The sequence below is a fragment of the Quercus robur genome, chromosome 3 (assembly GCF_932294415.1).
Source record: "Quercus robur chromosome 3, dhQueRobu3.1, whole genome shotgun sequence".
Classification (NCBI taxonomy): Eukaryota; Viridiplantae; Streptophyta; class Magnoliopsida; order Fagales; family Fagaceae; genus Quercus; species Quercus robur.
In genome coordinates, this window is record NC_065536.1 from 8,903,073 (window position 1) to 8,975,161 (window position 72,089).

Sequence of the window (72,089 nt, forward strand, 5' to 3'; positions counted from 1 at the left end):
ACTCTTCAAACTATAAATTTGCTATGCCTCTATGCATGATTTAAAATATCATTTTCACAATGGTTGATATGAGTGTGTTTAGTTAGCTTATATTTAGATACTTTATTATTTGCTTAAATTAATTTACAAGTTGCCAAATATAAGCTAGTTAAACACATATAATAAAAGTGATATCAATAATATGTTTATCTAAAAATGATGTTACTTCAATAATAATATATCACCTTACAAAATGGTATGAAAATGTCAAGCAACTATTTTATACCCTTTTACACTGCTCAATGTGAAAAATGTGAGCTTGAAAAAACAGTCATTTAGGTAAATTTGTAGCCAAATTTGAAAATGATTGAATTTAAAATATGCAGTAGTGGAAGAATTATATTGACATAGTATGATGAGTGATGACTACTTCTTGGTCTTTATCTTCTAGAATTTGACCTTTTCACTTTAGTAAGTATTATTGGGAATGATTAATTTAAGCACTAGTGGTTTTCTTTGGGTGGAAAAATTGTGCCATATAGTTGGTAAAGTGGATAGTGGTAGTAGAACAAGTAGTTGTCAAAAGGATACCAAATTTCAGCAATGATGTTGAAAGATGATCCAACATTGCATCTGGTTAATATTCGTCTTCGACAAAATTATTAAAAAGAGTGACAAATTAGCAATCTAATTAATAAAATAGTTACAAATACCAAATAACTAGTAAGTTAGAATAGGAGGGCCTCCAAGAGAAAAGGCTAATTAAGGCATATGCTAGTATAAAATAAGGTTTAGCATAGGCATACTAATATATATTTTCTCAAAATTCCTGTTGTTAAGTGGTACTTTTTGCTTTACCATGAAAAAATGATAGGTTTGAACACTCACACCTTCTAACTTGTAAGCACACAAAAAAGGGGTTTTCTTTTATTGTTTTCTTCAGAGACTCAAAAAATAAAGAGTTGAAAATTGAATGTTGGAAGAGAAGTTACTATGGACATAGATATAAAAATATTATTACTGTATTTGTGACTCTAAGATGTAAATAAAAGATACACACTAATAAAATTATATGAGCAATTTATTATTTCATGCATTGACATTTTCCACACAATATAAAAATACCCAATTTCTTTTGGACCTAAACTAAAGACAATTTGTGTGTGACATGTGAATGATTTTCTAATAAGATTAGGTAAATACCATAAAAAAATTCTATGAATTGAAATTTTCAAACCTTTCACATAATGTGAATGGCAACATTGTAGTTAAATTGAAAACCATATGCATTCTCATAATTGGACCTAGGCTTACATATATATATATATATATATATATATATAGTTGACTGGTTGTCTCTTTCTTAAACATTAGGTGTGAAAAGAGAAAAGGATAGTCAGAGAGAGAAAATAATTTTTAAAAAAAAAAGAAAGAAAAAGAAGAAGGAAGAGACGGCATCTAGGGTTTAGCCCTATTCTCAAGTCCCAAGTCCGTCCAAGAATCTCTTAACCGAAACACGTTCTCTTTTCTCCTTACGTGGCCTAATAATCTATATCCTTTAATTCTGTTAACGTTAATTAATGCGCCATAACCATTTGTTGATGACCTTTATTTATACTTTTGTACTTTCTCATTTTTAAAGGTATAAGGTTTTGAATAGTAGGGCGTTCCGCATTCAATATTAATATTAGGACAAAATTTAATTACAAAATTAGTTGTAACATAAGATTACAATTTTACTCGATAAAATAAACATTACTATATATTTTGAAAATCTAATCGTTGAATTACATGTTTTTTACACTTTTAATACATATGTCAAATTTTGTGTTAATCAGATATTATTTACTATATGATCTATAAGTTTATATTTTATGCATAATTTTAAACTACAAAAACTAACAATTAAAACAATTTATTGATGGCATAATTATTGATCTTTAATTTTCTTGAAATTTTGCAAGTATTGAGGATATAAGAAAAAGATGTAATTTAATGGTAGAATTCTCAAAACTCACATCTAATAAAAAGATATTAAGTAAGGTTGTAATTTTAGGTTACAACCAATTTTGTAACTAAACTTTGTACTTAATATTATTCCCTTTTTTTATAAATAAACTACAGTATGTTTTTTTATAATTCATTATTATTATTTGCTTACAACAAGTTTAACTTAGGGAGGTAGAATTTGAGATTCCAATTATTTCTTTATAGAAGGACCAAACAATAAATTGAGTTATAAGATTTTTTTACTAAAATTATTATTTTTAAAAGAAATAGAGTGAAGAAAGATATTAAAATTGGATATTTGAAATATAATACCATAATAAATTATTAAATAGTCCTAAAATTTAAATAATTGTTTTAATAATGACTATGCAAATAATGCCAACCACAGATATCATATGGATGATTTTTGTTTTTGTTTTCTTGAGTTTGACAACTCATAAGCTAAAGCCATAAAAGAATGTTGATTAAGATAAGTCATTGAAAAGTAAGAAGAGTGACATGTTTGATGATTTTTTTTCCTCTATAAGTCTTAATTGAATATGCATTATTCCATTACAAGAGTCTTTTAATTCAACTAATACTTTTTTATGTTTTTAGTGAAAGTTGTAGTCTTTAGCTGCCACAACAAAGTTTGTAGCCAAATTTTGTTTTTACTACAAACATGCATAATTCATGTAATATTTTATCTTCTAATTAACATTGAAAACTGTATAAAATCTAGTACTTTAATGGGTACTTGTTTTTCTAACAAAAATGTTTATAGTTAAAATTTTCCTATTTTTCACTATAAAAATTGAATATATAAAAAAGAAAAAAAATTGTCGTTTGGGTTCTTCAAACATATTCTCCATGCACGAGACTTTTATCTAAATAAAGTTAGTACTTGAGGAGCAAATCAAATGAACAACGGCTAGATAAAATTTTATTTAACGGCGTGAATGTAATGTGGACGACCGTCGCCGTTAAAACATGTGGGACCAATCACAGATCGCTAGGGCGGTGTTTGCGCGTCCCAAAACCTACCCTCCCTTCAATCCAGCTGTCTCTGACTATCTTTTAACAATTCTTTTTTCTTATAAAAATATTTACTTTACTTACTCTATTTGTAAAAATTAATATAAAGGAAAAAAGAGTTTCTCTTTTCTCGTGAATCTTCTCTCATCATTTTTTCCATTTTATAAAATTCTTAAAATCACAAAATTAAATTGAGAATGGTACGGTATTCTTTATTTTCAATTTATTTTGTTGAACTTATTTTTTTGGTCGAGGATATTTTGGCTTCTAGTTCTAGATATGGCCACCCATTCCTTTTATGAGATGTTTAAGGGAATTTAATTTATGCCTATTATTAACAAGCTATGAACAACACATAACATTCTTTGGGCTCGTGATCGATGATTGCAACTTGCAATTTTTTTTTTTTTTTTTCTAAATTGGTTGGAGCAACTTGCAAATGTTTGGTGTAAAAGGCTAAAGTCAAGAGAAATTTCACACTTGCCTAACTAGTACGATTGTGATTTGTGCATATTCAATTGGTATCAATTGGAGTTTTGTACAAAAATGGTGTTACTTCAATTGTAACTTACCATTTAATAAATTGTGAAAATAGTTTTTTCTTTAGCATTGCTTGAATGTGGTGCATGAAAATGGAAATTTTATATAGCATAACTATTTTCATAAAAAAAGAACATTGCTAACTTGTCTTCAGTGATTATCTTAAACTTCTCTAACTTTAAGCATGCGTTTGCGTAGAAATTAATCTGCGTTTTGCGTTTTGGAGCCCGGGTCCCACGACATTGTTCATGGACCAACCACCTAGGGAAAAATGTAGCAATAAGTGTTATACAGTGTTTTCAACTTTAAAAATTATTTTGCTACAGTGTTTTTAGCAATAAGTTTTCAGTTTTCATCAAAATAAACAGTATCCAAATAGGCCCTAAGTGATAATTGAAGTATTACAAATTTTACTAGGTTAATTTTACTATTTTTTCATAAAAAATACAAGACATAAAAATAATTAAGATTTTGTTGTTGTTGATATGAATCACAATAATTAATCATCATCACAAAAATTAGGTATAATTACTTAAGTATTGTATAAGTTTGCCAATTAAATTTAATCATGTGGCAACATTGATCAATGCACTACCTCGACAATTTTATTTAGACTTGTGATTATTAACCAATATATATATAGTTGTTTTGATTGGAGAACCTCTAACATAATGCCCAAAGAGTGATGACAAAGTTTTGTCATAATTGTTTGTTTGTGTTTTTTAGTGGAGTTGTGGTGTACTTTTGTGTTAGAATTTCTTTTCCTCTCTCTTATGTGTGTGTGTGTGTTAGAATCCCTTTTTAAATTTCTACGGCTTAAAAGTTGGGGTTGAACTTTATAGATAGAGCATTCTCATCCTTTCTTTTAAAATAAAATGAAATGCAAAATACATAAGGATTTACAACAAAATGAGCTTTACATCCAATCCTGCATTCCTATAATGATTTCAAACATTGCTATAGTATGCATTTTTTCTTTTCTTTTTTTTTTATTCTTTCTCTTTCGCCCAGTCTCTCTCTTAAACGTGCGTTATCATTTTTTATTCTCTCTGTCACTCTCAAACACACGACTTGTGTTAGGTATAAAATATTATATTATTTTAATGTGATGTATTATAAAATTAAGAATAAGATGTATGATGTGTTGTAAAAATGGTTATGTAAAATAAATAAAGTAGATATTTTGTGAGACATAATGAATTTTTTTGCATAAGCGAATCTAAATGCACTTATGAGGTTTATCTATTTCTTTTCTTCCTCAATCTTTATCTATTTCTTTTCTTTTCTTTTTTTCCTTTTCTTCCTCAATCTACTTAGACAACATTTGGAAAGAAAAAGAAAAACATATCAGATTGTTACAGAGTACGGATTCATTAGATGCATGAATCATGCACATAAATAGGAAAAAGAAAAAACAATTGCGTGCCATCCCAACCTGGTATACTTTTTTCTTCTCTTAAATGAAGTTTTCTCTGGTTATAAAAAGAAGAGAAGAAGAATATATATCATTGATAATATGGATCAAAGGGGAATATAAACCTAAAACTATATTTTATTTACATCAACTCTTTCAGAATAAGAAAGAAAAAGTGCTCAAATAATTATTGGCCTAGCTAGGTGAGGGTCGTTTTATTTTTCTTTTCCTCCTTTCCTAGGGGGTAGGGCGGCATCGTTGAACCAATACACACCTACTGTAAAGAATCAATCAAGTTTGGATAATATATAAATGAAACAAATGCCACTCTTCCAAGACATCCTGGCATGTAAGCAATGTTGAGGGATCATGCTAACCACGAATGTGAAAGAGTCAAGAATATATTAGATCCTATCAGAAAGAGAGAGAGATTGCACAGAAAATCCTGACTGTCTAGGGCATCAACGAGATGACAGGTCCTACTTGTAGATTTTCTCCACTTTAGAATCAACAAAATTCAATGATCAAACTTATTTAATGGCTAAATTAAAAAAAAAAAAAAAAAAAAAAAAAAAAAAAATCATTTTAACCCCATTTCCAGGGAAAAAAGAAGAAGTAATTATCAATATTTTCAGGATTAACTGTTCAAATGTAATTTGAGGTTGAAGCTTATGAGCGTGAGTTCTTCCCCTAGCCAATATGGCCCTTAAAATAATCCACCTTTTAAAGGGCTAAACTATAGTTTAATAAAAAGCAATTTGAGTGTTTCATGTACATATGGATTTGCAACCATCATGAGTTTAAAGGAAAATACTAAAAGGTAATTAAAATTGATAATTATTCCTAGTAATTTCTGTTATACCTTTAACCTTTATACGTGTTAAAACTGTCATGATTCATATGAATCACAATCATTAATCATCATCACAAAACTTAGGCATAGTTACTTAGATATTGTATAGATTTTTCAATTAAATTTAATCATGTGGCAACATTGATCAATGCACTACCTCGACAATTATATTTAGGCGTGTGATTATCAAGCAATATAGCTACATAGTTGGTTTTGATTGGAGAACCTATGGTATAATGCCCAAGGAGTGATGACAATGTTTTGTCATAATTGTTTGTTAGCATTTTTTTTTTTTTAACTTCTATATCATATAGTATGAAATTTCTAGGGCTTAAAAGTTGGGGTTGAACCTTATAGATAGAGCACTCTCATCTGGTCCTTTAAAACCAAATGAAATGCAAAATACATAAGGATTTTCATTAAAAAAAAAAACAACAAAATGAGCTTTACATCTAGTCCTGCATTCCTATAACAATTTTAAACATTGCTACAGTATGCATTTTTTCTTTTTCTTTTTTTTATTTTTTCTCTTTCACCCAGACACTCTCTCTCAAACGCGCATTATCATTTTTTTTTATTTTCTCCGTCACTCTCAAACACACGACCTGTGTTAGGTATAAAATATTATATTATTTTAATGTGGTGTATTATAAAATAAATAATGAGATGTATGATGTGTTGTAAGAGTGGTTATGTAAAATAAATGAAGTAGCTATTTGGTGAGACAAAATGCTTCTCCCCCCCCCCCCCCCCCAATAAGTGGATGATTTTGATTGGAGAACCTATGGTGTAATGCCCAAGGAGTGATGACAATGTTTTGTCATAATTGTTTATTAGCATTTTTTTAACTTCTATATCATTTAGTATGAAATTTCTAGGGCTTGAAAGTTGGGGTTGAACCTTATAGATAGAGCACTCTCATTTGGTCCTTTAAAACCAAATGAAATGCAAAATACATAAGGATTTTCATTAAAAAACACACACACAACAACAACAACAAAATGAGCTTTACATCAGACTTGCATTCCTATAACAATTTTAAACATTGCTACAATATGAATTTTTTCTTTTTCTTTTTTAATTCTTTCTCTTTCACCCAGTCTCTCTCTCAAACGCGCATTATCCTCTTTTTATTTTCACTGTCACCCTCAAACACACGATTTGTGTTAGGTATAAAATATTATATTATTTGAATGTGGTGTATTATAAAATAAAGAATGAGATGTATGATGTGTTGTAAGAGTCATTATCTATATATATATTAATAGGCAAAATTTAGAGAAAATTTAATTAGATTCTACAATTGAAGTCCAAGGAGTGATGACAATGTTTTCTCATAATTGTTTGTTAGCATTTTTTTTTTTAACTTCTATATCATTTAGTATGAAATTTCTAGGGCTTGAAAGTTGGGGTTGAACCTTATAGATAGAGCACTCTCATCCGGTCCTTTAAAACCAAATGAAATGCAAAATACATAAGGACTTTCATTAAAAAAACAAAAAAAAAAAACAAAAAAACAACAACAACAACAACAAAATGAACTTTACATCCAATCCTGTATTCCTATAACAATTTTAGACATTGCTACAGTATGCATTTTTTCTTTTTCTTTTTTTATTCTTTCTCTTTCGCCCAGTCTCTCTCTCAAACGCGCATTATCCTTTTTTTATTTTCTCCATCACCCTCAAACACACGACCTGTGTTAGGTATAAAATATTATATTATTTTAATGTGGTGTATTATAATATATATATATATATATATATATTAATAGGCAAAATTTAGAGAAAATTTAATTAGATTCAACAATTAAAGTCCAATTTTGCGTCATGTATTCTAAATTATTTATTTTTAGAGAGAATTTTATTTCTTAATTTTGGAGTCAAATGTGATACCACATCATAAATATCCATCCAAGTGACTTATTACATGCAAAAACGAAAGATTTTAGAATAAATGAATAGAAAAAAGTTTTAAAAATAGACAATTTACATTTTCTATTTAATAATATTCTTACAAGACTTTTTAAAGAGTTAAAAAAAAATATAAGAATGACTATCAATAATATTTAAATTATATATGTAAGAATTATATTATACATCTTAATGTATATCTTTTAAGTATATTCATACATATGCATGAGGTTACAAGTTACTGTAAAATAAATAAAGTAGCTATTTGGTGAGACAAAATGCTTTTTTTTTTTCATAAGTGGATGAGAATGCTCTTATGTGATCTTTATCTATTTATTTTCTTCCTCAATTTACCTAGACAAAACTTATAAAGAAAAGGAAAAACATATCAGATTGTTACAGAGTATTAGATGCATGAGTCGTGTACTTAAATCTGTCATCCCTTCCTGATGTATTTTTTTCCTTCTCTTCAATCAAAGTTTTATCTGTTTATAAAAAAGAAGAAGAATTTATGTGATTGACATAAATCAAAGGGGAATATAAACCTAAAACTATATTTAATTTGCATCAACTCCTTCAGAAGAAGAAAGAAAAAGTGCTCAATTAATTGTTGGCCTAGGTGAGGGTTTTAATTATTTTAGTTTTCCTCCTTTCCTTCTAGGTAGGGCGGGATCGTTAAACCAATACATGTACACCTACTCTTAAAGAATGAATCAAATTTGGATAATATATAAATGACTCGGTTCTCAGGCATCCTGGCATGTGATCATGCTAACCACGAATGCGAAAGAGTCAAGAATTAGATTCTATCACAGAGAGAGAGAGAGAGCACAGAAAATCCTGATTGTCTAGGGTATCAACGAGATGATGACAGGTCCTACTTGTAGATTTTCTCCACTTTAGAATCAACAAAATTCAATGATCCAACTTGTTTAATGGCTAAAAGAAAAAACTCATTGTAACCTGATCATGGCCTGGGAAAAAAGTACTCATCAATATGTTCAGGATTGACTGATTAAATGTAATTTGGAGTTGAAGCTTATGATCATGAGGTCTTCCCCTTATCCAATATGGCCCTTAAAATAATCCACCTTTTAAAGGACTAAACTATAGTTTAATAAAAAGCAATTTGAGTGTTTCATGTATGGATTAATTTGCAACCATCATGAGTTTAAAGTAAAATACTAAAAGGTAAAATTGATAATTATTCCTAGTAATTTTTGTAATACCTTTAACCTTTATACGTGTTAAAACTATCATCATGATCCAATATATATCTTTCGACAAATAGCAAGTGAATGTTAGCTATTACAGTGAACAAAGGTTGACAGTACTTTGATGTGAAAACCAAATTAAGACATGAATATTTCACTACAAGATAAGTAGATAACATGATTGACCTAGGTATCAAATTATTATCAATGCATCATCAATACTATGATTCGATTCACATGATTATAACAAGAAACAACAGCATGATCGTGATGGATCACCCCCCGTGAATTCTTTTCTTTCAGCCACCTACCAGTCCCATTACATCTGGAAGGTTGGCTTTTTGGTACAGTATTTATCCACTACTTATGCTTAGAAAAAAAATAAAAATCCACTACTTGAAAAATTTCCTGAATGCATTTCATTAAAGAGTAAGACACACAATTTAGCATTCTGCAATACTTTCAAAATTAAGTAATCTGACCCACATATGTTTACTTAGCTTGCTATCACTTCCTTAAAGGCTTAAATGTATACTGTTAATTTGCAACATTGTGAACCCCTTTAGCTAGTTTTACTCTCTAATTAAACTGATGTATAAGATTTATTCTATAATGAAAACACTAGAGATTATTCAGAAACAACACATATTCAACTGCCTTCTCAGATGTTTGATGTAGGATCTACTTTGTAATGGATTGCATTCAGTGTAAATCCTGATGTTGTGAAACTGGCCCATTTGAAAGCAACCAACTGTAGATGTAGAAATATATGTAAAACTACTAGCTCTCTTGCTATCCTCGGGGTTCTCAAGAATGATCCTTTTCTATAGGGTGTTGTTAGAGGACAAGGCCCACAAGCTTCATATTCCAGAAAATTCAAATCCAAGTACAGCCCAGAAATGCAGCCCAAAGAACTCAGCCTGCGAGCGTGCCCATACAAAGAGATCAGACCAAGAGGAGGAGATGGGCTAGCCCAAAACTTTCTGACATGGACAAAAAGGCTCAACAATAGATCAAGCCAAAAATCTAAAAATTCGGCCCAGGTTGCCCACAAAGTCAGCACTGAAGAACATCAAATATACTTTTAATATATACTCGTTTTTAGTAACTTTTATGTTAAATGCGTATAAAAAAAAAAAGCTAAATTTTAGTTTAGATTGATATATATATATTTTCAAATTTCTTTTCACAATATACTTTTATGATGTAATTGTGCTATCTTAACTTTGACTAGTACTGCAAAAGAAAAAAATGAGGTCATTATTTGGTTAAAGAAATGTCATTCTTTTCTTTTTTCCACTGTACAACATGATTTTTCATAAATAAAGTATACTATGCTATTAAAAAAAAAAAAATTTAACCAAAAGTAGATGCACTTAAAAATAGTGCCTAACTTGGGCCCGTAGAATTAATACCAACCAAGCAAGGGTCTAGTGTCTACAACTAAATCAAAAGATAAGATTAAATAAATTCCTTCTACATTTTGTAGACAAAGCCCACACAAAAGAGGAGCTAGAGAAGGAAAATAAAAAGGAGAGGTAGATTGGACAGCAAAAATGGCCATTCCACGTCTTCTTGGACACTAAAAAATCTCACAAATGAGCTTGGAACACTTAAGAGTATGGATGTTCACAAAACCACAAAACCACTTAGATTGTGACTGCAATTAAATCGACCAAAATGCCCTAAAAATAGAGTAACTGTACAGTAGGTGGAGGTAAAAAAAAAAAAAAAAAAACACGTTGCACTGTGTGGTGCAATACAATTTGCGGTTTAGTGTTAAGAAAAGAGTGCAAAACCGCACCGCACCACACACACACTTTTTTTTTTTAATAATTATATTAAATATTATTAAATATATATATTATATGAACTATGTGTTTCAAACTGATTAAATATATATTAAAACCACACCACACAGTTTTAAGGTTTTCGGAAAACCACAAAAATTGTCCCGCACTACACCTATTAATATATAAAATTTATTTTATATATATATAATATAATTTTTTTAAATATTTAACATATAGTAGATATATTAAATATATATTTAATAGATATTTAGCATAGATTAAATATATTCAACATATATTAAATAATAAATATATTTAGTATATATTTGTAATATATATGAAAATTGGTTAAACTGTACCGCACCACATATCGTAATGCGGTGCTAAATATAGTCCAAAATTACACGGAACTTCAATGTAAACACCCCTACCTATGAGTTTATTGGACCCATAATTGATGCCATGCGTAAAACAAAGCATATTTGCTGTGTAATAAGTCTTACCCGACACTACATTTCCTTTCCACCAGGCAAGAAACAATCACCATTAATGCAAGATTACTATGATCCCTTAAAGTTAGAAAATTGAGAAGGCAGTGTTCCTTTTGGGGAATGTATTTTTAATGGCGCACAGTCAACTAGGTTGCAATTCCTAGAGAAAAACCAACAGATATCAAAATGCAATGATTGCTAATACTCAATAGTTATAACTTACTTTCCTCCCATTTAGTAGGTTTTTGAGCTACTCCAACATCATTATAAAACAAGGACTCCAACATGAGGGTGAGGGATGAGATTAACTTCAAACCATAAAATACAGCCCACACACTCACACTTGGAAAAACTTATTCACTTATGTTTCCTGGTATATTAAATTAAAATTATGAGTTCTTAATTACACAAGCAGGAGTGTCCCTTTCTCCTTTTAACTCTTACCCCTATATTTATCTTTTTAGGCTAATATCTAATTCTCTGAAGTTGTGAGGATAGTTTGGCAAGCTTTTTCTCTCCTCTTTTGCAAGTTCGCCTTCCTTATCAGTTGTGTGAACGAGTAGTGGATTCAGCTTCTCCAACTAAACATGGGACATGAAGGAAGCCCAATCAATTTTTGACACTAGGCAAGTGAGCAAAAGACCCCAAACGGTTGGTAGCTGATATAACCTAGTCAAGAGAATCCAATTATAATTACTGGTCAATATGTGTCAAGGACATATGCTAGAAGTATTTTCTCTTTAGTACCTTGTAAAAATTAAGATCTTGGGTCAGTTCGGTTTGGTTGGTAAGAGCTATTATGCTACGTAGCTACTTTGCTGACCCTACTGCCACTTGGCCAGAAGAGCTAAAGAGACAGACTTAGTACTCTCGTAGTTATTGAATAGCACAGAACACTATACATGATTTCAGCATTCAGCAATGGCTTTGTTCCTGAAAGATGAATCCAAACTGTTGAAGAAGGCTGCAGTGTACAGCATACTATAAGTCTGGCCAATGAGATTTTGTTCAAATGGCCCTACCTATTTCCACAAGAGTGGATGGAAGTTGACCTCATGGGGGATCATGTATAGCTTAGTCCCCAATTTTTTTTAAAATATTAAATAATAGGTATATATTTAAGATTTTAAAAAATAAGTCCATGAAAAATTATATTTGCCCCTCTCAAGAAAATTATATTTGCCCCCTTCGATTTCGAATCCTAGTTCCGTCCCTAAGCTTACCAAAAATAGTAAAGAAAAAACAGACAACAGATTTAAGGCTGAAGATCTATACATAAAAACTTGAATTGATAGCATACTGAAGAAAACAGTAAGAATTAGGATACATATTGTAATCTGTAGGCTCATTTCCCCTATCAGATGCAGCTTTGAAATTTTCATTGTGCTAATCCTCTGATTTCCCTCTGTTCAATGGCATCCAGATTTCTTTCCCCTTGAACCTGCCTTTCTTCAGTAGCACTACCACTTTATATTGCGCTTCCTGCACATCAGTCACCAAGAGCTTGAATGCAGAACATATTCCCTTATCATCATTGAAATAAATGAATAGATACCAGAAAGTTCAGACCAAATTCTGGTGTGATCAGATGGATGCTCAGAAACATTTGGTCTACACTTTCATTTCACATCGAGCTTAGGAGTTTTGAAACCGTCTGTGTCCCATGCTCATCCTGGCCATGTGTTGTGGTAGCATGGTTGCAAGTACAAGTGTAGCATCAAAGTTTGAGCTGGAACCATCATCTAAACTAATTATAGATTCCATAAAATTAGCCTGTTTCCAGGATACATGTTTTTCAAGATGCAAGTCAGATTTTAGGTAGCACAATACTTTCATCCAAAATGGTAAGCAAGACAGAAAAAATCAATTACATTTGGTTACAGTACTACTTTTCTATGGATTGTCCAATAACATCAAGACAACTAGTTAATTGATCCTAAGATTCGAAGTATAAATAACTTCCTTGTGGCAATTCATTTGCAACTTGCTGATTATCCAATTGATTAATGGAATAATAGAATAAGAGATGGGCAGCCAGATGATCACACCTAATAAATTAAAGCATGGACAGTGTTGAGAGGCATTGATGACCATATATATGGATTTCTGATGTGATACAATTACATTGAGTCAACAAAACAACTCAAATGATACGACTTCCTTTCCAATTCTATTGAAAATCTAAGTATCACCAATGCATAAACTTGTACAAACTCCAAATTGACTTTTCTCACTTGTGTCTTGAGCAATATGTTCTATCAAACTCATTGTAAAAATGATGTTTGATTGAAATGAACTTTCAAGTCCAACCAATACCAAGTTGCAAAGGGGTCTATTTGTGACTTGTCATTAAAGTTAATCAATAAATATGTATAAAAGAAGAAACCTCATGTGAGAGGCCATGAGATATTTCCATGTAGCGCTTTGATAGAGTAATTTTTCATTTAGCATTCCACCTCACCTTCTTTGCACTCTTCTCCCCAAAATGGGCTAAAGTCCTGAGAGCCCACACAATACTGTACTTGCAAGCTGAAGCTAGCATTTGACCTTGAAGTTTATTAGATGAGGAACTCTTTGTTTAATCTCTTTTGTTTATCTTATTGTTAATAAGTTACTACTGAATTTTGTAGCACTCTAGCTATGCTTTAATCCCAAAACTTTAAGATTACATTAATCCTTAAGATATTGGGATCGGTTACATATTAAGGACACCTCAACTTGTAGTTATATTTAGATCCTTCAATAATAAAAATTATTAAATTTAATTTTGGCCTTCAATCTTACACACACACACATTTTTTTAGGCCATCTTTGAATAAAAAATAAAAAATATAAAACATACAGCACAATGCCGGAAGCCCTGACACAGACGGAAGTCTAACAGGAAGCTGAAGGCATCATATATGAGAAAACTAACACTTGAGATGATATCTCTTAGTCAATATTTCATCAGTTGATCTAAGGCTTGCAAGGTCAATTTCTGACTCAAATTCCATAGAAGTTCAGTAAGATTTTAGGTTCCAAAAGGCTTGGATTACCATACCTTGAATTCTTTCTCATCAAATACCACCTCTACAGGGTCTCCTGTGTGTGTATACTGCAAAACTCTTCTGTTGGATCTATCCACAGTTGAAAATTGAAGCATTTATATCTTATTTGTGATAATTTTGTAGCTAGTTTATGTAACTTCTAAGTTCAACAACTTTTCCTCCTGTTTCACTAGTAGCGCCAGAAGGTAAGAATGATTACCTAATAAAGCTGCAATTGCTCAAGGAAGGCACAACAATTTTTAGGCTTCAGAGCATTTTCCTTATGTTTTCTCTTTCATTTTCCAGAGAACCAAATGGATTTTTTATGTTTCTAGAACCTAGATCGTGTCCTGGTGCTTTGCATTGTAGGGTTACCTGTGGTTTAATTTGATTTCATTTATTTATTTTCTAGATTGATCAAGGCTTGTTGTACTTGTTTTAACTTGATTTTTGACAAATCAGGGATTTTTTTTTTATACAAGATAAAAATTCTACTCAAGCCTAATCTAAGTATATATATGTGTGAAACTTCCTCCTGGAGATTTGAACTCCGGCCCTTACTTCCCACACCTAACAAACATTTATACCTATAGAGTGACCATCACGCCAAGGGTGTCAGTAGTGCAAATTAGGGGTTTAAAATGATGTTCTATGGCTTTTTCTTTCAATGTTCTATGGCTTTGACTTTTTGAGAACTTATTCAAAAACAGTCATCTAAATATTTTATATAATGCCTTGATTACAATGAATGGCACCTTTATATACCAAGGCTTCTCAAGTAAAAGCCAAGAATTTCCCTAACCTCTTCTCTAAATAACTGCCATTTGGCATCTAAAAGCTTGCTAACACCCTAACTATCTCTAATTAAGCACATTCTACTCCAACTATGCACAGGGGAAAATTAACTAACTAGTTAAATGCATGCTCATCACAAAGCAGCACTTGCACACTTTGAAACTTGCATAAACCTGCACAGGTGCACTTATCTAAACCTAGTATACCACTGTCAGATCTGTGAACACTGTTGGGTAGCATAGGAAGTAGCATACAGCAGCACAACGACCAACAGTGAAGGAAGAGGCAGCAAACTGCAGGAATCAAGTACACAGACACAAATACACCGCAGGGCAGGCAACAAGCACAATCATAGCTGATATTGAGGTTCTTAACATACCTTTCCCCTTCAAAACACCCTTCCCACAAGGTGTGGGAACTGGTTCTGTTGCTTGTAAATAACCTCCCAAGTAGCATCATCTGTGGACCCTCCCTGCCACTGCACCAACACCTAAGTAGCCACTATTCCTTAACTCTATGGTCACTCTTGCAAAACAACCACCAGTTCAGGAGAGAGCTGACCTGCATTGTCTACAGGAGGCAGAGTAGGAATGGATAGTGTTATGTCCCAACTTTGGCTTGAGGCAAGATTCATGGAATACAAGATGAATCCATGAATCTTGTGGGAAGTCAAGCTTACAAGCCACTTCCGCAATTCTTAGAATGATCTAAGAAGGTCAAATACCTTGGGGATAGCTTCCAATGCCCTTTTACACCCAATGATTTCTATTTGTATGGCTGCAACCTCCAATACACCCAATCACCCACAGCAAAGGTCCTGTCATGTCTTCTTGCAGCTTCATCCTTTCTTGTGAAGTCACTAGATTATGTGGCTTAAGAACAGCTAGAACCTACTCTCTATTCTTCAAACATGAGTCCACAACTTCTAGGTTATTGCCAGGAATGTAGTCTACCAACCCTGGACAAGGGAACCCATACAATGCTTCAAATGGAGTTAGCTTGGTAGTTGTATGGAAGTTTTTGAACCAAAACCCACCATTCTGCCCACCTCTTAGATCTGTCACAAGCAAAAGCCCTAAGTACGCTCCAACTCTTATTATCAACTTCTGTTTGGTGATTTGTTTGGGGGTGATATGAGGAAGACATTGCTAAAGCAGTACCCTACAGCCTAAAAAACTCATCCCAAAATGCTGTTGTGAACACTGCATCCCTGTCACTCACAATTGTGGATGACACAACATGCAAGTGCGAAGGAAATGAAGTGCAAATACTTGGTGAGTCTGTCAACTACCACAAGAACAACATATGATCCTGTGACTTTGGTAGTCCATCAATGAAATCCATGCTGATATCTGTCCAAGGCCTAATTGGAATAGGCAAGGGCTGTGATAATCCAGCGGGAGTAGAGGTCTCAGTTTTGACCCTATGACAGACTTTGCACTCGTTGATTGCCTGTTTAAATCCTTCTTCATGTCCTCCCAATAGAAATTTTGTTTGGCTCTGTGCAAGGATTTCAAGTAACTAAAGTGACCAGCCAAGGGACTGCCGTGAACATAGTTTAGTATCATTGAAATCCATGGTTTGACCCTGTGACTTTGGTAGTCCATCAATGAAATCCATGCTGATATCTGTCCAAGGCCTAATTGGAATAGTCAAGGGCTGTGATAATCCAGCGGGAGTAGAGGTCTCAGTTTTGACCCTATGACAGACTTCGCACTCGTTGATTGCCTGTTTAAATCCTTCTTCATGTCCTCCCAATAGAAATTTTGTTTGGCTCTGTACAAGGATTTCAAGTAACTAGAGTGACCAGCCAAGGGACTACCGTGAACATGGTTAAGTATCATTGGTTTTAAGTGAGAGTCTTGACCAATATGCTCTTGTAGAGCAGCAACCCATTCTGCAGCACATTTGTTATAGCTAGAACAGTATGTGCAGCACATGATACACACATTTTCTTGGATGTTATACATGGACAATCCGTGAACTTTCCAAAACCACAATCAGATATATATTATATTATATCTTGAATATGAAAATAAATCGTTTATGCATATCTTATTAGTTTTTTCCCCCTCTCTACCTACAAAAATATTATTTGGTTGATAGTGGATACCCCTTAATGAAAGGATATTTGACACCTTACAAGGGGGAAGAATTTTATTTGTGGAGACTACGCATGATGAGAATATGAAATTTATTCGTGACAACCTGAAAATCAAACGGAACGCTCTATGGAACGCTCTCTCTCTCAAGAAGAACAAGATGAACTTGCCCGGAGCAATAAAAAAGTTAAAGATGTTAGACACGCTGGCTTCAGTGATGGGCAGACTTCGGGTTCCTCCTCTCCTAGTCATAATAGTGGTCATTGGAACCATAGTGTATCTTTTAAGGAAAAACTCGTTGGAGATATTCCTGGAGCTTACACACAAGCTTTTAGCCTTGGTGACTTAATGGAAGATGATGGGGATGCGGATGAGGAGGTCGAAGATCTCAGGCAAGGGTTTGTAGGTGTGAAACTCACGAAGGACTTCAAACAGAAAATACGTGGACCATGGGTAAAAGCTCTTATTGTTAAGGTTTTTGGCCGAGATGTGGGGTTTCATTTTCTACGAGATAAACTCCTTGCGATGTGGAAACTTGCGGGTAGATTAGATTGTGTGCATTTAGGGCGGGGTTTCTTCCTAGTTAGGTTGTCGTTGAAGGAAGATGTTGATAATGTGTTGAAGAAAGGTTCATGGTTCGTCGGAGGTCACTTCTTGTCCATTAGGCCGTGGGAGCCAAATTTCAGAGCATCGGCGGCAAATGTTTCTTCGGTTGCTTTGTGGATAAGGTTGAATGAACTACCTATTGAATACTATAATGTTGAAGCCCTTCACCTTATTGGAGGAGCGATAGGAAATGTTCTGCGTATTGATACTTTCACTGCGTCTGAAACGAGAGGACGTTTCGCTAGATTATGTGTCCAAGTAGATGTGGGAAAGCCGTTGGCAACCACGGTTATGATTGGTAAGCTTGAACAACCGATAAGCTACGAAGGGTTACAGAAGCTTTGTTTTGGTTGTGGCAGAATGGGGCATGAGAAGGCGAACTGTCCGTACGTTATCCGTCAAGAAGCGCCGGCTGGTGAAGCTGGGATGCCAGAAACAGCTACCTGCGATGAGACAGGAGATAGTTCACGCGTTGGGGATGTTGATAATAGTCCAAGGCTGGCTGGGGGACCCACGAAGGACATGCAGGACGTGCATGCAGCTCGCCAGGATTTGGTTGGGCAGGTACAAGAGGCTGCGCATGATGACCAGTACGGTCCGTGGGTGTTGGTGGAGCGCAAAAAGAGTGGGACTAGAATGCAAAGGAGTGGTGGGTCCTTAGGTGATCAGAGGAATTTTTCTGCTGTGAGGAATTATGGGATAGGCGGGTTTAGGAGCAACGAAAGTTTGGTTATGGACCGGGGTGGTGCTGTGGATGGGCCTGAAAGGGATAGTAAGAGGAAGATAGTTGGGCCAAAAATTTTGGATAAAGCCCAATTTGAGAATGTCACTAAAAGGATTGGGAAAGAAGCTGCTAGCCAAGCCCATTTGGTTTCTAATCAGAATGAAGGCTTCAGTTCTAAAAGGCAGCCAAAGTCCAACTCGGTGAAGGGGAAAAAAATGCTTGCCCGTTTGAAGATGTCAAAGTATGATAGCAGCAGCAAAGTGGTAGATGATGGTACTAGAAACGGCGGAAAAATTTTTCTGAAGAAGGGAGGTGCGCTTCCAGAGAAAGGGAGAAGGTCCGGTGATGATGGTTCAATAGGTGGTGTTCCGGGTATTCTTAAGATTGATCCAGCAACGTGGGCAGAGGCGGGGTTCAGTTTTGGGAGGTGTGGCAGTGACCAGATCGGAGATGGGACGGGCCAAGCTTCGAAGGAAACCGGTGTGGACCAGGTGGATGAGCATTGTGACGGTGAGGAAAGTATGGAAGTGCAGCTAACCCATGACGGAATGGAGTGCAGAGCTCCGTTAATTTCTGCTGTCCGATCGGGTAAGGAAAATGGGAGAGGAGAAAATCAAGTCAAGTTTGAAGGTGATGCTGAGTGTTCAGTTGATGGTGGTCTGCTGTGTGTGAGTAGCTTACCAGCTGGTTGTTCTTTACGGCATGGGTCTCTTGAAGGAAGCGACCAAGCGGATTGCATGGTTTTTGAGGGAGGAGCCCCCTGTTGATAAGTGCTCTCTGTCAATATTTTTTTTTTTTGTCTGATGAATATCATTATTTGGAATTGTAGGGGTGCTTTGAAGCCCTCTTTTCAAAGTCGTGTTAGAGATCTTGTCCATTTTCATAACCCAGCCATTTTGGTGGTGATGGAAACTCGATTAGGTGGAGAAAGAGCAAGGGAGATTACGGACAGGCTTCCTTTTGATGGTGCAGTTCATACGGACACAATTGGTTTTGCGGGTGGTCTTTGGGTGTTGTGGAATTCTGATAGAGTTGAGGTTTCTCATCTGTCCAGCACGGAGCAAGAAGTGCATATGGCGGTTAAGGTACGATTTTCTGATGCTAGTTGGTTATTATCTGCTGTGTATGCTAGTCCTAGGAGTGCTGAAAGGCAGGTTTTGTGGGGTAATCTTATGCGTGTGGCAGAGATCCATAATTTGCCTTGGATCATAGCAGGGGATTTTAATGAGCCACTCCTAGGGGAGGATAAATTTGGGGGTAAGGCAGTGAGTGTGAATAGGTCCTTATTGTTCAAGGAATGTTTGGATAAATGTAGCATGATGGACATTGGGTTTTAGGGTCCTCGTTTCACTTGGACGAACAGAAGGGAAGTCCAAGCTTTGATTCAAGAAAGAATTGACCGGTTTTTTGTCAATCCTAGTTGGTGCATGCTGTATCCTGATGCTAGAGTTACTCACCTTACTAGGAGTCACTCGGACCATTGTCCAGTTTTGCTCGAGATGACGCCTAGAGCAATCAATGGGAGGAAGAGGCTTTTTAGATTCCAGTCTTGTTGGTTGCTAGACCCTTCTTTCCCAAATGTTGTTTCTCAAGCGTGGAGAGATAGTTTAGTAGATGCTATTGGAAACTTTACTATAGAAGCTTCTGCTTGGAATAAAGGCAAGTTTGGGAATATTTTTGCAAAGAAGAAGAATTTGTTGGCCAGAATTAATGGTATTCAGAGGGCAGTAGCTTTGAAACCCTCGAATTTTTTGTTGAACCTCGAAAATGATCTTCTTAAGGAGCTCGACTCAGTCCTTAATCAAGAGGAGGAATTTTGGGCTCTTAAATCCAGGGTGAATTGGATGATTCAGGGTGATCGAAACACAGCTTTTTATCATGTTTCCACGTTGGTAAGAAGGAAGAGGAACCAGATTTTGGCAATTAAAGATAATGTTGGGGAGTGGATAAATGAAGAAGATTCGGTAAAGGAGTTCATTAGGAAGGGCTTTATTGGGATTTATTCAACATCGCTGGCCAATGCTTCAAGAATAAATCCCACCTTGTCTCACTCGCAGCCTAGACTATCTGATGTGGAGAGGGATATTATCAGTGGGGTTGCTTCTGAGGAGGAAATTAGGAATGCTATGTGGTCCTTAAAGCCTTTTAAGGCTCCTGGTCCAGATGAGCTTCATGCGGGGTTTTTCCAGAAGTTTTGGCCTGTGGTGGGGGGGATCGGTGATAGAGGAAGTGAAGAGGATTTTTGTGGAGAGGGTAATGCCTGATTTTCTGAACCGAACCCACATTGCCTTGATTCCAAAGATCCAAGGCCCTGAAACTTTGGGAAATTACCGGCCTATAAGTTTGTGCAACACTGTGTACAAAGTGGTTACGAAGATTATTGTGGCTAGATTAAGGCCTTTTCTGGATAATCTCATCTCTCCTTTGCAATCGGCTTTTGTTCCCGGCAGGAAGGGAATGGATAATGTTATTATAGCTCAGGAGCTTATTCATTCTTTAGGGAGAAAGAAGGGTAAAGTTGGGTATTTAGCAGTTAAAATAGATTTGGAAAAGGCGTATGATAAGCTTGAGTGGAGCTTCATTAGAGAGATGCTCATTAAGGCAAATTTTCCTTCAGACATTAAAGATATCATTATGAGTTGTGTTTCTACGGTGTCCACTTCTATTTTGTTTAATGGTGAAGCCTTAGAGCCGATTCTTCCTTCTAGGGGAATAAGGCAGGGAGACCCTCTTTCCCCTTACCTGTTCATTCTCTGTATGGAGTTTCTTGGCCAGCTTATTGAAGAAAAATGCAATGCTAAGCTTTGGTGTCCTGTTAAGGCTTCCCAAGGGGGGCCGGCTTTCTCTCATTTGATGTTTGCGGATGATATAATGCTTTTTGCTAAAGCGGATGGTGTTAATTGTTCAGCCATAAGAGATGTGTTAGATGAGTTTTGTGCTGTGTCGGGTCAAACAGTTAGTGATTCCAAATCGAGAGTCTATTTCTCTCCTAATGTGGATAGAGACACTAGGGAGGCTTTGTGTGATATTCTGGGCTTTGCTTCCACTCCCACTCTTGGAAAGTATCTTGGGTTTCCCTTGAAACATCCCGGCTCTTCTTCCCAAGACTACAACTTTTTCTTGATAGAGTTAAACAAAAGCTTTCGGGGTGGAAAGCCAACATGTTATCTCTGGCTGGTCGGTCTGTGCTCATTCAAGCCTCTTCAGCTGCTATTCCTTCCTATATTATGCAATGTGTTCAGTTGCCTAGCAGAATTTTGGAGGGTCTTGATAGAGTGAATCGCAATTTCTTGTGGGGGTCTACCGACATAGCAAAAAAAATCCACTGGGTTGGTTGGGACAAGGTAACGAAGTCTAGAGATGAAGGGGGCCTTGGTTTACAATCAGCTAAGGGGAGGAATTCTGCTCTTCTAGCAAAGCTGAACTGGAAGTTCCATACTGAAGGTGAAGCTCCTTGGAATCAGGTTTTGAAGATGAAGTACCTTAGTCAAAGAAGGAGGGCTGCTATTAATCCAAATAAACTCCCCTGCTCTTCAGTTTGGGCAGCAATGAAGAGAGGAATGGAAACATTTCAGAAGGGTTGTAGGTGGACAGTGGGGAGGAATAGTAGTTTGAACTTTTGGTTTGATCATTGGTTGACTGGAGGCCCGCTTAGACAGCTTATTCAAGGTCCTCTTACTCAAGAAGCAAGTCTTTTGGAAATCAAAGACATTTTGGTGGATTCGGGATGGGATTGGGGGAAAATTCCTTTTGAGCTTCCGGATGTGTTCAAACAGATGATTCAAGCTACTCCTACTGCTGTTGTGTCAAGAGGAGGTGACAAGTTGGTTTGGGCTGATTCTCCAAAAGGTACTTTTGATCTTAGTAGTGCTTATAGGATTGCTATGGGTAAGGAAAACATTTGCCTGTCCCTTGTGAAGTGGGTATGGAAGGCAGATACTTTGCCTAGAATCAAAACTTTCCTGTGGTTGTGTTTCCATAATAGCATTGCTGTTAAGGTTTGCCTTGAAAAAAGAGGTGTTGTTCATGAGACTCTTTGTCCCATTTGCCAAGGAGGTTCGGAGACTATTTTGCATGCTCTCCGGGATTGCAATCATATTAAGCACATTTGGAACCAGCTGGGTGTTATGGCCTCTGACCAAGCCTTTTGGACAAGTAACTTACAGGTTTGGCTTGCTTCAAATGGTTCAAAGAGTGGCGTCTTAACTGCTGCTAACCCCCCTTGGAAAATTGTTTTTCCCTTTGCTGTGTGGAACATTTGGAAGAGTAGGAATAGGCTTGTCTTCAGCAGGAAAACTAGAAGCCCAAAGCTAGCAACTGAGATAGTGAACCAGGCTTTGGAATTTCTTCATTGTGTCGCCTCTCCAAGGGTGCAGGTAGGCAAGGTGGTCAAGAGGATGTGTTGGGAGAGACCTCAGTTGGGTTGGAAGAAACTTAACACTGATGGAGCCTTTAATGGTGATGTTGGGTTGGCTGGCTGTGGAGGCGTTGTTCGTGATGAGAGGGGCCGGTGGGTTAATGGCTTTAGCAAGCGGATTGGGCTATCTAATAGCTTTGAGGCTGAATTGTGGGGGCTTAGGGAGGGGCTGTTGTTATGCTGTGACTTAAATATTTCACATCTTGAGATTGAGCTAGATGCGAAGGCCTTAGTGGATGTCTTAGGCAATCCTTCTTATGTTAACCATGTTATTTCCCCTATCCTGGATGATTGTAGGATGTTGGTTTCTCGCTTCCAACAGGTTCAGATTAAGCATTGCTATAGAGAAGTGAACAGATGTGCTGATAGTCTTGCTAGGCTGAGCTTTACTCTTGATGCTGATTTTTCCTCCTTTCTTAGTCCGCCAGTGGACATTTTTAGTGTTTTTGAGGATGACCTCAATGGGATGTATTTTGACAGGCTGTGTCCTGATCCTTTTGTTTTTTCTTAGTTGTTAATTGAATCGTCTGTTTACCAAAAAAAAAAAAAAAAAAAAAGACAACAGAGCTCATTTTATTTGCAGGTTGTAAACAATATTTTTATTAATTTTGTTTTGGAATGTATTTTCCTTTTTTATTCATTGTATTTTATTCTCTCTTATTATTTGTATTATTATTATTCATTTAAAAAATTGACAAGATAACCTTAACAAAATAGTTAAGTCCATTTTGGTAATTTGCACCAAAAACAGCAATTTTACACCAATGTTATCCAAATGCTCAGTTGACAAAAACACCACTTTTAAAACCCATATTATAAATCACAGTTTTTTAAAACACACATTTTAAAGCAGCTAACCAAACGAACACTACAACTATTACTTGGTCAACTTGTCACAATTTCCTCTTTCTGTCTATTACTTGGTCAACTTGTCACAATTTCCTTTTTCTCTTAGACAGAAAGGTAGTATTATAAGGAGATTATAACCTTTCGATTTCTCCAGAAATGACATACCTTTGATAATAGTGTAATCATCTTATTTGCTTTGGGCACCATACACGAATACTCTAGTAAGGCTTAGTATGTCAAGATAATCACCCATCTTTCATGCTTCTTCATCATAAGCTCTTGAAGGCAATTTCTCTTCATTCATAGAATGCAGATTTGTACCAACCATTGACTCTGGAAGCTTTCATGCAAAGTTTGCCTCTGCACAAAGTTTAACACAAATGATTGCCACAGAATATGTGACTCCTCCAAACCATGTCTGTGATACGAGAGGTAACATCCTGCAGCACCAGAGAAAAGTTATTGTTAATTTTATTCAATTAGTTAATTTGAGGGGGAAAAATCATGCAGCTAGCTATAGCAGATATTATGCTCCCAAATCAATGATCTAGTCATCTCATCTGATTTTAACGGCCTCTGGATGGCCAATGGCATAAAAAAGTTGATAAAGAAAAGTTGGACAATCACTATAAATCCAAACCTACCAAAGTGGAAAGATCAATAATTGATCATATACCAAGAAAGTTCATGATCTTGGATATCCCAATAATTGTTATAATTATTGTTCTTTCCAATTAGCAGGTGATATCTTGGATTTACAATGTTACTTTTGAGAGAGAGAGAGAGAGAGAGAGAGAGAAATCAAACCTAAAGTTTTGTTTGGTAGATGGAGTTGAAAGGATGAGGATGGAGAATTAAAAGAAAAAGATATGTTGGTTGGCATGGGGATAAATTTGTAAAGAATTTCTTCAGTTGATAAGATCATCCAATAATGGTTTTTTTTTTTTTTTTTTTTAATAGAAAGCAACCTGTGGACAATTTACAACCGTAGGTCAGTTGGAACATGTGTAATTTTTAGCCATCAATTGAACTATGATGCAGCAAGCCACAACAGATTAGATAAATTTGTAAAGAACTAATGGGATCTTCAACTAATAAGATCATCCAATAATTTTACTTTTGAATAGAAAGCAGCCAATGGACGATTTACAAGCAGAGGTCAGTTGGAACATATTTGTAATTATGAACCATAAATTAACTATGATGCAGCAAGCTGCAACACAATTTGTTACAACTATAGTACATTACTGATCAATAAATTCGTAATCTAGAAAAAGAATGAAATATTTTTACAAATATTGTAACCTGATCCAGCCAATGAATTGGGCCAAAAACAGGCCATATAACCAATATTTAGGCAAGATGCAAAGGAATTTGAAAAAATTCATCAATTAAACATCATGTAGTCGAGAGGAAACCCAATGAAATCTGACTGTAGTTGAGATCTCTTTGCTTAATGGCATTTTTCCAGCTTACCAAGAGCACACGTAATGTTTACATATTTATATTCATAACTACATGCATATCTATGCGAGGTATGAAGGCCATGTTTCTCTACTTATTAAACTACCCTGTTCATGTAATTCCATGGTACCTTAATGCATCTCACTACTTTGATGAGGTAAAGACGCTGTTTTTTTTCTGGTGTGTGTATGTGTGTGTTGTTGAGATTGCAATCAAAATGCTCACTTGAACAAGCATCAACTAACCTTATGACCTTCAATTCAAGGGAGATGCAGGGCAGCAATCTTCAACTGTATCTTAAAGCAAATTTTGCTTACTTCCCTTGATCCAATATTTTCTTTTGTAAAGTGGAAAAGGATAGGACAACAAAAGAAATGCATTCACGGAAAGCCAATGGCGGATGCATGTGAGGAAAGGATGACCAAAAATTTGATTAAGATGATGCAATCACATGATGTGAATTTTACAGAAACTAACATCTAATGATTCTAATCCTAATATGCATGATCATATTGTCATATGCATGAGCATGTGAATTAACCCATATCATCAAAAATCCCATTTTCATCAGATTATTTATATGAAACTAAATCAGGCCTAGAAATATACCTGCATGCATGGCATCTTTCAAGTGATTTGATGGTAAATTTCCTTCAATAATGTAGACTATTTTGCTGTTTCTTTCTCGTTGGATCAATAGACAAATCTTTTGGATCAAAGACAACCCAAAGGCCAGTAATATGGCCCACGTGCTTGGCAAAACAGTACGTAGGAATCTCTAGATTGAGCTCCATAAAGCCAGGCAATGTTGTAAGGCCAATTTGAGCCCACGGAATTGATACCAACTAAGCAAGGGTCCAGTATTAAATCTAAAGCTAATATTAAATAAATTCCTTCATTACAATATAGAGCAAGCCCACACACAAAAGAAAAGGAGCCAGCAAAGGAAAATAAAAAGGAGAAATAGATTGGAGAGCAACATGGGTTATTAGCATGCATCCATTTGGGCCCACTTAAAGATCTCTCAAATGAGCTTGAAACACTTGTAACTGCGAGATTATTGGGTCCATGATTGATATCATGTGTAATTAAGTGCCGGAACTATCTTTTCTTTCAATTCAATTACACAATAATCCCTTCTCCAAAAAAAAAAAAAAAATTACCATTATTGCAAGATTACCATGATCCTTATATTCAGCAAATTGAAAAAGGAGTTTTTCTTTTGGGTTAGCATTTTTTATTTTTTTATGGAGCTCAATCAACCAAATTGCTATTATGGGGGGAAAAGCCAACACTAGTTCATAATTGATTTTTCTCCCAGCTGAATGCATTTGCATCGACAAGCCATATGCTATATATAGACACACACACACACAATCATTATGAAAAAAAGACAAATAGTTTGTAGGCATATTCACTACATAATAAAAAAGAGTGTTTTGATATAAACTCAAATTCCTACTCTTAAAACAACTATTATTAACTTAAACTAAAATATGAGAGAGAGAGAGAGAGAGAGAGAGAGAAGAATGGTAGGAGAAAAGGTATATAAGTTAAAGGGCAAGACTTTAAGTACAGTATTTAGTTACTGTTCTTTAGGTTCTCCTTTTAAGATTTTGTCATGTGGATTTTTTCTCATGGTATGAAAGTGTATTTTTTAGTTAAGTAGTTATATAGCTGAATCTTAAAATTGGAATCTAAGATATTGTACCTAAATTTTATCCTAAGTTAAATGGGAAATAAAGGGGAGGGGAAGGATTGGCGGAAGAGTAAATGGTAAGATGCAAAATAATGGGAAGAAGGCGAGTAAAAAAAGAGAGGGAAGTGTTTGAGGAATAACAATAGTAAAGTAGAGAATGTGAGAGCAGAAGATTGAAGGAATCATGAATTTGAAATTCGTGATTGATGTGGCACGACAGAAGATTAGTAAACCTAAATGCTAATCCTCAATTATTATATATTGTATAGATTTCTATTTGTTTAATAGACATAGTTTATTTCCAAACCAATTGAGTGGAAAGTTACTCCAATCCATTCATGTGTACTTTTAGTTGCATGATTTTTTTAATGTCACGTTACTTATTTGAATAATTTGTTTAGGTAGTTCTATAAATAATCACATAATGGATTGGATAATAAATTTGTATTTATTTTATTTTATTAAGTAGGCTAGGAGGGGGAAATTCCAACTTTGATCTTGCTCATTGGAGACACTAAGAATTGCTAATCCTCTATTTTTATGTATTGTGTATGTATATATATATATTTTTATATTTAAATTTTTAACCGATAATGAGGCAAGAATGCCGTTGTAAACCTTTTGATTCGCTTTACAGTGTCCATGCACAGTGTGATATTTGATCTGAGATAAAAAAAATGAAAACAAGTTTGATAGTTGATCTTCATGGTGGCATGTGCCTCTAAGCTTGGTCGTTTAAGGGTCTTCCCTAGAATGGTATCTAGTGGGGTTTCCTTTGATATGTATTCGGATATTCCTCATTGTGAATCGTGATTGCACTTTCCCAGAAGCACCGTATTATAAAACTAATTATATATGACAAGTAACAAGTCAATGTTTTTTTTTTTTTTTTTTGTAAAACTAATAACAAGTCAATGTTATAACCAAGTCAAGGTTTCGCCGGTTGGACTACGGCTTTGCCAGGTCAATTTGTATGTCTCAAAATGCCATTAAAGTTCAGAAAGATTAGGTTCAATTTATATTTTCATACCTTCGTTTTTTTTTTTTGGTAAACTGGATATATTATGCAGAAACTAAAGAGAAGAAGAGCTGCTAGTGCAGCGTCTACAATACAAAGTCCCTAGGGCATCGCCTAATTTGGTCCAAAATACAATCAGGGGGATCATCAAAAGAAATAAAATCAACATCCAAATCAGCACCCATTCTGGCAAGAGAGTCAGCACACCGATAAACTTCACGAAAGCAATGTTGGATCCTGTGATGGTATTTTCATACCTTCACTTCTTCATTGTGAGTATACTGCAAAAACTCTTCTGTGGCATTAAGGCGTTAACATTTTATATTATTTGTGTTGTTAACAACTCTTCCTCTTGTTTCACCTGAAGCCTCAGAGGGTAAAGACCAGGGACGATTACCTCGTAATTAAAGTTTAAAGCTGCTATTTATCAGCGAAAGCGGTACGTTTAGACTTCAAAGCATTTTTCTTTTTTTCCATTTGTTCTATTTTTCATTTTTACATGGACCAAACGGATCAAAACATATGTCTAGCAAAAACCTGCTAGATCGTGTTCCTGGGCTAGAAAAAATGTGAAAATTTTCTGCATTGTAAGGTTACCGAGTGGTATACTATTTCATTCTCCATCCATGAAACATCATAAAAACTCAATGGACCAATAGTTTAGTAAATTGAATCTAATTGTTTGATTTAATTTGTTGATTTTGATCCAGCCAGCTTTGATATTGCTTAGGAGTTTAAAATGTTGACAGTTTTATGAAATATGTTGGAATCAAAGTTGTTAATAACCGAGGGCCGTTTCGGTTTTAGTACCCAAGGGAACAAGATGCTTTGATACCAATTAATATAATATACAATTTTAGGTTATCATTTTTTTGAAGTATATATTAATATATGTTTTTATTGAGAAATGCTATATTTAAAACATTTTCATAACAAATCTTAAGTGGTAAGTTGTTATTGGTTATTATGGGTGGATAAAAAAATAATTTAAGTTGTAAATTCAAATTATAACCATAAGGGTAAGTTCCCACTAATAATTTGTTGCCAAGTATTATGAAAATATTATGGATAGAACATTTATTATTTTTATTTATTTTATTTCTATGTTTATAAATGTAGAACTGTAGAAGTTAAAAATCTACATATTTTATAAACCAAATATATTAACTGAGGTTCAATAGTGGAAACATCATGGCTTTTAAATCCTCTTTAATTAATATTTTTTTCTTAGATTGACCATAACACTCAAAAATTCTCTGATACAATTGGTATATGATGACGTTTATTATTTGGTACGTTTTAGGGGTATTTATACCGATTTAGTGATCAAAGTGGTATAATATTTGCAATTTCGGTAACAATAGCTATTTTTTTTTTTTTTTGAGAAAGGTAACAATAGCTATTTTTGATTTCTAATGTTATAACTTTTATATGCGTCCAAGTTTTAATAAGAATGGTAACACAAAGTGTTTGGGCCGTTTGGGGTTTGGAATGCATATATAAGAAAATTTTAAATACGTCCCATTCCAAACCCACCCAATTATCTCACTTATTATCTTACTTTGAGCTGGGTTGAATGAACCAGATTAGGTTAGTTAAACTAAAATTGAATATTTAAAATACTATCTAACTAAAATTTAAAATTAGTATTGATAAAAAAAATTATATTAATAAAAAAATAAATACCGAATTACATAATATTTAAAAGAGAAACATATTTACTTATTATAGAACTCCTAGTTTTTATGTCCATAAAATAATAATAATAAAGGTATTTTAATAATTTAAATATATAAATAGGTTGCGTTTAGTATTTAAGGTCTAAAACTCAAATCGTTCTTGAACCCTAGGGTGTTTAAAAATTTGAACCCAAACCCATTTGGAAAATCTCAACCATTACTATTAAGTGTTAAGTTGGTCTGAAGACCCATTAGGGCCGTTTGGTATAACTTATTATTATTATTTTTTCAGATTTTTGAAAAAAATGGGTTGCTTCAAAAAGCTGTACTTGAAAAATAATAAGATTTGGGAAGCTAAACATTGAAAAAGAAATGTCTCAAAATGGGAAGACTTTTAAGTTGATTGCTTTTGGTTGCATGTAGACCGTTGAGTTAGGAGGATTAAAAAGTGAATTGGGTAAGATGGATCACTCATTCTTTTATATCCTTAGAACTCAAAACTTCAAAAATTATATTTCCTCAAATTTGAGAGGAATTGAAGAGAATGTAATTAAATTTAATGAAATTTTCACTAAGACTCCCAAAATACTAATATACATTTAGATATTTATTTAAAAATAGAGATATAATAGTAACACTGTTATAAAATAATTGGTTTAATTTCTTCTAATATTACTCTAAAATAAGATTACTTATATTCAATATATATATTTTAAATATCAAGATAAAATTACTTAATTTTTTTTTCTTTATTTTTTTTCTTTTATTTTTATTATTTAAATCCATTTTATTCAATTATTTGACGATATATGTACTCTATCCAGTATCCATATCTTTATGAACACAAAGTGTAAAAATCATGGCCCACGTCAGGAAAAAAAAAAAAAAGCTGACTTTTGGGCTTCAGTGTGGTATGGTTCTAACTTATCAGTATTTAACCTTGAATGAGTTTTAGTTTAGCCGATTGGATAACAGTTTTAATGCGCTCTAAGCTGTTCTCCTCTTTTTTATTGGGCTCATGGGCCTTGTTATAAAACACGATGTTTGAAATGATGCTTACTAGAGCATGGAGGGTCAGTAAAATTAAAAGATTGGCGTGTATTGCTAGAATCGAAATTGTGGGTTGTTGTGTCCTGACGCATTTGAGCTGATATTATTATGAACCACCGAAAAGCTGCCGTCCATATGTTTTTAACGAGAGATTAAGGGTTCAATACACAATTATACAACAAATCAATTGATCTAAAAATAAAGAGTGCAGTCATAACAAACAAAGTTACAATCATTATATATTGAATTTAAAAAAAAAAAAAAAAAAAAACCTACTCAAAAGAGCGAGGAATTATTTAAAATATGAGTTTAGTTTGAGATTGTCATTAAACTAAATTATATGTTCATTGTAAGGGCAAGATTTGGGTTCCTAAGCTCAAAAGGTTTTGGATTGAGACCTAAAGAGCCCAATACAATGAATTTGTAGACAGTGGTCTAGAAATTAGGCTTCAGTGAAGTAGACAATACTCACTATGGACTAAAGATGGTAAGGAAGCAAAGAAAAACAATGAAACAACAAGTGCTGGGCAAAGAAATTCTTCTTCGGCAATGTCCGATGAGAGTAGTTCTTCAATATCTATTTCTCTTAAATTGGGTTACAATTATAGACTAGTTCTCAGTGCTACAGTGTTTTTTCACAGATTCTTCGATAATCCCTTGGTAATGGGATTTCTTTCCTTTATATGACCCTCCTTTGCTCTATCTCAACCTTCCACATGTAGATCAAATGACCGGCCCTTATCACTATCCTATCAACACCTTCTTGAAACTTTCAGTGGTAGCTGTAAGGTTGAATCATCAATGTTCAAGTATCACTTCCACATTAATGCAGTCAGAGAGTTAGCTGTAGAGTATTTAATGCGGTTATAGCAATTTTCCCTTAGATATTTCTTACCTTCCCTTGTCTTATTCCTTCCTGATACTTGTCATTTCCATTAGAACTGCCCAGAATGTTGCCGTTGACGACACGTCAGCCCTTCTGACCTCTACTATGTTAAGCCGAGGATGCATTTGTCCTCGGACCACCTTCTTGAACCCTTATGACCAACCACCTTCTTCCATTCACTAGCCCGTACTTCTATATCAATGTTCCCTTGTTCTTGGACTACTAAGCGTTCTCAGACAAGGCCCATGACCCAATATACATTTCTGAGCCTATCCCCCTTACATTCATTCTTAACTTATTTTTGTATCAAACTAGCTCAAACTTTTTTATTAATTAGTATTATTTAGAATTGAAAACTTGATTAACATATTTTTCCTATATATATTAAACAATTCAACTCATTTTTTTTTTTTGGTATATGCTAATAAGTATATGCTAATAATTAATAACTAAATTATAACTAAACTTATAATTTGAGTTAATTAGATAAAATAATTTTCATCTAGATTAATTAAACTTGTTAAAAATTATATATAAATTAACTTCACTATAAAATTGATTATATTATCAATAATTTACAAATAATAAATTAGATCTTATTATCTTATTTACAAATTTATATCTAGGTGACGGCAATCCAAAACCATAATTTTGTCATGCACAAAGATCTTTCATCGTAGGGTGCCAACTTCAACAAAGTGTTGGGAAATTCATTTATTTTTCTGTAGCCTCATTTTCTCAAGCGTATAGAATTTTTATTAAATTAGAACACAATTTACACTGTTTATCTCTCGACCTGTGTCTCTCAGGATCACTTGACTTCATTTTCTAATATTTTTTATTTTATTTGCGATAGAATTTTACTTAGTATAATCTAAGTATATATGCATGTGAAACTCCCTCTTAAAGATTTGAATCCCAACATTTACTCTCCCATACGCCACAAACACTTATACTTATAGAGTAACTATTGCCCCAAAAGTACACGGTGGTACTCGACTTAATATTCTAATTAATCCAGCATAATTTACAATTATTTAGAAAATAAAAAGTTTATAACTTATTTAGTAATCTACCAAGGATAATTTTTCTTGATTCACAACCGTCAAAACTAAACGATACGGTTTAGTTTTTCTTTTTATAATTAATTAATTAATCAAATATCGCGGACTAGACTAACTGGTGATTGGCACGAGAGTCAGACTCTCGGGATTTTGGAACAGTTAGGAAGATTCTAGGTATCGTTTGAATCTTAATAATAATAGGTGTCGTATGTGCTCCATATGGAATGCTCTTAGTGACTCAGCAACAGCTAGGATACTTGGTGTCGAAGATTAGTAATAGCTCATAGCAGTGTGGTGATACAACTTGTTAGAATGTGAAAATATTGGTAAAATTTCTAGTTTATTGGTTTGCATTACTTATATGTGGCTATAATGGCTTCATCATTTACACCCAATGGTGAAGCTAATTTTATATATTTTTTTTCCAGGGTCTAAGCTAAATGTATTAATAATTTTTAGATTCACACACATATTTAGGTATAAATGCCTCTAACATGATTCATTAAGTAATGCATTATTTATTCTTTTTTTTTTTTTGAGAAGGAACCTATTATTTATTCTTCTTACATAAGAAAAACTTTATAAAGTTGGTTTTATATAATTTGAGGCAAGAATATTCTTTCTTTAACTCATGTGTAATTATATATGTACGGCACCGAGACCCCAAAGCCCATACCGGCATTGAGTCCAAGCCCATACAGGCCCTGGGCCCAGGCCCATACCGGTTTTGGATGCAGGCCCAGCGGAAAGGTCCAGTTACCCTACGTCTTTCTTGAAACTGCCTTAACGTGAAAACAAGTTTTGGGGTCTGAGTTCCAACAGACGATCGATTTAGCTTTCCCGGGCAAGCGAATTGGCCGTGTCCGGGAAAGTCATGATATGCACGGGAAACTGGATTGCCGAACATAATCGATCAATCTGGAACCAAGTTCTAAGGTCATAAATGCTGCACCGCCCTCTCACCTAAACATCCATTTTAACCAGATAATATTGGACCTTTAGTAGCACTAACGGTGACTGTAATCATAATCTCCCCACTAACCTTGGCTATAAATAGAAGAAATTGGGGAGAAGAAGGAGTTCAGAAAAATGGAGAGTAAACAATTAAGTGAGAAAGAATAAACTGAGTGTTGCTTTGAGTCTCTCTGCCGAGAACGACCCAAAGTAGGAAATCCTCAAACCCACTACAAATAAGTTGTGAGCCCAAGTAATTTAAGGTCCAGAAGTCTCATACTTGGTTCTTACAATATATTCTTTGAATTTTTAAATCAAGGTTTTTTTTTTGTTTTTTTTTATAAATATTATTAAATGAGTTAAAGATTACAATAAAATATTATTTTATATGCCTTAATATGTACAATGTAATATAAGGGACATATGATGATAAAAAAACTACTTGAATTTTTTTTATATTTAATTATGGATGATAAAGTAGAACATGTTATAAGCTTTTAATCATAAAATCATAACACATTTTATTCTAATACACAAAAAAAAAAAAAAAATCATTCATTCCCACATCCCTAACTCTATAAATACAAAATGAAAAAAAAAAGGTTGGGAAAGAAAAAAAGATTTATTTATATATTTTGAGACTATATACTTTAAATTCTTCTAAAATTAACAAATTATATATGACAAAAAAGTAAATATTAAAAGAAAAAGTACAACAATCCTTTAATTGAGTGTTTGTACATTTAAAAAAAAAAAAAAATTACATATGAGGGAGGGCCAATAAGTATAATTTAAAGTGAAGGGAGTGGGGAGAAATATGCAAAGCCATATATAATATTACTTTTTGACCAATGTTTAGCAATATCGTTGGGTACACATAATGTCGTAATTGTTAAAGTTTGGCCGCCAAGTTTGCCGTGCTCGTGCTCCCTCGCTCTTACTTCAACTCTATATATACCCCCCAGTCTCCACCTGAACTTTCACAGAACAAATCCTAACGAGTTCTTCAATTTCTTTGATCACAAAAACACCTCGTCCTCCATTCCCATCGAATCTTTCCATCTTTGAAATTTTCTTTGATCCAAATCTTCGACTGGAACTGATGGCTTATCCAACTGGACCTGGACCACCTGGTCATGGGATTGTGGGTGCATATCAACACCAAACTGCACCTGCTTATGGCGGATATCCATCTCCACCTGCACCTGCTTATGGCGGTGGATACACATACCTACCTCCACCTGCTTATGGCGGTGGATACACATACCCACCTGCACCGGCTTATTGTGGCGGGTACCCAGCTTTTGTTCCTGCTCCATATGGTCCATATATACCACACACTGCCCCGGCTGCACAGCCAAAGAGTCCTATCATTTCTGGTATTGTGACAGCCGCGATTGAAGCGCTGGCCATAGATGTGTTCAGGGGTGCAGTCACTAATACTTTGTTTGATGATGCTAATTAATTCAATTTCTGATTCTAGTCCCTAGGGTTGTTTAATGTTTTGGGTGATGCTTTATGTTTCGGGATTTTGTTTTTATATTTTGATTGTATATATGTAGGTCTTTCTTATGATTGTTCCTTTGAATTTCTGAGGGTTTGGATGGAGGGAGAGGAGAAAGGAAATATGGTTGAAATATCCTAAAGATCAATTACATTATGTCACTTTCCTCTCTTGTCTTCCCCATCTAAAACCTCCATATTAGGTTTGGGTGAAGTTAAAACTTTTTAGTTTCCATTTGGAAGGTTGTAATATTGTTGGGTACGTATGAAAATAAAAGTATGGTTGTGTTTGTAATTTCTGTTCCGAAGGTTGTTAATTATTTGATTGTTGGTTAATTATGAAATAGAAGTATGGGTTTGTGTTTTGTAATTTCTTTTGGATGTTATATTTGAGAGACAGGATACAGTACTTCAGCTTCTCTAAGCTCTGTAAAATTCATCTTTGTAATTTTTGTTTTGACCTTCGAAGAAAACTTATTTTCTAGGGTTTGTACCTAATTTATTCTTTTATTTATTTAATTAATTAGAAAGAGTTTCGCACTATTTATCCATTCTGTTTTATTATTTTGGATGTTCTCAAATAATTTTCTGGGTATTGAATCCCTGATATGTGTGAAGGGGAATGATGCTAACAATTTTATATGGAATAGATATTGGACTTGTTGGTTTGAGATGTTGGGGGATTTGTTTTCCTTTTTTTTTTTTTTTTAATAATCATTTTCCTTTTCCTTTATGTAATACAATTTTGACGTTTTTGTGAGTTAATTTTTTTTTTTGTGGGGGGGGGGGGGGGGTTAATAGTTAATTTAGGATTTAATTTTAGGTTTAAAATTCTGCAAGGATTCTTTGTAAAACCTTATATATTTATACCCTCCAATTATAAATCATAATTTTTTTTAAAGTGAAAAAGTAGGTAATACCACATTAAACATGATCCTAGCTAGCTAATAATTTAGCCCAACTAATCTTGGCGAAACAAGATTCCAATAATGGGGGAAAAAAAGTGATGCAAGATATCCACCCTTGCCGTGCACCAACACTACCGCTTCTGGCATTTCTTTACGTAATTTGTAGCTTCTATATTATTAAAAAGAAATATTGTGACATATGTGGTTTGGTTTAGGCCGGGGTTATTAATTAAAAGCTTGTCAGTTTGGACAAATTAAGTTGTTATTTTGGATTTGCACTGGGTTTTGGGGAGGGGGGGGGGGTGGGGGGTGGGGGTTGGGGTGTAGAACGTGGCGATCTTAATTGGTTGTTGGGTGAAAGAAAAGGGTCTTCAAGTTTCTTATATATGTTGGTTAATTGTAAAGGTAAAAAACTAAAAATACCAAGCACAAACAAAGTGAAGCAATGGGTATGCCGAAGGAGGTGTGCCCTGGTGGAAAGATGGTGTATATATTGCTCTAGATTTTAGGACCCAAAAAGAAAGAGAGAGAGAGAGAGCAAGATTAAAACCACTAAGCGACTAAACGAGGGTTGTGTTTAATATGAAGTTACCTATTCTTTGATTTGTAAAAGAATCTGATCTAGAGAAAATAGAATCGTACATAATTGGAAATTGTGATGGGTAATTATAAGTTTATATTGTACTAATAATGTAAACTAAGAATTTTCCATTTTCAAATTTATTTAGGTTTTATAAAGAATACTTGTAGAGTTTAAGTCCTTATTAATCCCCAAAAGATAAAAGAATTTAAATCTTTATCTTTATTTAAATGGCTTGAAGTTGGTTGGCCGTTTTCATTAACGTAGACGTGACTTAATTTGGTACTTTCCCTCTGATTTGGATTTTGGACGTACTGAGTTTAGGTAATATACTAATATATTGTCTACAAAAGTAAGAAAAAGACTATATGTGCCGACCAAGAATCTGAAAAATGCTTGCATGAGCTTGGACTAATTGAGCTCTAGCTACCTGTTTTTGGATAGAATCTGCACGCAATACATTGACTGTTAGGAGCGTATATAAGACCTTTTCTACTATATATATGGCACAAAGTCTCTATATTTTTGAACTCACAAAAAGAACTTAGTTTTTTCTTTTTTTTTTTCTTTTTTTCAAATGAATATTTGGTATGTTCAGGGATTTGGTGATGTCCCATGATGCTCTTGAACTTGGTAGCGTGGGGCTTATCTTTTCCATCGTAACTCACAAGTTGTGCCTTGACCAATAACGTTTCTTTTATATGGTTTGCGTTTCGTGCTCAGTTCCGACGAGGTAGGAGGTCTCTAGTCTCTACCGCTGTTGCAGTGACGGTTACGTATGCCCACTCAGCTCAGCGACTACAACTGAAGGTGTTCTTCGTTTGCTGATGCATCAGTCTAACTGTCTAACTAACCTAGACTCTCGCCGCAATAAAATACACAAAGAAATGTCAAACTTAAATAACATAACTACCAGTCATTGTGGTGTGGAAATATGTCTTTTTGGGTATAAAACGACTTCACGGCATACATCAGCAGAACCCATTAAATAAATATCTAGTAGAAATAGCAGGGATAAAAGAGGTTAGCTTCACGGCATACACATCAGCAGAACCCATTAAATAAATGAATAAATAAACCCTAGTCATCAACGCAGACCAAGCATGAAAACAGTAAACATGTATCAGTTTTAAATTTATCAACTTTTTGTTGGTGAACTCAGAAGTAATTAAGGAAACCGTGGAAAGGAAGTAAGGAACATAATTCGCTATGAGTCTTTGTCATATTGGCTGTAATCCTTTCATGCTATATATATATATATGTTTGAAGGAATTTTATGACATTTTTACCTACTCATCTTCATTTCCCGTTGAATGATACAACTACTGGTACACGCTGGTACAGATTCGCCCTTATAGTTCACTTCCCAACCCATGACAAACATAAGGTGCCAGATTAAAGAAGTTCTACGCACCCTATTAATACCAAGATCACATCATTATTTGATTTAGATGATCACCCACTATATAAGCTTTAAATTTTTCTATATAAACAATCCCACGAAGTTATTTATGATGTTAGCTTGTCCAACTAGAGTCGAATCAAGTTGTGAAGTTGAGAACCACTTCTAGTATATAACTTTACTTATACATGTCAAAACCAATAACATAGTCTTAAGAACATAAGGAAAATAGAGAATTCCTATAAAAATAATTAGTTGAAGATGGTTGAATTAAATCTATTGCTTAATAGTACATAAATAATTACAAGCATGTCAAGAATCTAATTCAAGACTCACGCTCATTTCATTAAACTTCTAATAAGAATAGCACTTGTAGCTTTTTTCCCCTCAAAGTTGAATATAATCAAATTGTCACACAATAAAATTAAAATTAACATGAAATTAAATAGTTAAAATTTTCAAACTCTCAGTACAATGTTTTATAGGATTGCCGCATAGAGAAAAATAGAAGAAATCTCTTTTAAATAAAAACTTCTATATTACCTAAATGGATCTTCTTTGAAAACCACATCCCATTTGGTTCACTTAACAGAAACAATTCACCGTAATGTTGAGTACAAACATCATGCACCTCTCCATGGGAAATACATTCTTCTTCATTCCACTTGAAGTTTTTAAAAAATCTGTCGGTTGATAAGCATTCCCAGCTCTTTTTATTTTTATTTTTATTTATTTATTTAAAAGATCCATCTTACAATTCTAGTGGAGTCACAGGTAAAAAAGCTGCCTCTGTCGTCAAGGAAAAGTCTAGGACCATGTAATTTTCACAATTTTTTGCTATAACTGTAACATGACAGAGTGTAATTGGTAAAAAAAAATGATGGATCTATGTGTAAGCTACTCATAATTTGTCGCGTCAGAGTTGTGATAAAAAAATTGTGAAACAATTCGTGGTCCTAAAATTACTCCTATCCTCAGTGACACGGGCAGTGATATCATCAGAAAACTTCCATAGTCGAAAACTTCCATAAGAATATTGCACGGTGCAAATAGTAATTACTCCTTTGAGAGTGAATTTTAAAAAGTGAAAAATGAATTAATGAAGATGATTTAATGATTTTAATTACAAACTCTATCTAAGAATTTCTCTATCTAAGAATTTTTAGAGCATCTTAATCCAAGGCCACAATCGCTGACAGATTGATAAAAACCCCAAAATCACACGTTACAATCATCCATTATGGTAAAAAGGTCACCTAGAAAACTATGCTAGTCTCTCTTTGAACATGAAAATGATATTAGCAAGTGATTCAGATGGAAATATTAAAGCAACTGAAATTGTGATTTATTTCATTTGTTTTATTATGTGTGTGTAATAACACTACTCTAAAGATTAAACCTTAACCTCTCTTCTAGCTACCTCAAGGTCCTCAATAACAACATCGTCAACAAATGTGGGTCCAACTCTATGCGTGCGAGTGATGTATATTAATTGTTCGTTTAGGCCTGGTATGGGTCACTGTATTGTTAAGACAATTGAAGCCCAAATTCAGTATCTGAACTTTCAATATTACGTTTCTCTAAAAAAAAGAACTTTCAATATTAATCCATATGCATTCTAGCCCAAAATTTATCCAATTTCCATATTTTTTTTGTGTGTTCCCGAAAAAGGGAGAAACTCTCGAAAGGTTTAGACAAATCAGCCATATTTTTAAAAAATATATATGAATGGGTGGTATATTAGAACAATAACTTCAATAAAAATGGTTCCTCCCAAGACAAGACCTTTTTTATTTGAAGGGGGAGGGGATCATAGTTATCAGAACCAACTGGACTGATGGTTAAACTTTGAAGCCAATGAACGAACAAAAATTCGGGCCACTATGAAAGAAATACCAGATTAGCAAAAACACTAAATTAAAGTTTAAAACAACAGAAACAGAAGGTGTTTCAGAAAGAAAAAAAAAAAAAAAACCACATGGTTTTCTTTGAACCGTCTAATTTTTTTAATCTTAAGTAATGTGAGGACACGATTTGTAATGACCCGTAATAGTATTGGGTTCGCATGTAAAAAGGCCCAAACAATATCATTTATAGAGCGTGGGTTTGAAAAGTTAGGCCTTAGTCATCAGACGGTGGGTTTTCGTGGTGTTCGTACATAGTTAAATCGTGCTCGCCTTGGGAGTTCTTCTCCCGGAGGTGAGCTGGGAGGCTCTGGTTTTTGGCCATTTTTCCCAGCACCCTCTCTAGATTCCTTCCTTTTCCTTTTATACTCGCCTGTGTTCCTTATCCTTCGTCCACGTGTAGGATCGACTTTTCCCAGACTGATACTTGTCCCATCAGTCCATACCCAGAGTGGTTGGGGGTGGTTGTAAAAGCTGAAGAGTATGGCTCTGTCAGGTGCAGAGTATTGAATGGCAGTAAGGGCAGCTTTCCCTGGTCGTTATACTTTCCAGCGTATCCTTCTCTATTGACCTAGATATTTTACATTTTCTTCCAAGCTGGTCCTATACCGTTTTTGCCCTTCCTTCCGATGAGACCTCGGACATGTCGAGGACTGAATCGTTCTCGGCTGTGTCCCAAGGCTATTTTGTACTTGTATTACCGAGCCTGGGCCATAACCTTCCTCGGCTTGGGCCTTTGGGCCCTAACGAATAAATGGGCCTGGCCCACAAATTATTGGGCCCCACAATAGCCCCTCAAAACCCTGCTGTCCAACCTCTTGGTTGGAGAAGAGGGTTTTGGTAATACCAAGCCTTTATTACGGCTCGTTTAACTCAGCCTTTCATTAATGTTGGCGTTTCTTCATCTACCCAAGAAACGTACCGGTCTACGAAACATTCCTCTGAATTCATTCACAATGCGTTCCTGCCGTTTGGTTATCCAAAACGTGCCTTTAATGATTTCCCTTTACGAGACCATTTAAATTCGACGATTATTGACGGTGTGGGGAAGTGGAACGGGTATATTCTCGTTTACAGATTTTCTTGGAAATCTGAACAGATTAAATACCTTCCGTTTCGCCCTTCATATAAGAAGAAAAAGCAAGAGGTTATTTCTCCTGTACAGAGACCCTTTTAATCCCTCTGAAATCTGAAACCCTTAGCCTCCTCCAGAGTTTACTTTATCCGCTAGTTACACTTTAAATTGTAATACGTTCGAGATAGGAGTAAGTAATGAAGGAACCATACCCTTCCCAGGAATACCATGTTCTTGCGAAGCTAAAAATGGCTCGGTCAGGGCAGGGATGGCAGAGACTCAAGATACCTCTCCTCCTCCTTTCAGCCAAAATCCGAAGCAGGGGTTCGTCGCGTCAAACTTTTGGCGCGATTGAGCTGGGGTTACCCATTATCAGTACCAGCCGCTCTCTTATGAGCATATCTAACATGGCACCAGCGTGTTAGGAGTCAGGACTGACGCAGGGACCAAGTATCCCTGCTTCTTCCTCTCTTCCTTCACTGGTGCCTCCTTTTGCCTCTCTTTCTTCTTCTTTCCACCACCAGATCCATCCTGGTGCTTTTCCTTCTTCCTCTTCTTCTCCTCTCCCACCAAGGAAGGTCCTCCTCTCAATATGGACGTCGATGGGACAGAGTTTGAAAAGACTTGGGAGCAGAGCTTGAAAAGACTTTTGGTTGTTCGTTTTTTTTTTTTTTATTTATTGTTTTTGTAACTTGTAACTTGTTTTCTATATAGGCTTGTTTAAGCCCTTCATTGTACGCTGTAATACCTCTTTATATTAATAAAAATTATCATTTTTTTATGTCATATGTTCTATCTCTTCTTTTTTGGAATGAATATGTCGTAAATAGACGCGTTGCTTTGCGACTTCTCTTTTATTTCTATACTTTGAACGATACTTAGGGCCAAAATCCCAGTTAATAAAAAGATCTTACTTTGTGCTTATTGCAACTATCCGACTTAATAATACTGAATCGAACAAATGATACTCAGGGCTGAAATCCATATTAAGAAGAAAAATAAAGGATATTATGATGAGCTTATTGGGGCGGTCTGGCACAATACCGCCGACCTGAGAGCACAACACTTAGGGCCGAAATCCCTTATAAAGGAAAAAGGCGCTATTATGAACTTACGAGTGCTGTTCGGCATAATAATACCGATTTGAACAAATGACACTTAGGGTCAAAACCCTTGCTAAGGAAAAGATATTATTATGAGCTTAATAAAGTTGTTTGGCACAATAATGCCGACCTGAGAAAACAACACTTACCCCAAAATAGCCGAGATGACAACTGAATGCTTGGTGCGGTGTAGGAGGTAATCATCTGAAGACATATAACCCAAAAATGAACAGCCCCTACAGGTTGCTGAGTAATAAGGTGTTTCACCATCTTCCTAACAACTTTCATAGCTTTAACCCTTTCTGGTATTTGACCCGAGGATTGAGCAACTTAGAATTTTTATTAAGTAGCCGACTTTTCCATAGGTTTGAGTCCGAGAACTAGGCAATACCCTGATTCTGTCCAAAACTTGATTCTGATAAGTAGTTGGTTTCCCCATAGGTTTGAGTCCGAGGATTAGGCAATACTTTGGTTCTGTCCAAAACTTGATTCTGATAAGTAGTTGGTTTCCCCATAGGTTTGAGTCCGAGGACTAGGCAATACTTTGGTTCTGTCCAAAACTTGATTCTGATAAGTAGTTGGTTTCCCCATAGGTTTGAGTCTGAGGACCATGCAATACCTTGGTTCTGTCCAAAACTTGATTCTTGATAAGTAGTTGGTTTTCCCATAGGTTTGAATCCGAGGACCGTGCAATACCTTGGTTCTGTCCAAAACTTGATTCTGATAAGTAGTTGGTTTCCCCATAGGTTTGAGTCCGAGGACCATGAAATACCTTGGTTCTGTCCAAAACTCAATTTTTCTTCCAAGTAGTTGGTTTCCCCATAGGTTTGAGTCCGAGGAATATGCAATACCTTGATTCTGTCCAAAACTCAGTTTTTCTTCCAAGTAGTTGGTTTCCCCATAGGTTTGAGTCCGAGGACCATGCAATACCTTGATTCTGTCCAAAACTCAGTTTTTCTTCCAAGTAGTTGGTTTCCCCATAGGTTTGAGTCCGAGGACCATGCAATACCTTGGTTCTGTCCAAACTCAGTTTTTCTTCCAAGTAGTTGGTTTCCCCATAGGTTTGAGTTCGAGGACCATGCAATACCTTGGTTCTGTCCAAACTCAGTTTTTCTTCCAAGTAGTTGGTTTCCCCATAGGTTTGAGTTCGAGAACCATGCAATACCTTGGTTCTGTCCAAAACTCAGTTTTTCTTCCAAGTAGTTGGTTTCCCCATAGGTTTGAGTCCGAGGACCATGCAATACCTTGGTTCTGTCCAAACTCAATTTTTCTTCCAAGTAGTTGGTTTCCCCATAGGTTTGAGTTCGAGGACCATGCAATACCTTAGTTCTGTCCAAAACTCAGTTTTTCTTCCAAGTAGTTGGTTTCCCCATAGGTTTGAGTCCGAGGACCATGCAATATCTTGGTTCTGTCCAAAACTTAGTTTTTGGCATGGGGCCTTGGCTTTAGGGAGATTAGCTCCTCAGCCAAGCCCCTAGAACCATCCATGCGGTTGACGCTACAAAGCGTAACCCCTAGTTAAGAATCATAGCCCCTAGTGGAACTTTACACTAGAACACTATAACCGGCTGTTAGAAATGATAAGGGAACTGTCTCGACCTACCGCCTATGCCAACACACAAGTCTTTCCCACAGATGGCGCCAATTGTGAGGACACGATTTGTAACGACCCGTAATAGTATTGGGTTCGCACGTAAAAATGCCCAAACAATATCATTTATAGAGCGTGGGTATGAAAGGTTAGGCCTTAGTCACCAGACGGTGGGTTTTCGTGGTGTTCGTACATAGTTAAATCGTGCTCGCCTTGGGAGTTCTTCTCCCGGAGGTGGGCTGGGAGGCTCTGGTTTTTGGCCATTTTTCCCAGCACCCTTTCTAGATTCCTTCCTTTTCCTTTTATACTCGCCTGTGTTCCTTATCCTTCGTCGACGTGTAGGATTGACTTTTCCCAGACTGATACTTGTCCCATCAGCCCATACCCAGAGTGGTTGGGGGTGGTTGTAAAAGCTGAAGAGTATGGTTCTGTCAGGTGCAGAGTATTGAATGGCAGTAAGGGCAGCTTTCCCTGGTCATTATACTTTCCAGTGTATCATTCTCTATTGAACTAGATATTTTAGATTTTCTTCCAAGCTGGTCCTATACTGTTTTTGCCTTTCCTTCCGGTGAGACCTCGGACATGCCGAGGACTGAATCGTCCTCGGCTATGTCCCAAGGCTATTTTGTACTTGTATTACCGAGCCTGGGCCATAACCTTCCTCGGCTTGGGCCTTTGGGCCCCAACGAATAAATGGGCCTGGCCCACAAATTATTGGGCCCCACAAGTAATTTTGATTAAATAACCATATTTTTCTTAAATTTCACATATTTATTTATGGATTTTTTTTTTGTCTTTTAATTTTAAACTTGAAATAAGTAGTCAAAAGAAGAATTCAAGTGTCCTATTTTTTAGTCATTTTTAAATATAAACATACATTAAATTCTATTTTTGAATAAAATTTCTGAACAATAATATTCTATTAATTTGAATGGTTGTTTAAACACAGATTTATCATGGTCACTGTTCCTCATATATAGTACAGTGGTGTTGACAGAACAGAGTTCATTTTCTCATCCCCATCATCATCTGCATCTACGCAGTTACTAAGATGATTTTATGAAACTGGCCCATTTGAAAGCAACCAATTGTTAAAATATGTAGGAACATATGTAGAAATAACCCAATTTACTAGACTGGTGTTAGAGTACACTTTTTGCACCTCTTTGGGCCGATGAAATTCGAAAAATGGAGCAAATTCAAAACCCATAACCCACGAAATGGCGCCCAAAGAACTCAAGGCCTGCGAGGATACCATACAAAAAGATCATATCAGCAGGAAGAGATGGGCTAATTTTAGTCCCACGTGATTAGCCCAAAATCCTACTGCCATGGACAACAAGGCTCACCAGTGGATCAAATCAAAAGCCCATATATTGGGCCGAAGATGCTAACTAAATAAGCATTTTGAGAAAATTTAAAAATTTGGTCCACAAAGACACCCAAAAAGCCATTAATATGGCCCACGTGCCACACATAGGAATGGTTAGATTGAGGTCCATAAAGTCAGCAACGAAGCACATCAATACAGCTAGGCAACTAATGAAGAGTGGCCCATTTGAGTCCACGGAGTTGATATCAACTAAGCAAGGGTCCAGTACTAAATCAAGGGCTGATATTAAAAGAAACTCCTTCATTATAACAGAACCAAGCCCACACACAACAGAAAAGGAGCCAGCAAAGGAAAATAAAAAGGAGAAATAGGTTGGAGAGGAAAAAGGGTCATTAGCATGCATACACTTGGGCCCACTTAAAGATCTCTCAAATGAGCTTGTAACACCTGTGAATTTATTGGACCCATGATTGATATCATGTGTAAGTGTTGGAGCTCCAAAAAAAAAAAAAAAACCTGCTTTGTTATAAGTCTTACCGACTCCCATTCAGGGTTTGTCCTCCTCCATCAGTGGATGCAGTTGTTTTAGGCATACAAGATGCTTGTGCAGATTTTCATCATATAGCCTTCACACGTGGTCAGTCAAGGAAATAAATCAACCCATTTTTTAGCAAAATATGCCAAGGGCATTGATGATGTATCAGTTTGGATTGAAGATATTTCTTGTGTTATAAAACAAGCTCTTATCCATGATGTAATGTCTTTTCAATAATTTAATGAAAGTTCAGTCTTCTTATAAAAAAAATAAATAAATAAATAACTTAAAACCTCAAAATTTTATTCCCTCAAGAATTGAGAAGAATATAACGGAATTGAATTAAGTTTAATGAAATTTTCACTAAAACTCTCAAAATGTCCATGTAGATTAAGCATTTATTTAAAAATAGGGGTATAATGTAATGCTATTATAAAATGATGGGTAAACTACATATTTGGTCTCTATCCTTTACACTATATTTTAATTTGGTTTCTAACTTTTTAATTATGTCAATTTGGTTACTAGTCTTTTAGTGCTATGTCAATTTAGTCACTTCCATTATCTTCTAGATAGAAATTGTTGACGTGGCTTATACCCAAAATAAAAAATTAGTTTCCATTGATGTGGCAATAAAATAATTTTTTATTTTGACTGTTTGGCATGTCAGTAATTTTCATCTAAAAAATAACGGCTTGGACTAAATTGACACTACACTGAAGCTTAGGGACAAAATTGATATAATTGAAAAGTTATGGATAAAATTGAAATATGATATAAAGGATAGGGACTGAATACATAATTTACCCTAAAATGATATATATATATATATATATATTTTTTTTTTTTAGAGTTTCAACCTATGGCGTCCGCTCCTGATGATAGCTCTTTATCATCAGACCACGATACCAAGATATCAGCTTGGGCTGGTTTGTGCACAAACTTATGCCTTGTCTGCTAGGAGTAAACTTACAGCAAGCAAAACCACTGCAGACGAGTTACGGCAGGCAGATATAATAATAACTGTGGGGCCAGAGAACTTATGACCCGACCCACTTTCCACTAGGACCTAAGGCCCGTGCCGAGGAGAGTAGTTGCCGAGGAAAAGTGGTGAAAGACCAAATAGCCTAGAGATGCAGCCGAGGATGACTCTGTCCTCGGCATCCCCAGACTTCAAAGGGAAGAGCGACATGTCGTCAAAGGCAACCTCCAAAATGCCCCCATAAGAAGAGGCAAGTAGAATGGGACTCACATGGGGGTACGAAGTGGGGGTAGTTCAAGGTAAATACGTCACTTCCGCATTGAATGCGCCCACAAACGTCATAACCATATTAATGAGAAAAGACTCCTGAACAGTGTGGCTTCGGTTATTGCAACTAACAAAAAGCAGGGGGAGGCGGCTGATGGGACAGGTATTCGAATAGGTACCTGCCTGATCAACAGATGGAGGGTTAGGATCAACCGAGAAGGGCTATATAATGTGAAGACTTATGCACTAAGAAAAAGGAGGGACAAGTCATCTCCCAGACCATGGAGTCCTAAAAAATGAGAATAATAAGAACATGAAGCTCCTCGGACGAGGTCTAGATATCGGAGCCACTCAGGACGTACCGGAAAAGATTATTATTAAACACGTCAGGTTCATCCTTGTGCAAATTGCTATAGAAACCATGATTAACTACCGTCCGGTGACCAAGGCCTAGTCTTTCATGCCCACGCTCTACAAATTATATTGTTTGGGCCCTTAACATGCGAACCTAATATCATTTTGGGGTTGTTACAAATTAAGTCCTTACAATAACCAAAACAGAGTATTCTGACAATTTAAATAAATGGTTATGTACTCCCTACTAATAAAACATGATTACAGTCATAATGATGTCAATCACAGAAAAATGAAGAAAATAATACTAGTTAATCAAATGGGCATAAATCAAGTTTTAAACTTAGTCTGCCGCAGCAAAACCAAAGAGGAGAGAACGCCTCTTCTCAATGTAAATAATCCCCCAGGAAAAAAAGATCTTGCCGTGGAGATTAATGGCTCTGAGGGAGTCGGATCTGAATGGTTATTACCCAAAAAGAAAAGAGTCATTGTTTACGTTTTGGAAGAAAGTAAGATTTGAAGGGGGAGAGAGGGAAATCGATCTATTGGTGCATGCCCATTGAACTAACTCTCCTTTTTCCTTAGTTTCCTTTCTTTTCTTCTCTGTTTTCTTTCTTATCTTTTTTTCTTTTCTTCTTGCTCTGTTTTTCTTTTCACTCCGTAAAATACTCTGTTTTTCGATCCTCCTTCAGGGCACGGCAAGGGCCCTTTTTATAGTGTCTGCCGTGACCAATGTTTTACCGTTTTGCCCCTTAACCGCCTTTGTCTGGTCTGGGAGTACTTGCCGACCATCAGGTCTGTGCGACGTCCACCCTTGCCAGACAGAGGCAGGTTTATTTTGTTCCTCTGTATACCGTAACATTTCTTCCTGCCACAGTATAAATGGTTTCTCTCTCTACTCTCAAGGCATGCACCCAACGGTTCCCCCTCAAACTTGCCTCTTTTGGGTGGTCTATCATTCCAGCAGGACGTACCTCCCAAAAGGGCTTGGGCAGGAACCGCAAAATAGACATTTTCCCCTCTCCCCACCACCAAACCATACCCCCTTTACCTCTTACCTCTGGCCCATGGCCCCACCGTGTCCTATATTGGCTGGGTATAGGTTGGTGGTGCCTGGGCCTTGCGCGTGCTTCCCTTTCAGATTTGTCCAAGAGTTTGCCTGTTGCTCATGCGTCTGCCGTGACCTGGAGGCTCTCCGTCTGCGTTTCTTGACCTTTCATGTGGGCTTTTCTTTGGTTTCTCGCTCCATTCAGGAGCTAGGCTTCGTATGATGATGGGCCTTACATTTCTTTGGCCCACTTTTGATTTTCTTTATTGCTTGCCACGTTAAATTGTTATTCCTACCGTAATAACTTAATCCTGCTGGACCTCTTTTTGGGCCAGCTGTTTATCCCTTTTCTCAGTGGCCTGTCATGGGCACTGTTTTGCTTTTACTCATGGGCTCTTATGTCCCTTTGAGCTTTTCTTTGGGCATCCATAGCCCGATTGCTTTCTTTGGATTTCCTCGGCCCATTTGCTAATTCCACACTCCCATGGGCTTTTTACTAACTTCATTGGGTTTCCCCGATCCAATAACCTTATCCTTATCTTTGGGGTTCATGGGCCTGCCATAAACAGGGATTTGCATTGTCTTAGGCCTGCAGCAGCCTTTTCTCACTTTTCTACCTCATACTCTGCCCATGGGATGCTATTTCTTTCTTTCCTGACTTCTTTGAGCCCGCTTGCCTTTTCAAGACCCATTTATTTATTTGTTGGGCCTGTGATTTATTATTCCTGCCACTTGGGTCTAATGGGTTTTTTGCTATTTATCTTGTCAATTCATTGTAGTCCTCATTGTCTTTTCTATCTGTCTGGGCTTCCACAAATGGCCCTCAACAATTGTCTTAGTAATAAAAATCTTATATTGTAGACTAAACAAATATGTACAATATCGTACACATTTGTTTTGTCTATAGTGTAAATCTTATATTGCTAATACAATGTAAATTAAGATTTTTTTTTTCATTTGCAAGTGTAATTAGATTTTAAAAAGAATAGTAGAGTTTAAGTCCTTATTAATCCCAAAAAAATTAAAATTCTTATCTTTATTTATTTTTAATACAAGATATAAATTCTATTCTATTCTAACCTAATCTAAATATGTAAATGTGTGTAAAATTTCCTATTGGAGACTTGAACTTTGGCCTTTATTCAGTTCCACTCTATAAGAATTTTATACTTATAAAGTGATCATCACATCAAAGGTGCGCAATAATTTATCTTTATCTAAATGACTTGACATTCGTTGGCCGCCCTAGACGTGATTTAATTTGGGACTTTTCTACTAATTTGGATTTTGGACTTGCCGAGTTTAGGTAATATACTAATACTGTCCACAAAAGTAAGAAATAGACTATATGTGCCGACCAAGAAGCTAAAAAAAAATGCTATCATAAGCTTGGACTGTTGAGCTCTTACCAGTTTTTGGATAGAATCTACACGCAACGCAATACATGACTGTTAGGTACGTAACACCTTTTCTGCCATATATATATATATATATATATATATATATATATATATATGCATAAAGTCTCTATATATTTGAACTCACAAGAAAAGACCTAGTTTTATTTTTTTTTCAAATTAGTAGTTGGTACGTTCAGGGATTTGATGATGTCCCATGATGCTCTAGAACTTGGTAGCGTGGGGCTTATCTTTGCCATCTTAACTCTCAACTCTCAAGTTGTACCTTGTAATATGTTTCTTTTGTTATTTTGGATATGGTTCGCTATTCATTACCAACAGCTAGCTTACCAACAGAACCGTGGAAAGGAAGTAAGGAACATAATTCGTTACGAGTCTTTGTCATATATATATTGATTGTAATTAATCCTTTCATGCTACATATTTGAAGGAATTTCATGACATGATCAGGGTTGAAACAAACCCTCTCTTGTCCACTCGTACGTCTTCCTTTCCCTTTGAATGATACAACTACTGGCATTGGTACTCGATCGTAGGTACAAATTCCTCCTCATAGCTCACTATACGTACTCTGTTAATACCAAGATCACATCTTTATTACACTATCCAGGAAAAAAAAAAAAAAAAAAGTGGACTTTTGTATTGTTTAGTTTGCACTTTGCAGCATTTGTGAAAAAAGATTCAATAAATAGTGATATTGTAAAGATTTCATAAAAAAACACTACTAAAATAATAACGCTACAGCGGCAAAGAAGGTGAACACTGCTAATTTATTTAGATTTTGAAGAGGTTCTATATGTGTTTCTACTAAAATGCTACAATAAAAGATTTTTTTAGGCACCTGAATTCCAAAATGTTAAAAAACTCCTACCAAAATTTTCCAATCCCCCCAAAACCAATAAAAGCTCAAAAATTTTCCAATCCCACATTCAAATTAAATAAATAAAGAAAAAAAAGAAAAGAAAAAGAAGTCTAATCCATAATTTCACTTTCCCCAGTATTCAACCCCAACCCCATTTATCACCAAAGATTCTCTCATGCTCTTATGAACCCACAAACACCACGCACCACCACCGTTGCCCACCCCCACTGTTACTCCATGCATGTCTCCCCACATCACCTCTGTCCCCAAGAAGAGAGACTACATCGGCCTTGACTTCTCCCTTCCCTCCTTGTCCTCTCTCTCTCTCTCTCTCTCTCTCTCTCTCTCTCTCCTATTGATTAATTATGAATTTTATTTGATATAAAATAATTCTTTGTATTTACTTGAACATGGCATACAACACATATAAGGGAGACAACAAGCACTATGATGGTCTATCACCCTCTCTCTCCCTATATTTTGTGGTTTTAAAATTTGTTGAATGGGGTAAAGTTTTATTTATTTATTTATCTATGAATAATTGGGGAATTTTTTGTGTTTTTGGAAGTAAGTTTTGTGAGGGATTTGTGTTTATTGATTTTATTTTGTATGTAGTTTTTGTGTTGTAAATTAGGATTCAATTTTTTTAAAATAGTGTGTTATTTGAAGTAATTAAATCGCTAGTTCTTTACATGTATTTGGGCTTGGTTGTTTGTTAGTATTCTAATTTTGATAATTTTGAATTGTATATGCTAAGGGTTTAGTAGGATACAATTCATGTTGAATTAATGCTTGAATCTAGGTACCAGTTTATACTAGTTCACAAGACAATCTCGTGGGTTAATGACCTAGTATTAAAATCTTTTTACACGCTAAAGGTAGGACTCTTTCATATATTTCATGATTTATGTTGGGTTTGTTGTGCAATGTAGTGATTATAAATTTTGTAAATGACATTACTAATTTTTATTATTGTAATTTGTATTGTAGGTGAGAAATAAGTAGTAGTTTTGTCCAACAATCATTCGGCATGAGACAAAAATCATTATTCTGTAACGAAGTTGATAAATTGAAGAGAATGTAAATTTTATTGTTAGATTCTGCAACATTGATATATGTACTTATAATGTATTAGCGAAACTTGGTGTGTAATCACATTACTTGAATAAATGACTCTTTTTTTTTTTTTTTTTTTCATGTATACTCTTTAATATTTAGAACATTGTGTACTTGCAATTTAAATATGAGCTATATAGTATTTGCAATCAATTTACTAAAATAAATTTTTCTCACTAAATTATATATTAATTTTTTAAAATCAATTATAGGAAAAAATGCATTTCATATATATATATATATATATTTTGAAACTTTTAACTGTGCTTTGAAAAATGTGCAATACACACTTTAATGACAACCACAGCAAAACAAAAACATTTTTACAGTTCTTTTTGAAAGGGCTGCAATAGAGCGTATAGAAAACTATAGGGCTCATTTGATATGTGTGTTTAAATAATAATTTTTAATTTTTTTTAGAAATACATATAGGTGAAACAATGTATGAAAATGCGTGTAATATTGAAAATTCAGATATTGAAGCTCAAATTCAATATTTGAACTTTCAATATTACATTTCTCTACCAAAAAAAAAAAAAAAACTTTCAATATAAATCCATTTCCATTCTAGCCCAAAATTTATCCAATTTCCGTATTTTTTTTTGTGTGTTCCCAAAAAAGGGAGAAACTCTCGTAAGGTTTAGACAATTCAGCCATATTTTTAAAAAATATATATGAATGGGTTATATATTAGAACAATAAATTCAATAAAAATGGTTCCTCCCAAGACAAGTCCTTTTTTATTTGAAGGGGGAGGGGATCATAGTTATCAGAACCAACTGGACTGATGGTTAAACTCAAGCCAATGATCTAACAAAAATTCGGGCCACTATGAAAGAAATACCAGATTAGCAAAAACACTCAATTAAAGTTTAAAACAACAGAAACAGATAGTGTTTCAGAAAAAACCACATGGTTTTCTTTGAACCATCTAATTTTTTAATCTTAAGTAATTTTGATTAAATAACCATATTTTTCTTAAATTTCACATATTTATTTATGGATTTTTTTTGTCTTTTAATTTTAAACTTGAAATAAGTAGTGAAAAGAAGAATTCAAGGTTCCTATTTTTCTAGTCATTTATATATATAAACACACATTAAATTCTATTTTTGAATAAAATTTCTGAACAATAATATTCTATTAATTGGAATATTTGTTTACACACAGATTTATCATGGTCACTGTTCCTCATATATAGTACAGTGGTGTTGACAGAACAGAGTTCATTCTCATCCCTATCATCATCTGCATCTACGCAGTTACTAAGATGATTTTATAAAACTGGCCCATTTGAAAGCAACCAATTGTAAAAATATTGTCATTCCAGGAGTGGGAACATATGTAGAAATAACCCAATTTACTAGACCGGTGTTAGAGTACAATTTTTGCACATCTTTGGGCCAATGAAAGTCCTTGTTTCGAAAAATGGAGCAAATTCAAAACCCATAACCCACGAAATGGAGCCCAAAGCACTCAAGGCCTGCGAGCATGCCATACAAAGAGCTCACATCAGCAGGAGGAGATGGGCTAATTTTAGTCCCACGTGATCAGCCCAAAATCCTACTGACATGGACAACAAGGCTCACCAATGGATTAAGTCAAAAGCCCATATATTGGGCTGAAGATGCTAACTCTTTAAGCATTATGAGCAAATATAAAAATTGGGTCCACAAAGACAACCCAAAAAGCCATTAATATGGCCCACGAGCAACACATAGGAATGGTTAGATTGAGCTCCATATAGTCAGCAGCGAAGCAAATCAATACAGCCAGGTAACTAATGAAGAGTGGCCCATTTGAGCCCACGGAATCGATACCGACTAAGCAAGGGTCCAGTACTAAATCAAAAGCTGATATTAAAATAAATTCCTTCATTATAATATGGACCAAGCCCACACATAACAGAAAAGGAGCCAGCAAAGGAGAAATAGGTTGGAGATAAAAAAGGGTCATTAGCATGAATCCACTGGGGCCCACTTAAAGATCTTTCAAATGAGCTTAAGAACACTTGTGACTGTGAGATTATTTATTGGACCCATAATTGATATTGTTCGTATTTAGTATCTTCAAATTATTCTATTTTACCATCTTAAAAGTTATTTTATTTATTATACCATATTATTTTATAATATATCTAACATCTCATCTTTTATTTTTCCATTCAACAACTTAAAATAATATAAACAACCCACTAAGAATAATATATCTCTACTCTCTCTCTCTCAAACCACCCTAATCAACCTTCCACTACCCCACTACCCACCAAAATCCTACCTGTTAAAATCAACCCACACCACAATATGACCCATAACCTCTACCACACGACCCACACAGCCCATAACCTTTACAACTCGCCGCCACACAAGCCGCACAGCCCATAACCTCCACCACTCAACCCACCATGCAACCACCACCTGAACTACGTCAATCCAAATTAGGGGTGGCAATTCGTATTCGCATGTTGAGTTCGTGTCATGTCAACTCATGAGTATTTGTCTATATAGGTCAACACTAACCCGCCATGTTTATTAAACGGGTCAAGATTCCTCAACCCTAATACGACTCATTTATTAAACGAGTCAGACGTGTTGACCTGTTTATCATATTTTATCGAAATGAAAAAAAAAATTATGAAAAAACAAACAAATAAATATTTTTAATATAAAATTCAGGACTAACGAGTAACTGTATCACAAATAATCATTCAAAACTAAAACATATTCCAATATCACAAATAATCAATCAAAATATGTCCAAAAAAAAAAAAAAAACAAACCACAACAACTAATAAGTTTATATACCTAGAGTTTGAAGAGTATATTGCTAAAATGTCATTTAATTAAGTGGATCAGACGGGTCAAATGGATTCTATGTGTTCGACACTAACCTAACTCGTTTATTAAATGGATCAGCCATGTCAATCTGAATATGACACAAACTCATTAAACCTCAACCAATATCCTGCTAATTTCATGTCGTGTCATGTCGGGTTCGAAGGTCGTGTCCAATTTTGCCACCCCTAATCCAAACTCACCACTTACTTTACGCCTCCAAACCCACCACTTGACCCACAACATCCAAACCACTACTGCAACCACCTGCTACCACCACCACGACGACGAATAAACCCCAAAAAAGCTACCGAAACTCAATCAAGCTACCACTAAATTAAACATTTAAACAAAAACTTATCAACCCATTAAGCAAAAACTCGATCTTAAAATCAAAAAACTCCAACAACTAATTAAACGCTTAAACAAAAACCCATTAAAAGCAAAGCAAAAAAAACCATAAACTTCAAATAAATACTCAAAATCCAGTAATCAGTGAGGTTGAGCCCATCATCAATGAGGTTGAAAAACCCATTATCGGAGGCGAGGTTGAGCAGCCCATCATCAGAGGCAAGCTTAAGCACCTCCATCACAGGACCACGTGATCAAAGCCCCATCGGAACCCACTCGATCTCCACCCAAAATCAAAACCTCATCGAAACCTACCTCGCCATGACCCACACGCCCCACGATTAACTCCATGCAAAACAACCCAAGTAGCTCCAATGGCTAGTCTTGAATGAGAGAGATGTGAGAGAAGGAGTGAGGATAGAGTGATGACACTGAGAGAGACAAAGTGGGAGAAGAAGAGAAAGTGAAAGGGTGAGAGAGAATAAAGTAATAAAAAAATTATACAAGCCTGCTACAGTGTCATCATACATATAAGACGATACTGTAGCAGTATTGCAAATTCTTTTACAATTGGAAGACCAGGCAACGGGGGGTTTTGGGGTTCTGATGCTAAGCGGCTGTTTGGGTGAAAAAAAATGGTCACTCATCACTCAGTTTTCATCACCCATCACTCATCACTCTATAACTCATTTCCTATCACCCAATAATGATGAAATATCTCACTTAGCCCGTTTGGCACCCAACACCCAGTTATGTTTTCAACATAAAAAGCTAAAAAAATGGGGACCCACACACTCTGACCTCACCAAAACCCCCTACCTAACCCTATTAACTCCACTCACCCCAAATACCTCACTTTACCAAATCACATTTCTTCTCCATTTCGTCTCGCATGCTCAAGCTCAACACCATCAATGGCTTCCGCTCAAGCGTCACCCACCTATGCCGACACCGCCAACAAAGCTACTGCTTTCTTCCTTCCTCCTCCTCATTGAAACCGAACCCACAACAGCCCCTTAATGTTCTTCCTCCATCCTTAAACTCGATTTGACTCCCTTAGTAACTTCCGTGAAGGCTTAAACTTGTCGATCCCGTCAGTGGTGATTGAAGAGACGACCCAATATCCGTTGCTGTTGTGTGCTGAAAGACCGATCTGTGCCCGTGGAAGTTCCAATCATCGTCGTTCCTCTGTGGGTATGTCTTCTTCTTCAAATATTTTTTTCAATACACGATAAAATTGAGGAGACAAATGTCGCCATGGGTATGTAATTCTTACTTATGGGTTTTGGAGTTTTGGGTGTACCCAACACCAATACTTGCCCCGATTGCAATCCTATCTGTACAATGGTCCCTACGTGGGTAACTTGTTATTGTGGTGCTATTTTCGTGTAGACCATAAAAAATAAAAATAAAAATTACAAACACTTGTTCTCTGTGAATGTTTGAATATGATTTATGGGTTGTGGAATTGTGTGGCCTTTATTAATGATAATAAGATTAACTATTCAGGATTATTGTAAATGGTTTGGTTGCTAATTTATTTGCACAAGATTATTGAACTCACTATCATAAATTGTTGACTACTGTTTACTGCATGTTACAGTTGTGTATTTCAATAGTATTGTATTTATAGGAATTAATCTATTAAGAACTGTGTTTTGTTTCATGTTATATTTTAAATTCAAATAATGTTGCTTACATGGCTACTATTTTAATTAAATCCAAGTTTTATGAAAGATGCTTGGGTGGTTAGTTGAGATCATCAATAACTTTGACAAAATGAATGATTGTGCTGAAAAGATATCAAGCTATAAGCACACATTTAGATGGATATAGCTATGAAAATGACAATATGCAATTTTTATTTCCATTCGAGGAACAAATTAAATGAGTAAATGTTCATTTAATTATTAGTAACTTGTGTATGTCATCTTAATTATTGTTCTCAAATCTGTCTTGCTATTTTATTTAACTCACGAAACTGCTGCACCAATATTTTTTTAATCGTCGAATAAATTGTTCCTATTCATATCAGACTTGATCTTGGCCTCGACTAGAATAAACTACTTGAATGCAAAAACACACTCAAGTTGATATATAGGATTTTTTTTGTCTTCTATTTTCTCAAATTTGCTCATACGCATTTCTAAGTCAGTAATAACTATTATAGATTAAATAGAAAATGGAAGATTTTTGCCATTTAGGCTGTGTTTGGTTCGCGTAAAATCATTTCCGGAAAATATTCTATTTTCCGGAAATGCTATTTTCCGGAAAGGAAAACGTTTTCATGTGTTTGGCTGTCACAAAATTCATTTTACGGAAAATTAATTTTGGTGTTTGGTTCATTTAATCATTTTACCAGAAAATGCATCAAATCCAGCGAAACGCTCGTTCGACGAGCATCCGACGAGCGGCGCTCGTCGATCGCGCTCGTCGATCGAGGAGAGACGAGCACGATCGTGCACCGCGCCGCTTGTCCGCGCAGTGCGATCGTCGGACGAGCGGCGCGATCGTCCCTCTCTCTCTCTCTGATCTGGGCTCTCTCTTCTCTCTCTCTCTTTTTCCGGAAGTGAATTGAAGTGAAAATGAAGGCAGAAATGGATTTCCGTGGTCAAAGGGAAAATTCGTGGTCAACCGGAAATCATTTTCCGGAAAATAATGTTTTCCGTGACAGCCAAACGCATGCATTTTCCGGAAAATCATTTCCGGAATCACTTTGAAGTCGATTCAAACGCAACCTTAATGAACATTGATACATCAATCTTCAAGAATCTGATTCCGTTACCTTTTGCCACTCGAAATTTGCTTTAGTAGAATATTTGTTGGCAATTTGGCATCATATAAATATTTGACCTTTGTTAATACAATTTAGTAGAATCTATAAATGGCTTTTGAATTGTTTGAAACTTGAAAGTAATGCTTCTCTGTTTATGTTGGTGGTAGCTCCATTTTGAATGGAATACACCTTTTTCGCTGTGACCTGCTGGGTACTCTTGCAAATAATGTATCACATCAATATGCTTAATGTCTTCATCAAAGTTTTAGTTTATATGCTACTCATTGTTATATACACATATAGATATGGTTAACAGAAGTAAACCTCAAATCTACATGCAATCAAGTTGAATACAATTTTTTTTTAAAAAAAATACCTCTTTTACAACCTCTAAATTGACTATAACTCCAATTCTAAGATTAGGTATCATAATATTATCTGACTATGAGACAAACACCATGAACTCTGCTTTATTTCTTAAATTGATAGAAGTAACTACTAACACTAGTTGTTGTGGATTGCTATATAAGTTGAGTATAACAATATATACTATTTGTCCTGTCTGTGTTGTTTTGTATTATTGAGGGCGATGCAAACAATGTCTGAAGCCAATAGTTATAGCTCCACTAGTAGTTGGCACATGTGCGACATAGAGCAGTGTGTGCTTAGGACGTCCCTCTCTCCTTGGAATTTCAAAAAGAGGTTTTATAGATGTCTGCATTAGTCGCCGGTTTGTATCATATCCTTTTACTATTGTATTGTATTTTTATGCAAACTTCTAAATCGTCTTAGTTGCCCATCATATATATGGGTATGCATTTTGTTGTAGGACTCCGATCAACATTGTAAGTTCTTCCAATGATTGAACAATAGAATATGTCCTTGTGGCCGTGAAATAGCACCCATTGTGTAGGAAAGTTTCACAAGGCTGGCAGTTAAGGCTGAGGCTGCAAAAAATGAGAGGGATAATACTCATGCACTAGAAGCAGAAGCACAGGAGCGGGAAAGGATAGCAAAGTGCAAGGTTGAAAAATCTAGGCTTGCACTTTGAATTGCTAAACATAAACTGTACAAGTATAGGGTGGCTTTATTTATGTCTTGGCTTGTAGTTGGGCTGTATTTTCTTTTTTCCACTATATTTGGGGGCCATGGACACACGCAACAGTGTCTACCATGATTTCATTTTTTGTCATGTGAGCTATATTCAACATTGATCCTTTTTATGTTTAACTAACCAATATACTTAACAGTTGTTGAACGAGGTACCAATATATCCCTATTTATTACAATGCAATTATGTAGTGGACGTGTTTATTACATAATTTTTATATGTGGACACACACACATGTATATGTATGTATGTTGGGAAGTAGCCTGGCATGTATTGATTGGTTATGGGTCAAAGACATCCATGAAACACCTCTTTTTAAAACCGACAGCATTATAACAAGTTTACATTTATACCAATACTACTGTCACATACATGTGTACATTACAAAACCTGTAGTTTTGAAATAGCGCAATAATCATCAAATAATAATGCAGATAATATATTACAAGCATGCATATGCGTGTTGTCTATACAGTTGCAAAATAGCGGATTAATATTACATAAATAACTAATCCCTACATCCGATAACGTAAACGCTACTTGTTTCACATAGGCTATCATGTGAATAAGTTCCAAAATGAATAGCACTTACAATGCAAAAACATGACAGGTCAATGGTCGCAGGCAACATAGTCAGCCCACATTGCGTTAGTGAGTCCCTAAATTGGGTCATGAGTCTTTTTGCTTTATCCGACATTTCCATTACATGCCTTTAGGTTGTTGAGCTAGTTGGTGCTCTAGTATTTTCCAATCCATTGTCATTGCCATTACCCTCGCTATTGGACTCACGACCTTTAGACTGTGTGTCATCCCCCCATGTTGTGAACAGTTCATCGCCCTGGTTGTTAATGCGTATGAAATTGTGAAGGGTATAGCACACAACAATTATGTAATGCTGTCTACTTTGCTTAAAGTTTGGCATTAAATTCAAAATTGGGAAACGGGCCTTTAGCACTCCAAAAGATTGCTCAATAACCATCCGCAAGAACGAGTGCCTATAGTTGTAATACTCTTTCTTCGATGTTGGTCGTCTATTGCTCGAACAGAATTCCTGAGCATGGTACCTAATTGACTTATGAGGGGGAAGAAAACTAGTGCCAATTGGTAGGCCTGAATTCACCAAGTAGTATAACCCTACACACACACAACCAACCAATACGCACTTAAGTTGTTCATAAGCATACTACTAGCAATGGAGAATAACATTTTTAAAGTTATAGTAATAGATAGTACCTGTTGGTGGCCATGGGAATCCATGTTTTCGGTTACTGATCGCTTCTTTGAGCACCCTTGAGTCATTGGCACTGCCCTTCCACCCAGTATGAACATAAGTGAACTGCAAGTCCATGTTACATACACACAACACATTAGTTGTTATAGTACTCTTGCGGCTTCTGTGTGCCTGAGTCGTATTTGCAAGAGGTTGAGCACTCACGTGTGTACCATTAATTGCTCCTACACATTTCTACACATGAAAGTTTTTATTAATCTTAGGTACCACATATCAAATAGCATGGTATATTACTGTTATGCGAAGTTAGTTAAGTGGGGGAATTTTTTATACCTCAAACCATGGCTAGTACTTGTTCACTTAAAGATGTTTGGAGAGGCCCACGACATTCGAATCAGGTTTAATTAAATGCTTGGCATATGAGTGGACAGCCCGCAATGCCCAACGAAAATGCCAAGACACGATTTTCGTTGAGTGCTGAAACATGTCTGCAACACATCTGTAGTGGGTGTTGTGTCCAAGTATGTACAATAACATGGCTACTACCTGGGTGGCATTCACCCCACCCTGCCCGTCCCTCAAATTATCATGTCGATCTAACTTGTCCACTAAATGATCCAATAATTGAAGTGTCATGCGGAACATCTCATAACACTTAAGTGGATTACCTTCAGTGAGTTTATCCATATATGCATCGCCGGTCGACATACTTTTACACATTGGTTGTTTATCAAAATGCCGCTACATGTAGGCATACATCTCCCTGACTATAGGATTCACTAAATTGAACTCTGCTTCTTCACTATCATACTCTAAATCCATCTAATCATCGTCATTATCTTCACGGGCATCATTGGAAGCAATGTCGTTGAAGTAAGCATCGTCAAAGTCATACCGTTGGAATGCCCCTAACCATTTGTTTTCTGACGCCATAAGTGACCTACACAATGCAGTAACGCACTTTTCAGGTAGGTTATGAAAAGAGAGATATAAAAGTAAATATGTTATTCTTAACATTCTACACCTCAACTTGTAATCAAACCAAAAAATGAACCATCAACATGGGAAATACCTGTTACAAATAGTCCTAATAACAACATATGAACGTGTCTTGATAGCGTATAATTAAATGAAAAATAACAAATGCAAACCAAACAAATCAACCATAGATTACAAAGAATGAAACCCTACAACCTAAACAATGTCATGAATTCGGGGAGGCCCAACAATCATCCTTAGGAAAAAATAAATAAATAAATAAATAAAGCGAAGCCACCAATAAACCATGATTATAATAAGGCAAAGCTTACGAAATTTGCCTTATTTCATAAACACCCAATTCAACAATCATCATTATAAACATATAAAAACCAACAAACCCAAAATTCAAACATTCATAGATTAAAATAACGCAAACCCTACAAACACCCGAAGTTCGTAAATAACATAAACTAAAGTATCATCCTTACAAAACAAAAAAATAGAACAAGCCAAAAAGTAATCTATAGTTTTTAAAAACCAAATAGCTTAGCCATAAGACAATACTGTCCTCCTTACTACCCAAATACAACTACTCCTAACTACTACATAATAAGCAACCATATAAGTCAATCTTCCTCCGGGTTTAGAATGTCTTCCATCCAAGTCTTCCTCCTATGCTCCAGCATACCATAAACACCACTCAATTATTCTTTTGTTGCAAAGCCTTTGAGATCTTGCCATAGGCCTTATTCCCAAAATCCTCATACTTATTAAGCAACTCAATTACCTTGCCAAGTGAACAAGGATCACCCCTAACTATGGATTGAGAAAATTGCTCGGATGTAACGCTGGACTTGCCCTGTTTACCACTAAACCTCTCCATTGTCATTGCGGTGTACTTCGTTAGGGCCACAGTCACTTCACTTACCTTTTTCGTTTTCTTGGATACCTTCTTGCCCTTGCCACTTGCAACTTGCATTGGACGTTTTCCCGCCCTTTGGGTTGGCTCTTCAACCATAGTATCCTCCATAGTTTGCAAGAAACTCTCAAAGTTTGGAGTGTAACAGTCATCGTCCAAATGGGTGGGTGCACTGGCATTTGCAAGTTCTTCCTCCAAGGTACGCTTTTCGTCACTGTTCAAGGTAGGAGTGTTTGCAGGACACTCTCAAAGTTTGGAGTGTAATACTCATCGTCCAAATGGGTGGTTGCACTGGCATTTGCAAGTTCTTCCTCCAAGGTATGCTCTTCGTCACTGTTCAAGGTAGGAGTGTTTGAGGAGATCTGCAGGTTCCTAGTTGCAGTACTAGGGGCGAACAATTGCTATAGCTTGTCATAGTTTGGACATCCTTGTTTTAGTAAGTTAGCTGCCCGACAATTGCCCTGCAACGTCATTGAAAACATTAGCACAATAAATGAAGCAGTTCATATATTACCAATTTGGAGGCAATTTCCATAAATAAATAACTGCAATAACTTATATAAATAATAAACAGCAGTAAACATACCACGACCATATTCGCCCAAACCTTGTCAGGACTAGTCACTGTTTGGGTGTACTCGTCCTACCCCAATCCTATGTGTTTAAGCAACTGGCTCCACTTGCGTTGTTTTAGTCAGAGCCTTTTGTGCTTTTGAACAACTTTCTTAGGGGGAAAGGATTTCCTGGTCCGTGTATTGAGTTCGGTTGTAATTGATTGCCACATAGGACCCTTAAAGACACCATTCTCCATATTATCCTTAAGTTGTTCCTCTAACATAATCTCAATAAATATATGTTCTACATAGGGAGGCCACATTTTTTCATCCGCCTCTTGTGATTTGTGTGCCATCTAATTGAAATATCTCACGTGGTAAGCTCATGACAGATTTAATAATCATGTAATTTTAAGAATTGATATATAGGACTTTCATGATTTACATGCCAAGTAGGTTTAGTTATCCACATATACACACTAGAAAAATATTCCACAGTTATACCAACACGGATAAACAAAAGTATGAAAGCTGACTAGATATACAAAAAGATGGAAGATGAAAGTAATGAGTTAGTAAACTTGTGGTCACAAATAGGATTGGGTTAGTGCATGCATAAGTAGATGGCAATCCATAAGAAACTACTCTACCAAACATAATGGGAACAAAATATGTTAGCAGAATCACAAAAGGGACATGCACTAAATTGCTTCAACCAGGCATCCATCTCTTACTGAGGCGGATCATGAAATAATCAGTCAAGAGAGGGCACGAGGTGAAAATTCCAAAAATAACCATACCTACAGACACCTGTGACTGTGCGATACCACCGTTGGAGAGAAGCGAACTTCCTAATCACCAGTCTCTTGCTAAAAGCCTTCCTAGTCCAGGCATTAAGAGTGTGTGTCATCTCCTCCCACATATGGTCACTGGCAGCATGGCGATACATATTCCTAAGAAAAAATTGTCCAAATACAAGATCACATAACTCATCTACACAGTCGTCATTCCACCTTCTTAAGTCCGCAGCCATCTTAAAGAACATCACACACATCTCATATGCAATAATATTACAAATATTGAACATAGGATCCATATTCGTAATTTCCAAATGATAAATGAAAGTCACATTTGCTAGGCTTGTATCAGATATGTATGACATTCATCTGAGTATAGTACAACTATATTTATCTATATGTATCTACTTTAAGTATAGTCACATTCATCTAAGTACATTGATAACAAAAGAATTTACAAATCCAGAGGGCAGTTATATTTATCAATATGTATCTACAAAGCTTTAATTGTATTGTAGTCAAGGGTACAACAATTTATCAAAACTTCTTCGGGCATAAAGTCATGCTTCTATATTCCATATGGCATATAAAGTCATGCTTCTAAAGTCATGCAGCCGCTACAAGTATATCGGCAACTTTTATCATATGAACAATGATGATATTTGCATCCACAATATACAATTACAAAGTACATTGTCCATACCTCTAAAGAAATTATGATAAACCGATTACAATTCCAAAAAACTCATTTAAAATTATGAACCGATTGCATTGCCTTTACATTATAAATTAAAATGATGTGTCAAAGAAAGAAGCACTAATTACTCAGATAATTTTTGTACAACAACAGTAAGGCCATAAAGCAAAATTTATGAAAAAACCCACACATTGACAAGCATGACAGATGGCAATAGCTGCATTTTTAATTTGGATCTTTTAAAAGTCCTAAACTGCTAAACTCAGTCCAATGCATCATAAAACTGTCAACATGATGACCCAAAAAAGGTATCACAAAACTCTAAAAAAATTAAGACCCAAAACTCTCAACATGAAGACCCAAAGCTCTAATAAGTTTACAGTAAACATCTCTAGCTTTATCAAAGTGAAGACCCAAAACTGAGACCCAAAAACATTTCACAACAATTTTAGCTAACCCAAAAAGGGTATCATTAAAGTCACCAAAATGCTATAACAATCACCATTCCAGAACCACCGCCACCATTCTAGTTCACAAACAACAACAGCACTACCCTTATCTAAAACAATCTGCACAAAATGAGAACGATTTCTATATGGGATTCATAACTTAGACAAACTGTCCCACCACAGAGAACAAATCCCAAACAAGTAAAAAAAAAAAAAAAAAAAAAAAAAACCTGGAGTTCTCACACAAACACCACGGACAAGGCAGAAAAGAGAGACAGATGAAAAATCCCTAAAAAATTTTCTCAAAAATCAGAAGCACAACTCCATAGGTCCAAGGGAAATTCATGTTTAAGAAAAGGAAGAGAGAGTGGTGGATCTACCTTGGTGTGAGTGGACAAGCAACAAATGAAGTGGTGTGGTGGTCTTGGTTTGGCCGTGTCATCACCGGAGTTCACAGTGCCCGAGGTTGAGTGGCATTTGAGATCTTCTTCGTCGGATGGGTCAACGTGACTGGGGTGAAGGACGAAGAACAGAAGGCGGATTGGAGAAAAAAGGCCGTGAATGGGGAGGGCGTGTGAGATTGGAGAAGAAGAAATGTGTGAGATGCTCTGAGATTTTCGTGTGAAGGGGAGGCACTATGATTTTGCTTTGAAGAAATGTGGGATTTTGCTCTTCAATTTTCGTGTGAAGGGGAGAGGCCTGTGAGTAGCCGTTGGATGGAGTGTTGGAGAGAGCAAAAGCTCTGAGATGGATTTGACAACTCTATGCCGTGGGCCCATGTGTTTTGAAGGAAATTACCAAATTGCTACCGTTACTCAGTTTCCATAACTCAAAAAACACCAAAAACTTGTTTCCAGTTTCTATTACTCATCACTCAATTTAGTGAGAATTGAGTGATGAAAATAAAAACTTAGAACAAATCCACACAAGTGTTTGGTCTATGGGACCCACCAATTTTGAGATATGGGTGATGAAAACTCAATGATGAGTGATGAAAACAACCAAATCCAAACAGCCCCTAAATATCACTAACCTGTGACATTTACAAGAACCAATGTGAAGTGTTGGAACTCATAAAAACAAAAAAGAATATATGCTTTGTTATAAGTCTTACCTGACAATGTCTTTTCTTTCTATTCAATTTGACATGAAACAATTACCATTAATGCAAGATTACCTGATCCCTTAAATTCAACAAATTGAAAAGGGAGTTTTTCTTTTGGGTAGCATTCTTTATGGAGCTCAATCAACTAGGTTGCTATTCTATGGGAAAAGCCAAAATCAATTCATCCTTCCCAAGATCAACATAGCTTAATGCAATGAGTTTTTCATACCTAAATAGTCATAATTGATTTTCTCCCAACTTAATGAATTCACATCAGACAAGCCATATGCTATATATTTTAACAAAAAATTTACTAAATGAACCCAAAAACAACTCACATCATATGCCTATACATATATACTCATTACCAATAAAAGACAAATGGTTTGTAGGCTCATTCAACTACATAATAAAAAAAGAGTGTTTTAATATAAACTCAAATTCTTACTTTTTTAAACAACTAATATTAACTTAAACTAAATTCAAATGAGAGAGAGAGAGAGAGAGAGAGAGAGAGAATTTATGAATAGACGAAGAGAAGAGTAAAAAAAAAAAAGGAGATGAATGGTTGGAGGAAATGTCTAAGTCAAATTGGAAATAAAGGGGAGGGTAAAGATTTGAGGAAGAATAAATGGTAAGATACAAAATAATGGGAAGAAGGCGAGTCAAAAAAAAGAGGAAAGTGTTTGAGGTATAGCAACACTAAAGTACAGAATGTGAGAGCCGAAAATTGAAGGAATCATGAATTTGAATTGGTGATTAATGTGGCATGATAGAAGGTTTAATAGAAATAGTTTATTTCTAAATTGGTTGGGAGGAAAATTAGTCAAACTCATTCACTTGTGCTTTTACTCGCGTGATTTTTAAAAAAACATGTGACTTATTTGAATAATATACTTGAATATTTCTATAAATCATTATATAATGGATTGAGGAAGAACTTTTTTTTTTTTTTTAACTATTATTATTAAGTAAGAGAGGGAGATTTGAACTTATTTGACGGTGTTTGTTAGAAACATTAAGAATTATTAACCCTTTATTTTTTGTGCATTAGTAAACCATTTTAAGAAAATTTTATAGGAAAATAAAAAAGTAATTTTAACTTCATATATATATATATACACACACACATTTTTTTTTCACACAATAAGATAAAATTTTAACAAATAATGAGGCAAGAATGCCGCTGTAAACCTTTGATTCGCTTTACGGTGTCCATGGACAATGTGGTATTTGATCTGAGATCAAAAAATGAAAACAAGTTTGATAGTTGATCCTCACGAGGGCGTGTGCCTCTAAGCTTGATCGTTTAATGGACTTCATTTCTAGAAGTCCATGATCCATTTCTCCCTTTACTGTCCAAATAAAGATGACTAAATTTTGGTACTGGAACCGACATCTTGATCTTAATTAAGTGGTTTCCTTTGGCTTTGAGATATATTCGGATATTCCTCATTGTCACTGCACTTTCCCAGAAGCACCATATATTAAAACTAATTATATATTATAATAATAAGTCAATGTTTTTTTTGTGAAACTAATAACAAGTCAATGTTCACATTATCACAAAGTCAAGGTTTCGTTGGTTGGACTAATTAAGTCTTTGCCGGGTCAATTTATATGTCTCAAAATGTCGATAAAGTTCAGAAAGATTAGGTTCAATTTATATTTTCGTACCTTCAATCTCTCATCAAATGCTACATCTATTCTATGGCCTAATGGGGCATCTTCATTGTGAGTATTCTGCAAAAACTCTTCTGTGGCATTTAATATCTTATATTATTTGTGTTATTAACAACTCTTCCTGTTGTTTCAGCTTGCAGCGTCAGAGGGTAAGGAGTAGGGACGATTACCTCGTAATTAAAGCTGCTATTTATCAGCGAAAGAGGTACGTAAGTTCTTTAGACTTTAGAACATTTTTCCTTTTCTTTTTGTTCTGTTTTCATTTTCACGAGAACTAAACGGATCGAAACATGTGTCTAGAACCTACTAGATCCTGTTTCTAGGCTGGAAATTTGCGAAAATTTTATGCATCATAGGGTTACATGTGGTTTGATATGTATATGTACACACACATAGAAGTAATATCTCAATATTTGGTCATACTATTTCACTCCCCTTTTCATGAAATATCCTAAAAACTCCATAAATCAATAGTGTATTGGATTGAATGTCGTACCTCTGAATTTACTCGTAGTTTGATTTTGACCAAATTTGATTAAGGTATAGAAGTTGAAACATCATGTTTTATAAATCATCTTTAATTTTAATTTTTCTGTATTGACCATAACACTTGAAAATTTCCCTATACAATTAGTACATGATGATATTTATTTGGTATGTTTTAGGGGTACTTATATTGATTTAGTGGTCAACGCTACATAATATTTGCAATTTTGGTAAGAATTGCTATTTTTGATTCTCAATGTTATAACCTTATAATCTTATAGGTGTCCAAGAATAAATAAAAATGGTAACATAAGAGTATTATTATTGGTGGTGCTAAAAAGCTATATTGCAATTTTTAATTAGGGTTCTATTGGTGGAGCTACAAATAAAAACTATGGCTTCTCAGCTACAGTGCACGGCCAAAGATGGTTGTGTACTATAACTCAAAGGTTAAAAAAAAAAAACAATTTTTATTATTATTTCTCTCTCTTATTTTTCCTTTTTTCTCTTTCTTCTCTCACTTTTTCTTTTTTCTTTCTCTCCAGTTTATCTTTCTCTCTTTGTTTTTTCTTTCTTTCTTTCTTTCTATGGTTCATCCCTTTGCTCTTTTCTTTTTCTTTCTTCACTAGTTCTTTCTTTTTTCTTTTTCTTTTTTTCTCTCACTTCTCATTCCTATTTTCTCTCTCTCTCTCCATCTCCGTGGGTTTGGTAAATTTTGGTTGTGGTGGTGATTGATTTTGGGTGTGAGTTTCTTAGATTTTGGTGGTGGGTTTCTTGGATTTTGTGGTGGTGGGTTTGGGTGTGGGTTTGTCCTTAGGTTTGGTGGTGGTGATTGATTTTGGGTGTGGGTTTCTTGGATCTTGGTGGTGGGTTTCTTGGATTTGGTGGTGGTGGGTGGTGGCAGATCTGGGTTTTGTGGTTAGTTTGTGGTGGGTGGTGGCTAGCAAGAGATGTGTATGGTTGGTTGGTGTGGTGGTGGCAGAGGCTTTGTATTTGAGAAGAGAGAGAAAGAGACAAGGAAGAATAAAAAAAAAAATATTTAAATGAAGTAGCTAAAAAAATAGAGCTATTGATGTTGGGTGTGTTATGAAATGGTAAGTTAAAATAGATAAAATGATTTTTTTGTAGTGCCGAAAAGCTAAAAATTTGTCTCAATGTGGATGCTCTGTGTTTGGGGTTTGGAATACCAAAAAATAAAATAAAATAAAAAATTGAAAATTTTCAACACGTCTCAAGCCCACCCAGTTATCTTACTATGAGTTGGGTTGAATGAACACGCTAAGGTTAGTTAAACTAAATTTGAATATTTAAAATATTATTTAACAAAAAATTTTAAAAAATTATACCAAATTAAATAATATTAAAAGAGAAACATATTTACTTATTATAAGAATTCCTTGTTTTTATAATAATAATAATAATAATAATAATAATAAATTTTGTTAGTAATTTTATATTTTAAATATATAAATAGGTTGCATTTAATTAATATTTAAGATATAAAACTCAAATCCTTCGTCAACCTAAGGGCGTTTAAAGTTTGAATCAAAACCCATTTGGAAAATCTCACACAAGTGTTAGGTTGGGTCCAAAGACCCATTAGGGCCTATCTAGTACAACTTATTATTATTTTTTCCTAATTTTTGAACAATGGGCTAATTAAAAAAGTTGTACTAAAAAACTAATGAGATTTAGAAAGCTTTACATTGAAAAAGATATGTCTCAAAATGGAAAGACTTTTTAAGTTCTAAGTCAATTGCTTTTGGGCTGCCTGTCGCCTGTTGAGTTGGGAGACAACACTTGATTAGTGGTCTTCTAACACTCCATTTTGGGGGAGGTTCAAAATGTATGGAATGAAATACATTATTTTAAATATTTATTTTATTCCCTTGTTTGAAAGTTTAAGTTGGAAGAAATGAAATAAGTAGGACCATGAGAGGGAGTACTCATTCCTCCATACTCTCTTAAAACTCAAAACCTCAAAATTTTACTACCCCAAGATTTGGAAGGAGTCAAAGAGAATTGAATTAAGTTTGACTAAATTTTCACAAAAACTCTCCAAATACCTCTATACATTCATACACTTATTTTAAAATAGGGATATAATAGCAATGCTATTATAAAATTATTTGTTCCATTCCTTCTAATATTACTCCAAAACAAGGATATTTATATTTCATTCATTTTCAATAGAGATGGACCTAGCTAGGTGGGGGCCCAAAGAGAGTATATGTTATTTTCTATTAATTTATATTTGGGTTATCTCTTCCAAAACTCTTGTCCTCCTTCCCCTACAATCTAACATTGATTTTATTATAAAAGTATTTACATTAGTTGTTGTAAAATGGTATAAGATCTCATATTTGCCCAATCAACCATAAATTACATCCACATTAGTTTATGTATTATTGTGTAAAATACATTTGTGTTACAGTAACTATATAAATTTACATCGTTATTATAACTAGGCAAATAAATATTTTAGTAATTCCTTAGATTGAGACAGTAGTTTTTGGTTGATAAAGTGAGAAATATGATTTGATAGAATAATAAAAAATTGATAAGGAAATAATGTATTATAAAATAGATAATTTGGTGTTAGGGGTTTTGAAAAATGAGCATGTAAAATAGAAAAAGTACATTCTTATGCTAAAATAGATGGAAATATTTGTACTAGCTAATGTGAATGCTTTAATATAATAAGAAATAATCATGTTTTGTTTCTTTGTCTTTGTTAGTAGATGATTGTATTGTAAACAATGAATTTTTGTATTTATCTTTGTTGATAATTTGTTGATACTAAATGGATACTTATTTAGAATTTTATTATTATTTTGTTGCTTATACGCCGGCCTCCTTAACTCAAAATTCCAGGTCCATCCTTAATTTTACAAAGATTACTTAATTGATAAAATTTAGTTACAAAATTAGTTGTAGCTTAAAACTACAACTTTATTCAAAAAAATAAATATTACTACATAAGTCAAATTATGTATCAATCAGATATTATTTACTATATGATTTATAATTTTATATTTTATACATAATTTTTAATTATAAAAACTTGTAATTTAAATAATTTATTAATAACATAACTATTGATATTTAATTTTCTAGAAATCTTGCAAGCATGGAGGATATAAGAAAAAGACGTAATCTAATGGTAAATTTGTCAAAATTCACCTCCTATAAAAAAATATTGAGTAAGATTATAGTATTAGACTACAACTAATTATGTAGTTAAACTTTGTCTTTACTTAATTTAATTCAATTAATTCTTTTTATTGTTTAAATACATTCTATTCTATTAATTTTTTTTTTTTTTTAATAATATGTACTCATTCCGTTTTTTTATGAGCTCACAAAAACGAAGTATAAAAATCATGGATTCCCGACGTCAGGGGAAAAAAAAAAAACAAAAAACTGGCTTTTGGGCTTCACTGAGGTATGGTTCGCACTTATCAGTGTTTGAATTGAAACCGATGGGACAATAGTTTAAATGGGCTCTAAGCTGTTCTTATTTTTGTAAATGGGCTTTTGGGCCTCATTATTAAACACGACCTATGAAACGGTACTCAATAGAAGGACGGTCAAATTAAAAGATGGGCCTGTCTTGGTAGGATATAGCCTTTTTTTTTGGGGTTAAAATAGAACACAATTTACATTATTTATTTTTTTGGGAGTGATTGACATGTGCATGGTTGCATAAAATCCATGATTATTACCTCGTTACATAACCTAATTAATCCAGCATAATTTACAATTATTTAGAAAACAAAAAAGCTGGAAACTTGTTTGGTAAGTAATATCCAAACTTTTTCCAAAGATTGAAAGATAATTTTCTTGAATCACAACTGGCAAATACTCACGACACAGAATTAACATTACTGTCTCTCTCTCTCTCTAGTCTCTAGTCTCTATTTATCACGTTTCTTTATCTTATTCTACCTTTTATGTTTCCTTTTATTTTAATCTTTAACTTTTTGTTGTTTTGTGTGCTTGACAAGTGACAAGTCACTTACAACTCACGTGAACATCATTCAAAAATTCAAACTCTACCTTTTTTTTTTTTTTTTTTTATTATTATTAATGTAACATTATAACTATTTATGTGTGCTCTGCCACACATCAAAACACTACAAGTACAATGATCAAGACTACTTATTTGAGGCTTATTGTAGTATTTTAATACATCAATATCAATTTATTTTATTTTATTTTATTTATAAATATCAATATCAATTCTATTACAAATATTATAGTTTATATATATAGATATATTTTTTTTTTTTGCCGAGAATACTTTATATTATATATTACTAGTATAATGAATTAACATTTTAGCTAGAGCTTAAATTAATAAATAAGATATGAATTGATAATTTTAAATATTATAAACAAATTATATGGGCCTTTACTAATGGATATACAACTAATATATATATAAAATAGCAGTAAACCCGAAACAGTACATCGGTATTAATCGGTATCCGAAATATATCGTATCGGTAGCCAAACCGGTGCAGCCTCCGGTACGGTATTGACTTCCTTGTTGATTCTGGGGATTTGTTTTCCTT

The 72,089-nt window shown here is 35.0% G+C and overlaps 2 protein-coding genes across 2 annotated transcripts; both read left to right on the plus strand.

Moving 5' to 3' along the window:
* Positions 1–19,976: 19,976 nt before the first annotated feature.
* Positions 19,977–20,741, plus strand: LOC126719194 (uncharacterized). Its single transcript, XM_050421775.1, has one exon. The coding sequence runs from the start codon at positions 19,977–19,979 to the stop codon at positions 20,739–20,741; it is 765 nt and encodes a 254-aa protein (XP_050277732.1).
* A 13,681-nt stretch (positions 20,742–34,422) lies between these two features.
* Positions 34,423–35,425, plus strand: LOC126716959 (uncharacterized). The gene is made up of 2 exons (XM_050418029.1): positions 34,423–34,723; positions 34,757–35,425. The coding sequence occupies exons 1-2, from the start codon at positions 34,660–34,662 to the stop codon at positions 35,020–35,022; spliced, it is 330 nt and encodes a 109-aa protein (XP_050273986.1). The 5' UTR covers positions 34,423–34,659; the 3' UTR covers positions 35,023–35,425.
* Positions 35,426–72,089: the final 36,664 nt, after the last annotated feature.

Excerpts from the sequence above, each read along its gene's own strand:
- LOC126716959 (XM_050418029.1), top strand. The coding sequence starts at position 34,660 with ATGGCTTATCCAACTGGACCTGGACCACCTGGTCATGGGATTGTGGGT. Across the intron at positions 34,724-34,756 it reads GGGTGCATATCAACACCAAA|CTGCACCTGCTTATGGCGGT; the intron begins CTGCACCTGCTT and ends ATCCATCTCCAC.
- LOC126719194 (XM_050421775.1), top strand. The coding sequence starts at position 19,977 with ATGACGCCTAGAGCAATCAATGGGAGGAAGAGGCTTTTTAGATTCCAG.